The sequence below is a fragment of the Anarhichas minor genome, unplaced genomic scaffold, assembly GCF_050575085.1.
Source record: "Anarhichas minor isolate MPS153535 unplaced genomic scaffold, ASM5057508v1 ptg000051l, whole genome shotgun sequence".
Lineage (NCBI taxonomy): Eukaryota > Metazoa > Chordata > Actinopteri > Perciformes > Anarhichadidae > Anarhichas > Anarhichas minor.
This window is the reverse complement of record NW_027466497.1, coordinates 2,318,795-2,390,883: the sequence shown is the minus strand read 5'-3', so window position 1 is coordinate 2,390,883 and position 72,089 is coordinate 2,318,795. Positions and strand designations below refer to the sequence as shown.

At 45.4% G+C, this 72,089-nt stretch overlaps 1 protein-coding gene across 5 annotated transcripts; it reads left to right on the top strand.

Annotated features, from left to right (window-relative positions):
- The first annotated feature begins 24,762 nt into the window (after window positions 1-24,762).
- arid1ab (AT-rich interactive domain 1Ab) lies at window positions 24,763-71,780 on the top strand. 5 transcript variants are annotated; one of them, XM_076075369.1, is made up of 20 exons: window positions 24,763-26,102; window positions 41,909-42,133; window positions 44,426-45,121; window positions 45,622-45,738; window positions 58,110-58,350; window positions 59,801-59,890; window positions 60,898-61,068; window positions 61,541-61,844; window positions 62,443-62,588; window positions 62,702-62,802; window positions 62,900-63,109; window positions 63,225-63,429; window positions 65,310-65,442; window positions 65,917-66,095; window positions 66,180-66,309; window positions 66,473-66,592; window positions 66,757-66,853; window positions 67,020-67,839; window positions 68,063-68,193; window positions 68,302-71,780. In XM_076075369.1, exons 1-20 carry the CDS (start codon window positions 25,170-25,172, stop codon window positions 70,222-70,224), a joined length of 6,972 nt encoding a protein of 2,323 aa, XP_075931484.1. In that variant the 5' UTR covers window positions 24,763-25,169; the 3' UTR covers window positions 70,225-71,780. The 5 variants fall into 5 exon arrangements, with proteins under 5 accessions (XP_075931484.1, XP_075931486.1, XP_075931485.1 ...); XM_076075370.1 differs by having other exon boundaries at window positions 24,764-26,102; window positions 65,920-66,095; XM_076075372.1 differs by having other exon boundaries at window positions 24,767-25,032.
- Window positions 71,781-72,089: the final 309 nt, after the last annotated feature.

The window sequence follows — 72,089 nt, the reverse complement described above, 5'->3', positions numbered from 1 at the left end:
GGAAGCAGTTTACACGGTGACGCTCAACCTGACTGTGGCCCTCTATTGTCCCGAGCCCCATGTCCCACTTCATTACCATTTCCATAAGAAAGGAACAGTAATTGCCCCTTTTCTTCTACTGCCCCTTCATCTTCGAGTGTTTCTTCCTTCTTTCTTTTTTTTTGTTTTACCCCCCTTCCTTTTTCTCTTGCTGAAGCCCTCTCTATCAGGCTCTCAACAGGCTGGGAAATACATTTGATACACTTTAACTTACTAGAAGGGACTGTGTGCGGATTGTTTTAGACCAAACTCTTGTTTTCTTTCTCCGCTTTTGTAAAGTGCGTGTTTGACGAGATGAAAATGGTGTCAATGAATCATTCCAATCGTGTTCTTTTCAGTTCCCCACGCCCTTCCAGAAGTACCCGAAAGGTCCAAAGCATCAGATCAGTGTTTGTGCTGGAGGTCCTGAGACTCCGCTGACCTTTCACCTGACCTTAGATGGAGGACATGTTTGCTGACTGATCAATGCAGAGAAGTACCGTCTCCCTGGGTGACTAGACACAGCGTAAAGACACAACAAGAAAAGAAAAACCTCATGCCTTGTTAATATTCTCGTGTGTTTTTCTATTTTTCACATTCTGCATTCGTTGTGTGCTTTCTTTGATTTATATCTGGGTTTTTTAGCACATTTGTATGCACACTATTGCCATACAACCACTCGTGTATTTAATTCTTCTGATGCCATTTATACATCATTGAATAAGCACGTTTTTACGTGTATTCTATACATCATATGTGCTGATGGAAATAACCCCATTTGCTGCATTTGTCGCTGTCCTGTGAAAAACAATGTCTCTCCAAAACGCCACCTTTTAATCAGCTGGGATTAAAGCCTTTTTTATTTTTGGTGACGATGTATTTTCCAGTTAAACCAACAAAATGGCTTATTTAGCAAAAGAAGTCTGAGTTTTTCTGAAAAACTTTTTCGAAAAACGAATCTAAATCAATACATTTGGAGAAACATAACATTCTATTTGTAGTTTTGTCTATAATGTAAATGCATCAATACGTTATTAAATCGGAATGCTTTCCTCTCTGATGATTTTTGATTTGGAGAATTCAGCCCCCCCATCTATCTACAGCAGCATAGATGTGTGCCCAGTGCATTGATTCATTATTACCTGTCTGTAAATCATCTGAGAGATCATCAGGAATCGTTAACGGTTCCTGCGGGGGACCTGGATCCCTGCAGCGAGTATTCAGCCAGGAAATATAAACGATAGAATCGATAGAATAAAACAAATGCCTGGAATCAACACTTGGGACAAGGGGGCCAGAGGGGATACACATCACTCTCTCTCACTTTCACACTGCGCCCCCATCGCAGGCCCTCTTTGCCTCACTTTGAACTTCCGAGGTGACTAAAGCGTAAATGCAGCGACAACAGAATGAATCTATGCGGAGAGAACGATCAACAGCCTCCGTGTGTCAGTAATCCTATCAGGAGCAGCGGGGATACATGCAAACAACCAAAGGCAAACATGTTGTTTCACACCCACGCTTGGTAGGATACCTGGATCCCACTGATACCTCCACAGCAGAGGCTACTCCTCAAAAAAAGAAGGTGGATTTGAAAGCTTAGAGCTGTGTAGCTTACGCAGTGATTTGTATCATTTGTGTGTGAGATTTAAACGCTCATGATGAGGACAACGTTCAAGCAGAAACACTCGCGTCTCCTCGATTTCCTGAGGGCCCTCCATGGAAAAGGCTGCAGGTAGTGCTGCTGTCGAGGGAAGGGGAGGGCCACCGGACCCCCTCGGTGGAGGGACTGTTTTAATCATGGCCCCATGTGGACCCCGACAAAAGAGCCAGGTCGGAATCACCGTCTGCTCCTTTGTTGCAGGGGGAGCCACCGAGGCTGGGAGCGGGCTGCGTGCTCAGTCGCTGCTCCCGTCGCCACAGCAGGCCTCCTGTTTATTTGCTTTGGAGATTGTTTTATCCCAGGTGACAGTGAAGGTAGCGGGTTCCCGGGATGATATATTGCACCGTAATCGTTTTCACCGGTCAACCGGTAACGCTTGTGAGCAGAGCCGCTGTGGGAGACGTGCACAACCCCACGTGATACATAGCTGTTAAAGACCTTCGTTCCATTACATACAAGAAGATTACAGTTATGATTACACGTGAAGCACACTTGTCTTGTTATGTAATCTAGACATGGTTGAGCAGGCCCTGACATTCATGAGCAATGTGTATTCAGATGTAATTCATTTCTCAGAGTCTATACGACACAACAGCATATGTTATGTTGACATAACCGCCAGATGTTTGCAATGTCTTTTATTATTTATTTATTGATGTATTGTTTTGTTTTCATTCAATTTACTTTATCAGTTGCAATTAATAACCCAAGATTTGAGTTGAGTATGCAGCAGCCTGAGATACAGTTCAACATAGCTGATGGTTATGAATATCCAAATATATTGCAAATACATAAATATGATCTAAATAAACATTTCAAATATCATTTTATAATTGAAACCATTAGTAGTGTTTGATTAGTGGATCAACAGAACATTTGTATATTTGTATAATAAAAAAATTCTAGCAATCCCAAATGACAATTTGTTGTTGTTTTTTTGTCATTTTTTTATATTAATTTAATATTCTAAGTTGTTTGACTGTTAGTTGAAGACCTGACTGTCAGCTCTGATAGACATGTTTACTACTTTAACATTTAAGCTGAGTAACAATTGCTGTTTTGACTCATTTCCATAGAATGAGACATTCTGTTTGTTTCTTTGGTCAACTTAATTGATTTTATGGAGAAATATTAAGTTTTTGGGTGATTAATGTTGACAACATAGCAAACTCCCTCCAGGTCCAGCTCCATCCAAAGCTCCAGAAAAAGTAAAGTGCACATTGAAGATCATTTTTTTCAAAAAAATGTCAATGTCAAGAATGAACTTTCATACTCAATGACTCAATTATTTAAAAGGAATTATTATAAACAGATTACTTGAGAGTGAAAACAGTGATTAGTTGCAGACCTTTAAACTCTGGTCTCATCCTTAAGTCTCTTCAAAGTTAGCTGTATAAACATTTAATATATTCTGTATCTCTTCCTTTCCAACACTTAATAGAAGCTTTACGATGCTTACGCTGAATACAAATATCAGAAATTCATGTTTTCTTTATGACAGCACTATTACATCAAATGGAGACATTTCAGATGTGGCTTTTTAACTGTGTTAAAACCAATACAGTCTAATGATACAACCTCAACAAGGCAACAGTGGGTTGCATCACCAAGACAAATGATGGCGTTCAGATGAACCAGCGGATGAATATTGATCACCGGGCCCTTATAAATGTGAACATGTGCCTCTGCTGACTCTCTGCTTTGAAGGGACACAGCTGCCGACACTCTTTCGGCGTTTGGTGACATTTCCATTGATCCTTGCAGTGATCTCTGGCTAAATGGCCCCCATGGTGTTTATTACGGAGGAGGAAAACATCTGTACAGATGAAGGGTTTGGATCGGAAAAGTCTACTGAGAGCTCAGATACGGCTACCTGTGCAGAGAGAGGGAAAACGTGCAACAAATCTGAAGGGATATTTGGATAAGAAGTCTGATAGCATGTTGTTTTGGTGGCTGCTGCTTACTGTGACATAATGCTAATTTGCAATTGGTCCGCCTATTGAGCTTTTGCTTTCGCATACATGCGGAGCCGGTCTTTAAATACAGCATGGTCACCCTCTGGTGGCCACAATAGTTACCACTGTGCTCTATGTAGTAGCGGATGTATTCTCTCGCACAAGCTATCTATATTACTCTGCGCTTGTGTTGTATAAAATAATTTAATCTTCTCTGAATGTAAACTCAAACAATGCACAATGTGTTTGGGTTTTTTTTTCAACAGGACGCACAAGACGGGTGATGAATAAGCCACAAATCATATAGAGAGGTGACAAAAAATGCACGTCCCCACAGTTCCACTTTCCCGGGCCTGCTTTTGTTGCCATGAATATTACTCTGAGAATCAAATTACAGGCGCTGGCTTTGTGAATGATTGATATAATGCAACAGCATGCGGTAAAAACTGACTACGGCATGTTTTATTCATGAGGGGTTAAACAAACAATAAAATCTCGGCTGAAACATGAACACCAAAAGAACAATAGATTCATGAGAATAGCAAACACATTAGATAGTTGTATTACCGTTCATTGTTAACGGTATTGCATGAAAATGTGTGAATTTAGTCTGAAAGTAATTTGAATTCTGATGTCAGCAGCAGCAGGCAAAATATCCCTCTCTGCTTTGAAGATTTGGACTTCAGAGGGACACGCTTTTGAACACATCTCATCAGGCTTTATGGAATTTATATAAGTGAGTTTGCATTCATGTTGGACCTCTTTTCCTCTGCCCCCGCTCTCCGAATTGGACACTTTCATTTGCACCAGTGTCTTTCACTCTCTCCAAACCATGACAAACAGATGCATTAGCTCCCTAATTGCTGAGATTACCAATGAGATGCCTTATGAGTTACCAGGGTTGCCTCCTAGAAATGAAAGCCCCGGCCAATTTGCATGGGAGGTAATTGAATCGCCTGCAGTGAGGGAGAGAGGGGACGTGCCACGCATTACAGCCCAATTGGCTTCTCGGAGAGTGCGGCATGAAAAGCCATTTTCGAGCACCGAATGCCAAGGGTTTGCTCTCTCGTTCATTGTAGAGTCCACTTCTCGCAGACTTTCCCATCCACTCCAGTGTTTCAGAGCCCGGACTGGTTAATGGCTGTTGAATGTGGTTGCGTTCCGGGGGCCCTCGCTCTCACGGGGAAATGACCAATCACTCCTTCATCTGGAAATGCTGTGAACGGTCACAGAAGAGAGGGGGGGTGGAGGGAGGGAGAAATTACAGTCTGTGGGAATGTGGAATAAGATGAACTATTGCTGTACAATTCTCTAAAGCGTGTGTGTGTGTGTGTGTGGGGGGGGGGGGGGGGGTACATCGGGACAGCGGTGAGATGTCAGATGTTATCTGCATGTGCAAACTGATTGGACTGATGAGGTGAACAGCTACACACCCAGACATCGTGGTTATTTGTATTCCCTGTTAGTGCGATAAAATCCAACACACATCTCACACAGGAATCCTGCATGATGTGTTTTCCGAATGTTACTGATTGACATTTTGATACATTGAAACCATTTTTTTCCACCTAATTCTTGCTCCAATATTTCATATGTTGGCTTATTTGCATGTTTTGTATCCTTTTCATCATAATGCTGACATAATACTCTCAAAAAGCTTTCATTCAACTATTCTATTCAACATTTTTTGAATTGACGTTCACATGTACTATATGGCCAAAAGTATATGGACACACATACTTTCAATCTGAGGCTTTCATTTTTAATAGGAGACATCTTTGTGTTACGGCATTCACTGATATTTGAGACAATAGCATCTTTGTTGTGACAGTTTGGGGAAGGCCAAAAAAAGTAATAGTTAAAGAGACTGTCCTGGGCTCACATGATTAATCACGTGTATGTCAACAGCCAATCAGAGACAAGGATTTACCCCACAGCTGCCATATTTTTCATCTTATCCTGAAACATAAAGTACGTTATTTTACTTTTTCTTAACAAAAGTTTTTAAGTTCTATATAATCTATATCATGTATATATCATCAATAGCAATTGAGATCTAAAAATAAAATCTAACAAAATAAAATCAATTGTTCAAATCAAATCAAATGGTTTAACTATTGTGATCTTGATTATGTATATCACTCCAGAACATATTTCGGAAGGTGAGAACTCATCTCTCGGATCTACTCTTACTTCTATCTTTTACTTTAAAGCTGGGGTATGTTTTTGCTTTTTATTGTGTATAAATCTCAGAACAACCCTTCAGCATTTTGTAAATCAAGTGGCACTCCAGGGTATGCAGTTTTCTGGAAAAGGTAAATAAAAATCATCAACATCATCCCGATCTTGATTGTGATCCAAATCCCGTTTTACAGCGGCAATTCTGTGAGAACTACCGTCCTGTGTTCTTTGTATACTTGTGGGCCCGTGAAGCCCTTTGAGAGCACTTATACTGTGATTCGAGGCTCTAGTTAGTACAGTATCGGTGAAGCGTTTCAGAGATGGGGGGAATATGTTGAAGCTCCCTGCTCACGCAGAAGACCAAACTATTAGAGAGATGGAGGGAAAATAGTTTATACTTCATGCTAGCAGGCTACATTTTTGCCCAATGATGTAAACAAATATACTACTGCCACCTACCCCAGTTTATGTCAAAAATTATACTTTCAGCAGTTTCAAAAGGATGGACCCAGACCTCAACCCATCCAACACCTTTTTTATTTGCAGTATCCTGCAATGCCCCAGTCTCCCTTAGTGGTTATAAAGTTTCATTTGATCGTATGTATGTTGCACAGGGGTCATTTACTGCATATGGATTAGAGACAATCAATGCAAAGCGAAACAATTATGTGACAGTAAAAACAATACTGCTGTCAGCGTGGATGGACAACAGATGAGGGTCTGTATTCTTTCCATTCGCTGCCTCTGCATCTCTTTTGTCTTTAGGCCACAGTAAAGAGAAACAAACCCCGCGCTTATTTATTTTTAGTCCTGGCCTCAAATGGGAATGAGGCCGATTACACTTCCAAGATTGACAATTTTATGCTGCCAAATTAAAAGAACCCCTCTGAATTAGCGAGATAATTGCATGCAATCTCCCTTTAATGGACCTGTCAGTGATTACTGGCTGCCTCGACCAGCCCTATCAGTGGCAGGGGAGGGGAGTGTGCTGAAATGAAATGTCAATCATATTAGCATAAATGAGTAAATTAGTGCGAGTAGCTCATTGTCAGAGCGAATCAGTCCTGACGTGTCACCCTCCAACCCGCGGTGGGGACGGTGAGGAAGGCAGGATGAAGAAGAAGAAAAGAGAGAGAGAGAGAGAGAGAGACAAAGACATTACACTTCTGAGCACATGGTGCTGACAGCGTATGTACAGTCATTATCTTCGACTGGTGAAGCACGGCGTTGTGACAAAGGAATCATTTCTCTTCATCTGCTCGCGTGTTCATTCAGTCGGTGCTGTCTGCAACGCTGAGTTTCACAACAGCATTACTGGACAGGAAGACGTTAAGAGGAAGTTCTGAAGAGGGCCTTTCAGGGCAGTTCCCCAATATTAGTTTAAGATAAGTCTCTTCTCTTACAGACCCCTCTTTGTTTCTCACAGAGGAATTTCTCAAATACAATAAATACAACAAGAGGGACCTCCCTCTCGGACTGCAACCCAAAAGGACATCCATGTGCATTTGGATCATGATTTAGTCAAATAAGTTACTTTAAGTCTCAAATATTGATTGCTGCATTTTGGCGGTAAGCTTATTAATAGCCTGGTTTGTTTTCACTTCTGTTTTTTAGATAAGGCAGCAAAAACAGAAGTAAAAAGACAAAAACAATTTTTACAGTAACTTCACATGTGCTCATGCGAAATGTTTTCTTTAAAGCTGCATTTATTGGTTTGTTGGCCACTTATAAACTATAATATCTGACATATTATAGCCTGATGTGGCATTCGTGGCATAATGTCAAAGTTTGATTTTGTGATATGAAAAACATTGGGCCTCCAAGCTGTGTTTACAGCTTGGAGATCAGCGATATCAAGGATTTGTTACAATTGATGAGAAGAATTACAGGGAAGCCAACAGACCTCTGGTATATCGCTGACTTAAATACGGCTTTATATGTGTGTGTCATTGTTGCATTTGTTAAAGTTTGGCAGAATAAGAATAACGGCAAACAAGGCCAGGTATTACACTCTCTCTCTCTTTCTTTCTCTCTCTCTCTCTCTCTCTCTCTCTCTCTCTCTCTCTCTATCTGATCATTTTAAACCACTTAAATCTGTAAAACTTTCCCAGAGTCTAGAAAAAAGATTTTCAGAGCCTGAAAACCAAAACAATTAGCTAAAAGACGCAAAAAACGCTTCATACAGCCTAGGGGAACTGTGACAATAATTCTCTGAGGAGTGATACCTTTAACATTACACATAGTGATTTGATCCATTCTATATATAAAATGTTGACTAGTGCAGCTTTAATGAGCCTAGAAAAGAGAAGTAGGCTCTATTTAATGGTCTTCTTTCTAAAGTAAAGGGCTGAGAGGGACCACACCGGTGGAATAAAGTGTTCTCTGTGAACAAAAGACTACAGTCGGAATAGCAGCAGGTGTTTCGGCTCTTTTTAAAGTCATATAAGGTTGCTAAGACAAACATGTTGGGAATAAGTTGCTGAATTTACACATCAAGCAGACAGATGGTGCAAGCAAATTCATCTGTCTTGTTTTTAGCCACCTAACAAATGCAGGCCTGATATTCACGTTCCTTTGAGTTCTGTTTTAGACTCACTAGAACAAATATCGGGCTCTTAAGCAACTAAATGTTAGCGATGCTGTTTGACAATTTGGGCAGGTAGAGAGTCGGTTTATCGGAGCTGAAAACGGCTACCTGATGAAAACGGGGTCTGAAAACCAAAACAATGAGCTAAAAGAGGCTAAAACGCTTCGTGTAGCCCATGGGAACAGAAACGTTGGACGGTTTGACACTATGGGTCATTCGATCCATTGTGAATATCAAAATGTTGACTAGTGCATCTTTTAGGAATCAGTTTAGAGAATCTCACAAGACCCTTCCTGCCTGGTAAACGCCAACATCTTTCAAAATGCACGCTCCCAGTTTGGTGCATTAGCTTTCTGTTATCAATGCCTTTAATCCCAAATTAAGATCATGACAAAATGACACATTTTCCCAGACGTGACAAAGATGCTCCAGAGCCGTAGAAGACATTATACAACTGAGCAGCACTCATCACGACAAGTAAAACATGTGTGAAGTTGCTGCGGTTCTCCTTGAAAACATTTTTCTTTTTTTAAAGAAGTTTTACAAAGCCAAGTTTTGTATTTTTGGCTTCTGGTGAACAAAACCTCTATCCACTCTAACTTCCATCACTTTGCTTCTCTCTTTCTCACACATACTTACACACTTGCCTTACAATTTCCCACAGGCACTGGGAACAGAGTGTAAATCAAGACAAAATTCCTCCATTTCGACAATTCATTTGTCCACAGGCTTGTTAGGCAGGAAGAAGGAGGAGAGGGAGCGCGTGTCAATAAATCATCTGACGCCTGGCTATATTTATGCCCACAGCAATGAGTTTAACAAGGAGAGCAGTCCTTGAAGCAATATCCTAAGTGGCACTTCATCCCTGTCTCCTTCTTCTACACCCCATCCCTCCATCACAACCTCCCCCCCCCCCCCCCCCTCCTCATCCCTCAGGAGCCTTCTGATTGTGAAGTGGCAGAAGATGCTTCAGCTATAGCGCGCAGACACAGAGAGAAGACGGACCCCAGACACCCGCTGCCGTCTCTTCAGCTAAAATTATCCCATGAGCCAGAGATTTGGAGAACTTCATTTCCTTGTTCATAATTAAACTCCTCAACCTTAATCTGACCCAGTCGTTCTCCTGCTGGAGCCGAGCCAGGGCTTCCTGCGGCGCTTATTGAGCCCTACTTATCACAGGGATCAGAATCCATCCACCACTTCAGCTGCCAAGTGCGGGTCACCCTATTAAATTATTATTATTTTTTTCTATTCATAGTGTAAGGAGATGATAGATCCTTGCCGGTCGTTGCTCTCACACACGATTGAAGAGCGAGTGCCGGGTTCTGGAAAGGTGACTAGGAGTTCTGTCTCGACCGTGCACAATATCACTGCACAATCCTACTCGGTGCATAATACTGTACCGATACAGAAGAGAAAACACATTTCACCCTGCATTATGCTTGCCACACCACTAGGTGGCAATCTTGAACCAGCCCTCCTAACGCCCTTCTTTCCCACACTCCCCCCCCCCCCCCACTTCTGCTTTAATTACTGGCTTGAAAGAGGGAGCTGTTTGTTCTGTTCGCTCCTCATGGCCCATCATCATTCCTCTGATTGAGATAGACACTCTTGTTTTGCTGTCAAAGCCGTTTCCAAATAAAGAATAGCCCGGGTAAATCATTTGAAAAATGGAGCTTATTGCAGTGAGCCAGCCACTGAAAATAGCAGCTTTTCCCTTTCCTCTTGACCTTCTTCGCCAATTATCTTTCCCTTCAAAGTGTTCTTGTTATGGAGAATGAAAGAAAATGAGGGAATCAAACACATCTCCGCTGGTTGTTCCCGTTTGAATACAGCAGCTCTCTTTTGGCTCATAGATTCCACTCCACGAGAACGACAGCTCCTGAGTCCTTGTTATTAATTTTGCAGGGAAAACCAAAGGTGTCATAACCACCAGGCAGCGTTGACTGCTGCTACAGCACCCTTTTGACCCGCGTGAGCACTAGACAACATCTGAGACGAAAAGGGAGCATGTAGGGTTATCACACACTTTCACCAGCTGTGAGACAGAGAGATAGCCTGGAAGTGTCTGACACCGTGGCAGTATTAGTAGATTTGTCAGTGTCACCTCCCGCTCCCTCAGCATGGGTTTAATATCATGAGGGGGTGAGGTGGGGAGGAGAAAAGCGTGATCCATCCAAGTGAACCCTACAACTTGCGTGGGAAGGGAAACAACAGCAGCCAATAATCAGCTCTGTTTCCATTGTGATGCACCCTTTATGGAGCTGATTTAGTGTGAGCCCAGAAGTGTGTCTTGTGCCCGGGCTACATGACTTGAGCCGGGGGTGGAGAATGGGATACAAGCACGGGTCCATACAAAAAGTCCCCCGCCCGCACTATGGGGTCTCAGCGGTGAGCCTCTGACCTCTCCCTCTCAATGGGTATTGTGCGGGCCCCGTGGATCTGAGGGTAAAACAATCCATATAGGTTTAACAGGCATGAAGCGGGACGGATAAAGCTGAGGGACACTGGGATAGGAGAGGCTGTCGTCCGAGCCTAAAGGGGCCTTGCCCTCAGTGTGTAGGGTCAAGGGCGGTGGGGTAATCTGCGGGGGGAAAGGTCAGTGACGTTCAGACAGGAGCCGGCTGAAGCCCACTCACCTGAATCAACCTGGAGCTACGATCACACGTGCAGCTTTTGGCCTCGGCTCTAATTAGTCGTATTCCTTTGAGTGCGTTGTAATCCATCTCAGTTTTAATAGAGTCTATGTGGATGTGAATGGCGAGAAATGGCCAGCGTTCAGCCCAGACAAGGGGATTATATGCTGTGACCTGCTTTACTGCACAAACAATAGCGTCTTCTTTGTTTTTCATTCGTCATCTCAAAGTTTCAATCACCGCAGCTTTGTGGAAGTGTTTTTTTAGTACAGTGAAGATGTGACCAAGCAATGATCTCAGCGTGCGTTCATGTCTTACCATCCTCGTGCTCTTTAATGGCCTAGTTTGTTTTTTTTGTCATTCTGGTCTAAAAAAATCAATCTATAGTTGAATTCCAGGATTAGCCCCTTTGTCAAATTAATTCAGTTTTAGCGGGCTATGGAACAGATGGCTGTTTCATTCAGGACTCGGGGTAGTTTTGTTGCCTGGCAATCTCCAGCCAAACCGAATCAAAGACCATAAACTGTCACTTAGGGGCAGCGGAATCTGGTTTTGCACGCGATCCGACTGCGAAACCCTCAGTCATCATCATGCGACCACATCAAGCTATACTGCTCACAACCTGGTCAGAAAGTAACTGATGGTTAAGAAGCAAAGCCGACGAGGAGGTGCTTCTTTTGGGTCGCTCCCAAGAAGAAACACAAAAGGGAGGCTATAACAAATTCAGAGCAGCAAAACTAGCTATAAACCCCCGACGTTATGGGAATATTTTAGTGACATAGGTGATAAAATATAAGACAAAGGCACTACACACCCACATTTGAGTGGCACAGATGTACTTTAAAGGCCCTGCAGGAGTATGATAGGAATATCATGGAGTGTCTTTTTTTTTATTGGAGAGCCTTATTTTTGATAGCTCCCCTACTTTATGCAGGGTTTGGTTCCCAAAATTGATCAAACTAATCAGAAATGAAAGGATTTCAGCACCAAACAGCCACAGTTTACCTTTAAATGTCAGTTGAAGGGCATGTGGAATCAAAATAACGTTCTATTCTATTTCTACTATATTACATTATATCTTATACAGCTGTGAAAGATGACATGTCCCTGTTAGTAAAGGTCTCTTTTGTTGATACGTGCATCTCGCACTCTTTTATTGTCAGTTAGCACTTAATGTAGTGGAGAATGAGTTTGGATTAATTTGTTATGTAGGCAGTTTTGTGGAGTGAATTGATATTTCTCCTCTCTGAGTCATTATTTTATTATGCGATAACTGTGTTCATTATACCCAGCAAACTTGATGCGTGCTCTAAAATGGAATATGAACTCCAGTGTGGGTGCTGTGGGCCTGCTTGCTTTATAGGGCTTTTCCACTCTCTCTCTCGCTCTTTCTCTCTCAGTTCTGCCTCCGTGTCTCTCGGCCTCCCTCGCTCATTGAGTCAAGGCGGGAGTTTACAGGAACAGCAGGCAGGCAGGGCCTTGTCACACCGCGGAACAACACAGGAATGTATTGTATGCGTTGGAAAGACAGGACAGCTGGGGCGAAATAGTGCGCCAAGTTCCCTAAACCCGGCCTGCGGGCGTTGGAACGCTTTATGGTAACTAACCCGTGAAAAGACAGTCAGAAATAACTATTACAGTTTGTTTTACGCGACGTTACGTGTCGCTTTGCGTGTCGTTTCTTGCTGTAAAACAAGAGTCACACACAAGCACACGCAAGTGAGCCGCGGAAGAATCCTTAAGGTTGCCAGTGAGTGGTGCGGCGCTGAAAGCACACACAGTAAATTGAGGCTCGGGCTGCGTGCAAAACCCGGACTGGAGTTTGATTTTAATCTGAAGCAAAAACACATTTTAAAAGTGGAAAAATAAAGGAGAAAAGTGCGATAATGTTTTACTCTGCCTAAAAAATACGTTTTACAAAAATTCTGATGATAAAATGGTTGATATATTAAAACATTTTCCTGTTTTTAGCCCCTGTGTGTGCTAATGAAGAGCCTGTGTGTTGGAAGGAGCGGTTGCTGTACTATGACCTCTATCTAGACATGACAATCTCTGTCTCAACTGTGAGAGCCGAGACACCAGCGACACGGAGACTGGAACTGGTGATACTGGTGGTTGGTTAACTGGGACCTCCAAGGCCAGTCTGCAGTCCACAAAGATGTCCCACAGGAATAAAACAGGAGGGTTGTGTAAGGTCTGAATTAACCATTGCATGCACCTCTGAAAACTCTGCACCAGCTAGGCAGACATGTTGTGGAAAAGTTACCATATGCTATAACACATATGATGTAGTGACTAGTCTTAAAAACAGATATCTACTTGTTAGATACTCTTCATCCAGATATATGCATTTATCTAAATTCATGTGGTGCTCTGTTCACATTTCAATACCAAACTGCTTTAGAAAAAGACAGAATTTACAATTTCACTTATTTGCCCTTACATTAGTTTTGCTCCATTATTCTGCTGCAGCAGTCCACTTTCATGTCAAGGATTTCATGGACAAACAGAAGTGTTAGTCATTCATTTTGCATGGTATAATCAAGTGTAAATGCATGCTGCTCAGGCAGGCATATGACAAAACCAGAGCCAGTTTAACTAAAGAGCACATTGAAGGCCAGGTCTGTGTGACCACAGACGTGTTTAGATCTACCATATCTACACGGCGGCCCTCATCCTCTACAATCTCTCCAGTCTGCCTGCCCTGGAATGCCGCCACTGACGGCGATTCTTCTCTGAAACAACAGGGAATTATTTGGAAAGGGTGGCAAAATCAACACACCGTCTGTCAATTATCCCCCTGCTATTCTGGGTCTTTTTGGCTCCACTGTGCGTTCGGAGCATCAAAGAGCCGTCGGAGACGTCCGTCCTAAAGGGAGGCAATGCACAGTGTAATCAAACATTTGGGTGCCTCTGTGTTCGGTGTCATGTGCCACCGTTTCAAAGAAATGACACATTAAGAAAAACCATGGGGGGAAGTCACCCCCTTTGGAGCGAGGACACTTCAAAAACCCCATGCACATGTGCCTGTTCACTCTTTTTTTCTTTTTTAAGACACAGGAATCTGCATAGGTGCAATTGGTTGAAATGCAACCAAGAACATTTGTTGGGTACACTTAAAAGAGATACAAATGCTCTCATCGACTTCTGCATCACAGAGAGCCATCATTTCTGTTACCCCTAGGATGGATGTGATGCCGTCGCCAAGAAAATACATGTATTTGTGTTTGTATTATTCTCCAGATTAGAAAATATATTACAGGATACTGATGCGCCAGCACTTGTTATCAAGTGTCAGTTACAAAATATTACATGACATTTGATAAGGGATCCGGAGGAAATGTTAGAGTCGTGGCTGCGCTGCTGTTTTGATTTGGACTCCATCACTCGGTGTGTTTATTATTGGGACTGTGTGCTTCTGCCTGGCCTGATAATACCCTTTCTCTACGCGGGCCCTTTCTTGACTATAACGTCTGGTTGACACAAAGTGCTGCCACGCGGATGGGGGTTCACCCATCCCTTGAAAGCCCAGCTGTCAGCGGTTACATAATAGCAGAGCCTTGTTGGGCTCGCCGGACGGCTTTGTGCGCCTGTCACTGAATGTGATTGTGGGTAAGATTAAGCGGCGGGTGAGAAGCCACAGTTAAGGGGTTCCTACCTGGTCTCCAGCAGAGACGACAGAACAAACAGAATCAGAGGTTTTTTGGAGAAAGCTTTATTGTGGCTCGGCGAGGATCGTTTCACAGAGCACATTGTGTTGATGAACAGTGCTTCTTGCTTACATGCTCGATGTTTTATGTATTGCCTAACTAAAGACCTCCAAGGGAGAAGCTCAGCTGCGCAGGCGGCCGATGAACTGAGCACACAAGAAGTGAAATATTTGAACAAATGACATTAACCAAATGCAATTTTTATTTATTTTTTGACATGGATTTGAAGCTGGAATATAATTCGTCTGCACAGATTAAAAAAAACCAAAGGCTGTGCTGAAATTCTGTAGCCCACAGCTACAATCAATAACTTCTTATGAAATATCATGTAAATGTAATGAATTCACCCAAAAGGGGGGAAAAAGGCACATTTGAAATCACAACCCAACAGTTATACAGCCAAGCAAATGACATGCATGGGATTCCAGTAAACATGATTTAATAATAAATGTGTTATTGAGCTTGAAACCATAAAAAATCATGGATAGTGGGTGGAGGTATATGGGGGGGATGCCAATTTATTGTAGGGAGACCTGATTTCCCCAGGGCTCGTGTTGTTAATTCAGTGTATTATAGCACTGTTTATCCAAAGAGGGGACAGGAGCTGCCGGGGTACCGTTCTCTCCCATAGAGAGAGAGGGTCCGGTCGGTGCAGGGCCAGGTATTTCTGCAGGACTGAATCCTTCCAAAAGCTGCTCTGAGCGCTCCATCTGCGGGCTGACAGGCATCCCTTAGGTCACTTGACGTGAGACTCTGCTTCCTCCTCCTCTACTCTCAGTCTCCCTCTTCCTGCCAGTCCACACCAGCTTTTTCCTCTCTCCGCTGCTTATAACAGAGAGCCAAGCCTTACATTAAATCTGTGTTTCTGCATAACCGGCCTTGTATGTTTTTTTGTTTTTTTCCCCCCTCTCAGTCTGCTCGGCCCTCCTCTGTCTCTCTCCTCTTTCTCTTGCAGTGGAAGCAGCGCAAAGCCTCCCAGTGCCTCACTATCAGCGCTTTCTGCACAACCTGAATTCTTCCAACACAACAGCAAATAAACAGTGTTGCAAAAGGGGGGGCGGGGGTTGTGCCATTTGAAACTGTGGCTATGGAAACCCCTCTGTCTTCCCCCTTAATATGTGTTTACGTTGCCGGGTTTGACCGACAGATAAAGGCACACTGGGGGGAAGAGCCTCTTTTAAAATGCATTGTTTTCAGCAGCTCCTCCTCCCTCCCCCTCATTTTATTTTCTCTTAAAATAGGCTCTCTGGCAGGTTAAAATGAGGCAGAATAAATTACTTAAGCTTCATTTTTTTTGCCCTTTCTTTCCCCACTGTCTTGATTTGTACAGTTGCAGGACAGAAATTGCTCTCCTCGGTGCCTGAAATTAAACATTGCCGTTGTCCCTGACTATGTTCCTAGAGCCCTTTTTATTGGAGCAACCTCAGTGAGGATTGCGTATGCGGCGCCTGCTGCTATCAAACGACGGATATCAAAATCTCTTGGAGAGGCATTAAGCCAAATCTTTCGGTAAGAAGGTTCAAGCCAAAGACACTGTTACACTGGGTTAATAATTGAGGACATATTGTGTATTTAATTTGCTTTTCCTCGTGAGTATAAGGTGATAAAACTATATATTAGGGACGCTTCTTTTTTTGGGCGAATCCATATTATAAAAGCTTCCTTATTGATTATTGTCTAAACAGACACGGGAGGATAAAGGGGGGCGACAACATGGAATACGTCCCCGATTTTGCTCCTTTTCTGTATGTTTTCGCCTCTCGTCTCAGGCAGAGACTGAACACTTTTTAATGAATCACTTTCAGTTTGTAATGCTTCTGTAACCTAATGCTAAGTTGTGTTTGGGCCAGTTGTCTGGAGGAGACAAGCCATACTACAGAGACACATGCCAAACAAAACCCTTGGTTGGCACTATGATGTGGGCATTATGCCTTTGCCAGCCTTCACTCTGTAGGGCCTGTGCCAACCTTTTATAAATGCCCTATTTGGCAAGAGCTGTGCCCAGCAGTGTCTCTTAAGGTTCTGGTTCAAATACCCTCTTCAAATGTGAATCTGATCCAAATCCTAAATGATCCAAATGATGCGTTCCAAATTGTAAGCTCTCATATCATATTCAGAGAAAACCGTGGATTATGTTTTATCAACTCGACTGGCAACAGATGGAGAAAAACTGGAAAGTCATATGCACGGCCTCGTTTTACTTTATTGTCACACATTATGGTAGATTTTGTTTGTTAATCTCAGCATCCTACTGCCTCTCCATGCGTGGAAAAAAAGGTGGCAGCTGCAGCACATCGGCGTTCACGGTTTGTTTTCTTGGTATTCGGCTTGGAGGTGTGTCACCAAGAATTGCAGCAAAAGAGCAATTACGGCTGAATGTCCTCTCTTTCATCAGCATTTCAATGCAAGGATTTGAGCTCCGAACCCCAGCCAGTGCCACCCCTATCTTCAACCTTGCCCTCGAGCCAATTATCAGCCCCAATGAATGGTTTCAGCGCCCAATAGCCTTGTAGTCCCCTATCTCGCAGCCTCCCCACAGAGTTAAGATAAAGTTTTGTTTTCACAGTGGACTCGTGGGTGGTGCTGGACCCCCTTCAACCCCCACCCACTGTCCCAGCACAGATGCAGAAGGTCATTCCTGAAGTGTGCCGCCCCACATGGGGACAATTCCCATCACAGCGGAGGGGCCCTTGGGTCGTCATCATGGCCATATAGGTGCCTTCATTTGGAGGCCCTGTCTGCGAATATAGCTCCTGTCCCATAAAACCCATTCTATCCTGATGTTGACACCGTGCAAAGACTATGTTTTTATATGCTAAGGTTTACCCTCCAAACAGAACTCTCTTGCTGTTTCAACATCGACTCCACCACCTATCTCACGTCAAACTGCTATGCCAATGTCTTCCAATTTCTCTTCATCGTTGCCCTTTTGTAAGTTAAGGCACTCATGCTTGAAACAGCACAAACATCAGCCTCCGTAAAGAGGGAAGAGTTCAGGCACAACAAAAGGCGCATCTGTAAACAATAGGCTAAAAGAGTGGGACAAGAAAATGATTCAGACGGTAACAGCTGAAATATTTCCAATTTCAATATATGAGAAGATTGGTCTCTTGAGCATCCCAGGGGCCCAGGGAGTGAATTACATCGGCCGTTTTTCAATATAATGCATTGCATCAACATACTGATATTACACACAGAAAATGGTTTTCGCCATAAAATGCTCCTTTAGTTTCTACATAGACTCTATTTTCCTTTGCTGGATAAGTACAGCTGCTTGCTATTCTTTTCTTTTTTTTCATATCCATTCATTCGCATCCAATTCATCTTCTCAGCCTGCCACAGTTCATATTGATATATGCTCAGGGGCTGTTCTGTAACAGGTAACTTAACCACTCCGTTTTCAACATGTCAATTTCGTCCATCTCTCTGCCGGCCCACTCTGCTGTTCATCATGTCTGCATTACAGTTAGCTATTTCACCTCAAAACAAACGCAGGTCCCCTGACTGCCACCATTGATTGCAAACCTATGGCTTCTGAATCACTAATTCAAACACGCATATTTGGTTCAATTATAGTTTTAAATATTCATAGCCTGGTCTATCTTTCTATCTTGAATGTACTGCATGAGCAGAATCTAAAGGACCAATCTATTAACCTCACATGGAGGGCAGCACCATACACATAATACATGCTCGTCTTTTATTGTCACCTTATCATTCAGAAAAATATAAATGTTCTCGAATGACTAGTGATGTGTAGCCACAAAAGTTATTGTTCAAAGCTTTATGAAGCTGTGGCTCAGGGGGGAGTGAGGCCCATCCTTACAACTCAAGGTTGGCGGTTCCATTCCTGGCTCCGACTGTCTGCATGTCGAAAGTTTACAGCAGCCCACTGCTCCTAAAATACGTAGGATGGGTTTATGTATGTACGTATTGTAATAAAGTTTAAAGCTGTAAAATGCTTCTCATTTGTATTGTTTGTGAACACTATACAAAGTTTGTGGAGATGGAAAGTGTTCAAGATTAAAAATAGATAAAACATGAAATTAATAAACACGGACAAAATACAATATAACCACCACCACATTCTTAAAATAATTATGTATATTTCAAACAAATTAAAGTTGACTATAATAAAATGTTATGCCCATTCCATCAATGTCTTTTTTCCAGTGATTTTATTTCACAATGCCAATTTTCTGGATGGTTTGTTGTGTTTTATTACCTACAGTCTGCAAGACAAACAGGGCAGGGCCAGTTATGTGATGATGTGATTGGCTATTTTACTTGATTGACAGACAAAGACTTTGTAATGACAAGTGGCACTGAGAAATAACAATTCAGAAAAAGACTTTCCATTAAATGAGCTGAGTTTGAAAGATTATTTTGATTATTATCTTATTTCATGTTTATATTAGCCTACAATATAATGTATCTACCATTTACTCATATTATCATTGATTATATCATTTATTTTTATTCATGTAATTTTGAATCCATAAAAATCGCCTCATGCATATTGATGTTTTTGCAACGCTCCGAGGGAAGGCTTTGTTAATGAAAGCAAAATCGATGAAATTATGACAATTGCCACGACTGGGAACCAAACTAGTTAGCTGACAGTTGGCAAGCTAGCTAGCTCAAAGAGCCCAATCACTGACTTCAGTGCATGTTCCTTGCTAGCGTGTTAGCCCTTAGCTTGACAGCTAGCACCACCTGTTTTGCAAAGATTTAAAGGAAGACTTTCCATATTTTTATGGTGTGACTGGCCCAAAAGATGTAAACAGAAATGATGAAAATATATTTAAAGATGTATTGCATCCCTTTCCCTTGGAGGACCACTAAACGTTTCTTTCTCCCGCAGCTGAAACGCGAAACAAGATGCTCTGTGTGATTTTGCAGGGATGGGACTGTTTGTCAGGCGAGGAGGAGCTCACATACTGGGCTCTGTGACCCACAATGGAGCAGTTCCCAGTGTGCTCGCAGTGATGAGCTCCCTCACTAGAAACGATTCCCATGCACAGTTTCCTTTCATGCCCACTGAAAACAGAGTGAGCACTTCTCTGTCCTTGCAGGGTGTACACACCATAGTCTTGACTGCTCTTTACCTTGCCTGGCTTTGTTGAGATCGGGGTCCTTCCTTCGCTTCACTTGTACACACTGCGAGAAAATAGAGCGTTTGGAATTCAGCGCTGGTGCCCGTGTGACTGTGTGGACTTTATGAATTCAGAGATTTTCAAAAAACAATACCCCCTAGCAAATTATCAGCACACACACACACACACACACACACACACACACAAAAAGGTAGATAGAAGTGCTCCAGTGTAACCTGAATATGTCCCATCTGATTTGATTTGAAAGCCTGTTTTTAGGGCATCGAGGTCCCCCAGTCTATTGTCACCGGAGGAGCAGAGAGGATTTCTCTGCCTGGCAGATAACAATACAAGGAAAGAGGAGCAACTGATTGAATGTCTGCTAAGCAGTTCAGGGTGAGCTGTGGCTCTTGAAAAGTTTGATCCCATTTGATCAAATCAGGTAAGAACAATGGCTGAAAGATTAATCTGAAATATGACCTTATAAGGCAGCGAAATAATTCCACAAGTGCTTTTTAATATCCTTTCATCTATCAAAGCTGTATGTTTGGATTAAACGTACGCTGCGGCCCTGACTGTGACGAGAGACTGTGGTTATTTTTTTAAGGCCAATGTGAAACCGATTGTCGACATTTATTAAGGAACCCAGGAGGAAACCACGTGGGGCTTTTTTTTTATTTCTTTATTGCACATTCCTTATTCCTGCACTGTTTACAACGTGGTGGGTGTGTGTTTGTCAGGTGTAAGTCTAAACGGCATGTTCCACACACGCACACACACAGCGTCTGGGAACAAGCCGGATGCCCATTGCACTTCGCAAAGTGGCACTTCCTTCCTCTACACACTCCAGACTATGCGTTGAACTGCTGCCTGGCAACCATCTGGACAGGACCCAACTGTGGTGATTGTGTGTGTGTGTGTGTGTGTGTGTGTGTGTGCCAGGACAACGTCACTGTGGGATTTGCTACTGATGTTTGGCCCAAGTATGCGTTAATGACGGACTCTTAACGGCCATAAATTCTCAGTGTGTATGTTATTGTCAGGTATGAGCTGTGTTTGGCTGTTGCACACGTGGGTGTGCATACCGTGTGTGTGGGTGTGTGTGTGTGTGTCTGAATTCAACTCCACTCTTGTTAGAGAATTCCACGCCACATTATTGGGTTGTCTTGGTGATTGCATGGCTCCATTCCCAGACTGGATCCCAAGGGATTCAAATGAAAAGAAAAACTCCTGAATGATCAGTCATCAGTTAACATGCTCAACAAGAGGGACACTTTCACTGTTCAAAGCGGAGATTAATTGAAGAAAGTTACTACATTAAAAATGCATATTTAAGAATATCAAAGGCATAGATAAATTAACAGAGATGGAATATTTTTGGCTTAGTTAAGTTCGTAAAATATTTATGGCCCTAGCTTGTCCACTGAAATGTTTTCATTCATAACTCTGTGACATGAATAATGAACCCCCCCCCCTCTAACTCTTTGCATCTTTAAAAATTTGTTTTTCACCACGGCTCTCATTGTCACCGTCTTTTTCTTCTCTTAAATATCAATTTAATAATGATTACAAGAGAAACGGTCTTCTGGACGAAGTCCAAGCTGCTACCTTGGTGACGGGCCGGGGGAAGCCTTTGGCATCGGTGCCGAAGGTGATGCATCACGGTCATCCTCACAGGGAGGCGGCAGTGGGGCACAAGTAAACACTCTTAAATCATCATCCTGGGACAGGGGGGGTGTCACATGATCCCCCTCCCTCTCTCTCTTTCTCTGTGACTCTCAACACACACAATATCAACTGTCAGAGCAAGGAGCCAAATGTGACAGAGTCCAGGCAGAATTTGTGCAACAATCTGGAAATAAATTCGGATTTTTTCTTCTTCTTCTTTTGTTTGGATGATTCTCAACAAGACAAAAGACAGACACAGGGCACCATGTACTATGGGACCATGTGGGAAGTGTGACTCTTATGCTACATGAGCCAGACAAGATTATGACAAGAGAATTACAGTGAGAGGGTTTCATGGTAACACTTTTTCATCAAGTCACTGGGTGGTCACAGTTATAGTACAGTGACGACACATGCAAAACAATTGTAGTATTGACTGTAAACTCCTGTAGCTACCCCTTTTTCTGATTCAGCTTCAGTATTTCAGAGTAAAAGGCTCTGCTTTCCAAGTCGTATTAATTACAACAACCACAGTATCCATACTAATTCTGCGTTAAGGAGGTCCTCTTTCTGGCTGTTGAGCTTGTCTGGACGCGCAGGATTGCATTTTAGAGCACACCATATCCTTGTAAAACAAGAATCGCATAAATAAATGCATGAAACTCTTAGCTGCACAGGAGGTCTTTAGCATCATGTTGTTGCTCTCCCACAGAGATGTAGCATATGATCTTGGTGCTTTTAAGTCACTTTGCAGCTGCACAGAGCCCTGCAGACAGCTGAACAACAGATAAATATTTTTCAAGGTGAGCGCTGAAAATACAGCACATTTTTTAAAGCCATGTCTAAAATAAGACCCGGAGAAACTGAGTGTAGAAAGCAGATTGTGGTGCTGTGTTTTAAAAAAAAAAAAAAAGAGAGAAGAGAAGAAGAAGGAAGAAGAGAGACTGCACCCCTTGATAATAAACAGCAAGTTTATGCTAAAAAGAAAAAGAAGCTCCCTACCCCCTCCTCCCTTACAGCCTAGTCTCTGCGCTTTCTGCTACACACACACGCACACACACACACACACACACAAATACACGTGCACGCACACGTACACACACTCCTCCCATTTAGCCTATATAAGCAGACAGCAGCTGAGCTGACCCCCTCCACCCTGCATACTCTCCTTTAATAAACATACACAAAGCTTGTCTTTTGCAGCTTTCAAATACATGCGGGTATTTGTGTTGGTTTCTAAGTAAAAACTTAAAAGTAAAAGAGGATCTCTTTTTCCACAGACAGAGAGTGGAGCAGTGTGAGCAGAAAGCCCCGCATTATAGAGAGAAAGGGCTGAGCAGAGCAGAGAGCTGCTGCTTCCCATCCCCCACATTCACATAGCAAAGTTCTGCTGCTTTTGCAAGCGGCGATGCTGCCTTCATGTGCTCCACCCGAGGCTCGTAAACGCACAATGTCGCAGCAGCATTCTCGTGCTTGGAAGTAATTACACTTCATGCTGAAATATAAGTCGGAATTTGATTTCTCAGCTTGTTTTCTTAATGTCTCTGTGTATCTCAGAGCTGCTTAGCTCAAATAAAGGCAGACAATAGCAGATGATGAATATATTTTCTTAGAAAAGAAACAAATAGAAAATAATATTTCATGCACTCTCATTTGTCAAGAATTGGGTGCATATGCTGATGATGTATCACCACACAAGAGCCTCAATACTTTTGTATATTTTCATTAGAATATATTTTCACATGATCTTGTTTTGAACATATCAGTTGTGATTTATTCACTGCTTTACGTAATTCTACAATAATCCACATGTTAATATGTGGATTATTACATTATTGTTTGCTATACACTTAGTAGAACTATTAAGGGTTACTATTTTACCTCTACATCACTGTATCTAATGCCATTTGTGTGTTTTGATGTATGTCTCACAGAGCTTTCACACACGTGCTGCAACTAACTTTAACATATCATCTCACCGGCAAACTGAGGCAGGCAGTGGTAGAAAAAAAACCGTTATACTTTTTCCTGACACTGTTTTAATTTCATCCTGTGTTATGTGTCATTCGTTTCTGACTCAGGGCGTGATAGCAAAAGTTCCGACAGCGCGCGAAAGCAGCACGAAAGGCTGCTGCTTCTGCTTGCTGCTGCTAGGAGAGCGCGAGGCAGGCAGGCAGAGAGCACGAAGAAAGGGGGTGGGGAGCGCGCGCGCGCGAGAGAGAGAGAGAGTGGTGGAGAGACATACTGTGTCTATTCCTATTAATTGTATAGGGAGACTTTATGCTTTCTCCAAATCTCCTCGCGCTCTCGTGTGCTGCTTGTGAGATGTCGCTTTTAACAGACAACATGTGATGTGTTGGATTTCAGTGGCCTTATACACACTGTCACTTTCCCACCACCACTGTTTCTCTTTTTGTATCTTCACTTCCTGCTCTGTGACTGGCTCAGTCCATCCCCCATCCTTCTTCCCTTTCCACCCTCTCTCTCTCTCTCTCTCTCTCTCTCACACACACACACGCACACACTGCACAGACATGCACAGGTTGTGATTTCATGCTTTTCCGCTACTTTTCCTCCGCTGTACTGACTCCTCTCATTTGCTGTTGTCGACACATGGAAGCAGTCACTTCCCACCCATTAGCCCACTCTTAACAGAAGATGACACTGTAGCATATTTCCCCTCTCTACTCCTTTAAACGAGCTAATCAGATAAAGTGCACAAATGAATGTAACGCAGAGGAACACACACAGCTCGTGTATTAAGCAGAAATCAGAACAGTTGTGACGCACTTTAAGGCAGAATAGTATGGTAAAAGAAAGGGACATTTTAATTGTTTAATACCATAAAACATTAGGCCACAAAGTCTGTGGCATTTAGCAGTGTAGCAGCCTTGTATGTGAAAACGTGTGGCTATTTATAACATGATTAAACTGAAGTTAAATATGTCTTTTTACTTCTTAGGATATCTTACTAAGTGTATACAAAAGCAAATTGCATCATGTAGTTGCATACAAGCATACATTATAGACACTAGGCATGTGTTTTTATATATTTATTCCCCTAAATGCAACACTTAATATAACAGTACTTTATATTAACAACGGGGTAGGCTCAGTTTAAAGCGCATTAGACATACAATAATGCTCTTCTTTGGGTATAAACAATGTTGTTATTGGATAGTCCGGATCCAGTTTTCACCGTGTACTCCGCTCCGGGTTTTCGTTTTCTCCCGACAGGTCGGTAAGATGGCTGTGTCTCGCGGAGCCTCGTGCTGGTTTGGTTGATTTCTAGCTCGCGCTCTCGTTCTGTAACAGAAGCCCCCCCCCCTCCAACACACACATACACACACTCACTTGTGTCGGCGAAAAAATTTCATTTCCCTGGCTCTGTATTTATATATTTTTTCTTTTCACAAACTTTCCCCTCTCTGTTTTAAGTTTTAAACGGAGTCGCGGTGGATTACCGGATACCGGTCCGGGCGGAGGGCAAAGGGGGGAATGAACCGGGACAGTACAGGGTACGTTGTTACAAGTATAATTGTATTTATATTCAATGGTTATTCGGAGTTTGATTGTGAGTGAGTCGCCGTGCTGAGAGCGAGCTAGAGAGAAAGAGTGGAGGAGAGAGAGAGAGAGCGAGAGAGAGAGCGATATCATGGCCGCTCAGGTCGCTAGCGTCGCCACTCTCAACACTAGCCCGCCATCCGAACTCAAAAAGCCGGATCGGGACCCGCAGGAGGAGTCGGTACCGGGAGAGAAACAGCATGAAAATAAGGAACCGGGACCTGACGGCGGATCTCCCGGCCAGAAGGAGCTGCAGGACGGGACCGATGCTGGTGGTGGTGGAGGAGGAGGAGGGGATCCGGACATGAAGAACGGCAACGGGAATGTGCCCGGGGTAAATAATAATAATCAGAATGATTCAGGCGAAGGGAATAACCATCCCGGAATGGGACACCACCACCACCAGGGCCCCTTTCCTCCACCTCCTTACGGTTACAACCAGCACTACAGCCGGGCCCCTTTTCATCAACATGGCGGACAACAAAGCCCTGGCATGGCAGCTGCATCGGGGCCGGGCATGATGGACCCGTACCCGAACCCCAATTCGCACGAGCACGGCTATCCGAACCACTATAACAACTACAGCCCGTTCCAGAACAGGACTTCTTCTTCTTCTTCCTCTTCTTCTTCTTCTTCTTACCAGGGCCAAGGATACGGGGCCATGAACGCCCCGCGTAACAACCAGCCCCCGGCGGCTGGGGGGCAGCCAGGCAAGCAGCAGCCAGCAGGAGGAACCACCGCTATGGCTGCCTCTTACAACAATCAGAGGTATAATGTGGGGACACAGCAACCCACGTCCACGCCGACTTTAAATCAGCTTTTGACGTCCCCGAGCTCCGCGAGGAGCTACCCGAATTACCCGCAAGGAGACTATAACAATCAGGAAGGGGCCGCCGGCAAGGGTGCAGGAGACATGGGCAGCAGTCAGTATGGTGGGGTCCATCCGGGTTGGCAACAACAAAGGGCCCACCACCAGCCTCCCATGAGCCCGGGAAACACTGGACAACCTCCCAGCAGAAACCAGGTAAACTCCACTTACTGCACGGACACACTTCGACTGAGTTAAACCCACCAAAATAGCTCAGAGAAAGCACAGTAGAGTTGCATATTGCGCTGGACCAGCCATTGTCTATGTAGCTAAGAAGCTCTAAAATGGCTGCCTCTCTCTCTCTTTCTCCCAATACCACCCCCCCTGCAAACAGTGTCTTTAGACAAGAGAAAGAAGCCACATATTCTGTTAGAAGCAACTTCCCGAGTTGTTGGCATTAGTGTGTGAGTGTGTGTCCCTGCTGGGTAACAGGGCCAGAGTTTGACTAAGTAGAGCAGGAGTTTGTGGGGAGAAAGTGTGTGTGTGTGTGTGTGTGTGTGTGTAGAGGGAGATAAAGCGATATATCTTCGCAGTGCTTCTTCAGCCTCCTTGTAGATTTAAAGTGCTGTATAAAGTTGTATGTTTCTGTGAGAAAACAGCTTCTTTTTTGGTGTGTGTGTGTGTGTGTTGTGCTATCGAAGTTGTGTCAACAGCTGTCATTGCTATAAACAAGATGCAAATGACCGCCGTTAAAATAGCATTTTGCATAATCATTAAGAAAATAGACCCCCTCTTATCGGTTAAAAAAAAACAACCGCCGCCGTTGTGTCACAATCCAGTGAATGGCAACAATTGCATCCGTGCTATAAGTGTTTACTCGGATCAAAAGTGTGATTGTGAGGTGTTTCTTCCTTCATTCATTGTGGCTCGGTTTGACTCGGTTCTGCCCTTTCCCTCCCCCCCTTTGCCTCCATGTGCCGGCTTTGTAAACACACGGGCCCCGCTGGGTTTGGAAGTTGTGCAGATTGCCTTTTGCTTTGGGATTTGAATTATGGAGGTAAAAATCCTGCTGTCAGAGCCAGGAGACAGTTGGTCTTAGGTTGACATGCGAGCCGAGATCTGATTGGCTCCCCCATCCCTCTCTGCTCTTGGCCATTTATAATTGCATCTAATGGAAGGCTGCAGAAAAGAAACACACACAGCCCAGTTTATGTGTCCCTCCACCGTGTCGAGACAACATAGAGACACACCGTGTATTTTATCCATTTTGAAAAAAATAAATATTTATGCAATCTTAGAATATACAGTGTATATATATATATTTTTATTTTTATTTTTTTTGTGTATGGATAATCTTTGATGTTCTCCAATATCAACGGGAATACACACCAGAAGTATTTATTTCAGAATAAAAGCACGCTGGTTGTGTCTATTTAAAGCGTTTTGAGAACACATTTTGTTCAGTTCCACCCACTGCAGTAATTTACATGATGACTGTACTCATGAAGCTCCACCATTGTTTTTATTTGAGCAGCTCTCTCGTACACTGAATCACATCTCTGCTGTCATTTTTTTATGCATTAGCTGCTGACCTCAGACATGCTCCTCAAGTTTCTTTTTCTTTCTTGGCTGTTGGGTACACTGTGTGCACTGCTCGTTCAAGTCGGCTGACTCTGGTACAGCACATAGAGTAGGTGTGGCCACGCAGCCTCGTTGTACAACCGTGTTCCCCACTGTTTCCAGATCAGGAGTTGCGGAGACTTGTGCGCGCTCTCTCTGGTGTCTCGTGGCCACGTGAGAGGGCTGGTCTGGCTACAGTTGTGTTTACAAGCAACCGAGGTGTCAGCAGAGTGTCACAGCTTCTTCTTTCTTTTTTTTCCGGCAGGTTACAGTAGCTTACATGACAACTCTTTTAGTTCTCTACCACGTTAGTGAGCTACACAGCTTTATCACGTCTCCTCTGACACGATTCACGTTTATCCCGGTAATGTTATTTTTTCCCGATCCACAGTAAAATATTGATATATATTGTTTTATTCCTGCAAGATGGTACACGTGCATCACTTTGCTACGAAAGAGAGGTCCTCCTCATCAACGGACTGTTTATCTGGAGAAGTGACACCTCCACATGTTGCTGTAAACTCTGAGGTGCAACTTATTCACACATGTTGATTGCTGCTCCACAAGAAAGTAAACTGTGGACTGTATATGATAAGCGATTTCTTCAAAATAATTTACCAAAAGGGATGAGAAATGTCTTCTTCTGTGGTCCCGCTCACCGCTGTTTTGAGGAACGTTGGATTTCTCTTTTTTGTTTCAATTTGTCACTTCCTGTCTGCAGAGAAGTGTCCACTCGGCTTTAATTTAGGTAAACCGGATAAATGGACAGCATCTCGCTTTGTGCAGATGAAGCGTCTATCTATTTTCACGCTGTGGAGTGGATTTTATTTGACATCACTTCAGTCAATATGACCTATTATGCACTTCTTTTGGGACCACAGTTCAAGCCATGTTTTCTTTGGGACACTACTGAGATGACCGCAAGTAGGACTGGGCAATATATCAGTATTACATTATGGTATGAGACTAGACATTGTCTTAGAGTATGGATATCGTAATCTAGCATACGTGTTGTCTTTTCCTGTCATTTTCTAAACTTACCAGACTGTGACCCTTACTCGTTATATCCACATTACTGATGATTATCTATCAAAAGTCTCTTAGTGTAAATATTTATTTAAAGCACCAATGGTCAAGCCTACAATACCCATATTGAACCCTAACCCTAATCACACAGGTTATGGTCCTACGTGCTATTACTAATGATTTGTTTTAATCATATAATTCATTTAATTAACAGATTTTAGTTAATAAATGGGAGTCATTAGCTTATTAGAATCAGTTGAATAGAATAAGTTGCTCATATAATGTTTAATTTGTTTCATTTCTTAACTGTCAGCTCTGGATGTGGACCAACAGTCATTTCACTGGATAAAGTACACAAGCATGTGTGTAGTCTTAATCTTTACTTCTGGTAAACAATGACGACACGTGTCTTTTGTATTTCAGGCGTCAAACTAGAGTCAGCAACTTTCTCATCTTTGCTGTAACGTCTAAATGTTGGAGAGAGTATTTAAATAACTCTGGGTATAACGCTCGCTGTAGGTGACAGATTGTGTCAGTGACAGCTCTGTATTCCCATTAAAGCGCACACGCTCAAGTTAAAACAGTGTTAGAGCAGTTTGTAGTTGGCTTCTGGGGGGGGGTTCTGTTCCAGTGCCGGTCCAGAGAACACATTACTTTAAATGGATATAATCCCGAACCTGGTACCGTGAGGTAAGGGCCTCTCTCTCTCTCACATGGACAGAGCGCTGAAGGGAAAAGTTTCCACACTGTTGTCCTGTGTGTTTGATGTTTGACTGCAAACAGTGGAGAGACTCTGTCTGTGATGAGGGCTACCGGCCATCTTTTAGCCGAGTTCATTAAACGCTCCGACTCTCCGTTCATTAACAGCGGCACGGTCTGCCTTTTTTTAATTGGCGGATATATCGCTGGTAATCATTCGATGGATGGCTTTTATGGAGCCGTTCACCTGCCCAGGGCCACCTGCTGAAGATGGATTAATGGTGTTAATTGGGTGGTGGGCGAGGGCTAATATTATGCTTTTTTTTACTACGCCTCGCACACAAACAAATATCCTCTGACGTGGGTTGTTTTGGATGCTATAACGCCAGGTGTTTCCTCCGCCTCACGCATGAGAGCGAGCCATTAGGGATGCCCCCCTCAGTGCCGCAACGCCGACTTCACAAATTGAGTTAGAATTAAATCATAATCGAAGACACTTTGGAAACATTTCTTTTGAGAGAGTCCCAACAGTTGAAAAACATAATGAAAAACGGCAAAAAGCGACTGCTGCTAATAGACGCACCGCTGTTGATGTACAAGGGAAGCCCCGCCGCAAATTGGGGAAAGTAGCAAACAAATAGAAGTAGCAAACAAATAAACACTTTCATGACAGCTTCACTGTGTCAAACAAGTAATGTATGGAATATATTTAACAGCAAACACCTTGCCTGTCTCTGCATTGTTATTCAAAAGTAAAGCTAATTAAAGCATCGAACGGACCGTTGTGCTTTTATGTAACGCACCAAAGCTTCGCTAACTTTGTCATTTGAGGATATACCGGACACTTTTTATGTGAGATCACACTGGGAATGTGTATACTGGAAGCAAAGTCCTTCACACTAGAGTAGGATTTTAAAAAATAATTTTTTTTTGCCGTGAGATTTGAAGTCATCACAAAGACAAAAGGTGTTCAAATATTAATTGACAACAAGGGCTGCAACCAATGATTTATTTCAGTATTAATTGGTCCATAAATGTCTGACAACACGTTCTCACTATCATGATATCGTAAAGTCTTTGAATGTCTTGTTTCGCCGACTAATAGTCCAAAGATATTTAGTTTATTATCACACAACTTAAAAAAGCAAGACATTATCAAAGTTAAGTAACTAGAATTAAAGATTTTTGTTTTTGTTTTGATTACCGTATTTTCCGCACTATAAGGCGCACTTAAAAGCCTTTAATTTTCTCAAAAAACGACAGTGCGCCTTGTAATCCGGAGCGCCTTATATATGGATCAATTGGTTAATTGGTTGATCCATACTGGTTGTACACGGCGCTCTGTCAAAATGTTTCAGTACGACTGGTAAACTACAAAGCCGCACCGCGGTAAACACCGGTACTGTGCTTACTCCTAGTCCAACACCACTTGTGTGTATAAAGACCCCAAAATGGCACCTTTCAAGAGACACGCTTACGACGCTATTCTATTCTATGCGCCTTATAATCCGGTGCGCCCTATATATAAAAACAGTTCTAAAATAGGCCATTCATTGAAGGTGCGCCTTATAATCCGGTGCGCTTTATAGTGCGGAAAATACGGTATATAAAGAAACAAGTTCATCAATAAATGAACGGAGTAATCATTTCATCCCTCTGCACATCTTCTGTTTTTTATCAAATATGTAGATTTGATGCTTTTCCATGTCACGTGTGATGAAATAAGTTTATCTGCAACTGTTGATAGTTTGGTGATCGATTCATTCTTTAACTAATTAATTGTTGAGTTATTGTGAAAGCAATGCTAAATATTTCCTGGTTCCAGTTCCTCCAAATGTGAGGATTTGCTGTTTCTGTTTTCTATCAAGTTGTGACGATAAGCCTCGTATTTTCTCAATATTTATTGTCATTTCATAGATTAAACTATTAATTGAGGAAACAATCTGCAGAGCAGGCCCGATCTATAATGAATATAATCATAAACTGCTGCTGTGGTTATTATTAAAGTTGGCCATTAAGACACAATACCAAACATCCGCTGATTTTAGAGAAAAGAGATTCAAACTATAACTGAAGACGGATACGGCTTGCGTCACTGGACATTACGGTATCAACCTGCACACTAACACTGGAGAGTGACAGCTGGCTCTGAATCACTCTTATTCAGTAGAAACACAACGCACGTTTCCAAGAAAACATACGACACAACTTCCAGCTACTGTCGAGGCTCTGTGTGTGTGTGTGTGTGTGTGTGTGTGGGGGGGGGAAGCCCGACCATTCAAAAAGGAAGTTCACTCTCAGCTCTTTAGTCTGCACTGCTGAGTAATGATTCTCCACAGGCCACATGGACAGCATGCTGCCTCCCGGCAACTGTGTGTGTGTGTGTGTGTGTGAGGGAGAAACGGTGTCAGTGATACCCAGGGGGGGGGTGTTTTTGTGAATGATCTTCGTCTGCCCCTGACAGCTGTGTGTATTTGTGTATAAAGTGCAGCAGTTACTTGGTAGTCGTTGTGTGTGTGTGTGTGTGTGTGTGTGTGTGTGTGTGTGTGTGTGTGTGTGTGTGTGTGTGTGTGTGTGTGTGTGTGTGTGTGTGTGTGTGTGTGTGTGTGTGTGTGTGTGTGTGTGTGTGTGTGTGTGTGCCGCTGCCTCAGAAGCCTCTCTGACCTGCTCTTACTCCACGTGTCACCAGCAATCCGTCTTTCTTCTGTAGCATCGCTCCCGCCGACAGCCACAGACAGTGACTACGTTTACATGCACGCTAATATTATCTCTCTCTATATATATATATATATATATATATATATATATATATATATGGATAATAAATGCTGTTTACGTGACCATCGCACACTACAGGAGCAACGTGCCTCCAGTTGAAAAAGGAAGAAAATTAAAGTTTTAAGATTCACGTCCTTTTCGTTAGCCTTGTGAACAGCTTAGTAGGAATGTTGTCCTTTTTGGAATATGAAAAATATTTTGTGCATGTCAGCGTTGCACTCTAGAGTTGTTTCCCCCCCTCTGTAGCATCATTCATGAGACCCCCTTAATTATTCCTATGAATGCTTGTTACAGAGCACATCAGAAGAAAAAGAGCAACAGAGTAAAGACGCCGGCTGACGTGCAAAATGCTGATAAATGTTGACTGAACGCCTCCGGGTTTTATTGACTTCCACAAACTACAGCAAGTCGCTGCATCCAGCCAATGTGTGGTTGGTGAAATATTCGGTTTAATGACCGAGAAAGTTGATTTACATCCCCGGCGGTGAGAATTATTTGTCAGAATAAACTGCAATGCCGAGTGTTAGTGTTGCACATTGAAAGAAAATAACACGGAGAGAAAAACAAGTTCCTCCGCGGACAAATGTCAAAGTTGGGCTATTGCATCAGGGCACGCTGGTATGTAAAGGTAATTCATTTCTTTTGACATTTACCTTCTAAAATGCTCCAGATTAGCATAGTAATATCCTTCACCGAGCCTGTGTGGGACTACAGACTTCATTTACATGGCGTGTGTGTGTGTGTGTGTGTGTGTGTGTGTGTGTGTGTGTGTGTGTGTGTGTGTGTGTGTGTGTGTGTGTGTGTGTGTGTGTGTGTGTGTGTGTGTGTGTGTGTGTGTGTGTGTGTGTGTGTGTGTGTGTGTGTGTGTGTGTGTGTGTGTGCGCGCGTGTTTTATGGAATAAAGTGGTTAACCTTTAAATTGGTGCAGTTGTTGATGCTACAGGGTGGAGAATGATGCTTCCTCCCAACTCCCATACAGCTCTCACCTTTGCTCTCTGTGGGGGGGCAAAGACTCGTATAGGTCTGTTGTTGTGGATTGTACCCTCTAGTCCCAGCCTAATGTGCTTTACACTGTTTCAGGCTAATCAAACCTGTGGAGTGCTTTTAGATCCAGCATGAGCTGGTTAAATCAAACGTGTGCAGACTGAAGTCATCTTAGCAAAGCGATGGTGGATCAATACTCACATCTTGATTCCAGTGCTGATCTCTCCACCAGCAGAATAGGAAAACGGTCTCTATTAGGCCGAAATGGTTAATAAATATATGGATTCATTGATTTAACAGTAAATAAATTCATACACATGTTTAGTTGTTTGAAGTAGTTTTGGGACGCATTGATTAAAATATCTTCGTGTACATGATTGTGAACTGAATCACGGCTTCAGTAATATGTTGATCAGTTGATTGATAAACAAATAATTGGCAACTATTCTGCTAATTGGTCAATTGTTTAAGTCTGTTTTTTTTATTAACAAAATGCCAAAATTCTCTGGTTCCAGCTTCTCAATTGTTTTTCTTGTTCTTCACTGATGACCAACTAAAAATTGTGTTTTTGGATTGTTGGATGAAGAACAAAACAAGCTATTTGAATGTGTCCATTTCAGCTTTTAGGAGAATATTTTATGGATCTTTGAATTGACAAAACGATGGAAGGATTAATCGATGAAGAGAATAATCAGTTTGCGTCCCTGGAATTGTTCAATCAACAGAAAATCAATATGTAAAGATATTTTTAACTTCATAAACAAAAATGTCCCCCAAGACACCAATGTTCAAACCTTTCACTAGTTTATAAATAGGTTATTGACCAAACAACCAATCAGGAACATATATTAATCAATAAAGAATATAATCCTTAATTGTGACCCAAATTAGGGGCACTTTTAACTTCACCTAAAAAATAAGGCTTTTCAAAGCTGGAGTCTGACTTGGAAAATGTCCAAACATGAACTCTTCAGCTCTTTAGATAAAAGTATACGTGCCGCTGCTTATTTTTATCTGGCCTAAATAATTAATGCTAATTTTTCATAGAATTAGGCCAATGTTTACCCAAGTATACAGGCCACCTCTCCCTGTACGGCAGTGTACCGGGTTAGCGGCCCGATTGATGCGGAGCTATCGGTTTGTTTTGATTTGGTCGACTCGTGGTAAGTCACGCAGACAGTGAAAAGGCTATTTAGTGCCAGTGTTTATGGCTGGTGTGGCAGGAGACAAAGACACATCTGAACAGTATTTGCTGCCTGTCTGACGCTTACTTTTGGATTCTTATTGTGACTATGGGGAAAAAGCAGTAACTGTCGCTGGTTTGATCTTCTTGCAACCTGAAGAGCGAGCGAAAATCAACAACAGACGCTCATTTGTTTTTAAGCAAAGCCTCAAACATGTTTGAGATTAAAAGTGGACTGTGCCGCCGTAACGCGCACATTTAATATTCCATTTAAATAACCAGTCTGTGATTCAGATTATGACCCAGCATGTTTTCCTCTGGCCGAGTCCGCGTGTGTGTTTGTGTGTGTGTGTGTGTCTGACGTCAGTGTCAGAGTTTTGACTCTAACCATGAGGCAGGCAGTGACCCAGCCAGGTCCTTAAGTGGCTTCGCCTCATTCAGTAGCCAGGGTATTTTTGGCATAGTAGTGAGTGACACACTTATCGTAATGGGTCGTCCAGGGTGCCAATGGTCAGCCTGAATAAGCAATCCTTCCCGGCAGCAGCAGTGAGCCGAGCCTCGGCAACGTGATGTAACAGATTGCTGTGTTGCCTCCGCTGCCCGCAAACACACCGAGTGGCTCATCGCTGAGGGTCCCGGTGAAGTTCTCGTGTAACCCGACCGCCGCTGCCCCGCACTAACATTGTGGCCTTGAATAAAGCCACACTGCTGTTTATTATGGGATGGTAGCCGACCGTAACTGTAAACACTTCTCTGCAAAGGTAATGCATTTCAACTGGAAGCACCAGAGTGTAAGTTGATCTTTAATACGTAGTTGTGTTGAAGAATTAAAATGCGGCTTACAATGAAGAGGAAGTCAAATACATAAACCGCTCATTCATTCATGTTTCAATGTTATAGCTTGAGTTTTGTTGCTAATACTGAAACAATACTTTTCTTCTCATTTTATAAGAAAATCGAAGCACTTCAACATGAAATAGTGTCGGCCGTACACAACTTTTCCTTCTATCAAATAGTCTAAAATGAGCATCTCTCATCGAAAAAACAAGTAAATTTGAGTATGAATCTCACCAGACATTCAATGCCAGCCTTTAGTTCTTGACGGGTTCAATGGACACATTACCATCGGTACAAAGTAAAGGCTCAATCCCCAGCTCTAGTTCTCCTACAGAAGGTTTTCCACCCTCTAAAATTATTACTTTTTGCTCGATTGTGAACATTTATCGCCTTCTTAACAAACGAAAGAAGATAAAACCTTCCAGTTTTCGTCGTGTCTGCAGGTGATTATACATCACTCTGAGTGTACCGTTATTCCGGCTGTTTAACGACGGAACATCTGGTTGTTCTCGTGCCGTTTGTCACCACGATGTGTACCGGTACCCACTGGTCCACTGTCTGAGCTCCCAGTCCAAACATCAGCCACTGTCACCTGGAAGTACACGTTTTTGGCCTGACGGGTTGACAGCAGGCAGCCAGGGCGGATGTTCACTCTCTTGTACCGCCGAGCTGAACATCACACTGACGGATCAGGCAGCAGCAGACGGCCCTCTTTTTATTTTATATTTTATATATCAGGCAATAACTGGACGGTCTCAGGCAAGCTGCTCTGAGAACGCACCGGGCTTGTCAGTAGAGTCCTGTAATCCAGGTAACACCTTTCAGCTGTGTTGTTATTCATCAGTAAACATTCACTCTCGTGTGCTAACCACCAGCGTCCAATTGGTACGAATCAATTCAAGAAAGGAGTGGTTTTTCAGTGTTTTTGTTGTCAATTTTGAACCCAAAAACAAGTCTAAAATACAATTCATAGGTATTTTTTTTTATCTTGCAATGTTACGTCACGTCCTTTCAGAAATGAATGTACAATATAATGTCAGGCCACTTAGCTGAGGGAACAAACAGAGAGAGAGAGAGAGAGAGAGAGAGAGCGGTCAAAATGAAAACGGCTGATGTCAAGATAGTCTGACATTTGGCCCCTGGTCTGGGTCAAATGTTATGAGCACGAAAGTTAGGCAAAGAGGTCCTTTCTGAGGGGGAACTTTCACCGTATCTCTCAATATTCCTTCGTGGATGGAGTTTGCTCCAGTTTCTTTTGTCAAACTACACTGCTTTTCAACTGGATCAAAGGTTTTTGTAGACATATGTTATCTGTTTCTCTAATGCCCGTGAAAAATGAAAGCTAAAAAAAAATCCTTTAACGGTTTTCTAAAATTCCTCTGCCATCAACTTATTGTAACCAGATCTAGGAACATCTCTAAAAGATGTGACGACCACCCTTTTTGGCTGCTTGTTTTTGGGGAATAAGGTGCTCAGAGATGCAAAGGACCATCTCAGCAGCATTGTTGTCCATCTTTAAATAGTAGCGTTTTTAACGCTCGTCTGTTTGATGATGGTTCTGTTCTTATTAACCTGCGATGGCCTCGGTTCCTCCCTCATCTCTCTGAGATGTGAAAGGCAATTTTGTCATCCGAGTGTGTGAGTTCCCTCTTTTTTTCCCCGCTCCTCCCTGAACATCTTTTGAATTCCTTGGAACAGCTGGATGAACATCTGGGTGAGTAAGGTGCTGTTTCCTCTGCTCTGTGTGGATGATAGCACCAGCAGGCGAAGGATGCCCCCCCCCAACCCAACCTAGGCCCTCCCTGCTGTTATCCAGAGTCATGCAGCGGTCGGCTAAGAGTTGTAACTTCTCAGATTGATGCAGTGGGAACGCAGACTAATTGCTTAATTGAGAAGATGGCTGTTTTTCCTCATAGCGTCTTGTTTACTCTAGCTCAGATATCCAGTACAGATCTCTAGTACTGTACTCTATTGGTTATTAGTTATGACGAAGTTGGTAAAGACGGCCCGTCGGTGCTGAAGTGTAAAATTGACGGGTGGCACTCAATCCTTTTTGCACAAGGTTCTCTTAAGTTCTGGTAACAAATCAACACGAGTGCTGCTGTAATACCGGAGTTCTGGAATCAAATCAATACTGTTTAGATTCAACTTTGAAGAATATAAATGTGTTTTTTAAATTATTAATCAAAAAAGCCAACCTTCTTAAATGTTGTCTAAACACGGTAATAAAGATTTGAGTTTTTATTTAGCCATGCAACAACCGTGGCTTAATACAATGTAATCTTAAATTGGCAAAGTTTCGATTGAAGTCAGGAACCATCTGATCAAAGAATAAGTAAAGAAGAGCACTAGAACAGTCAACCAACAGAAAAGTACCATTTTGATAATATAGTATTCTATAAAGTCTGTTTTAAAGCAAAAATATAAAACGTTTGAGAGAATCTAGTCAGACATTTCTTGTCCTTTACTGTGACGAGTATCTACAGTACATTCACGTTAAAGTGAGTCTACTTCAAAGTCTTGAGATACACTTGTCAGCAGGGACAGACTGGTCACACTGGGCAGTGACATGAAGTAAACTGGTAAACAAAACAAAAAAGGTCCCCGGGTTCACTTTCACTTGCTCTCCGACACACACATCTCACCCCTTAAGTTGACATTGGTGGTGAAGTGACAGGACATCCTGTCCCTCTTGTACGTGTGTGTGTGAGAGAGAGAGTGAGAGAGACTGACTCCGCCACCGTACGAGGGCAGCCTCGGTCGGCGTGTGTTAGTGCGGGTATATGTGTGTGTTGCGTGTCAAAGGGCTTTAACGCAGAACAATGGTGTGTGTGCGCGCCGAGGCCATGTGGCCGTGTGGCGGATTAAATTAGCAGCAGTTGTTTATCGTCCGTCCGTCTCCCCCCCTAGTCCATCTGCTCTCAGGCACTGCTCCAATCCCCCCCATCCCATCCTCCCCAACCCTTTACAAATCCCTATCCACACACACACACACACACACACACACAGTTTTGAATAGTTGCAATATCCACCAGCAGCCCAGTCATGACACATTATACTCCGTTCAACCTCTTCTGCCAAGAGTGCTCTGGCTTTTCCTTTATGCAGATTAGCCATGTGCTAATTGTGGTTATTTATTTATTTATTTTTTTTTTATGGAGAAGGGAGGGGAAGAGTTTCCTCCAGAAATTGATTAGATGACTGAGCAGGAGAGAGAGAGCGAGTCAGTGAGGTGAGTTGCCAACCAGTGTGCATATTTGAGACGTTGTTGCCGTCTGTGGAAAGTTTGTTGTAAATAAAGCTTTGTCGTGTGAACGAGGCGACATGTCGGGAATATTTTGGCCTTTTAGTAAAAAAAATGATGTGTCTGGAAATCTCCACATCATAACTATAGACTTTTTTTATTTTTTAGTCGCATGCATTTTATAATGATATACACAAGAAGTAATATTCATATTCTGGAAATATTTATACTATGATTTAGGACAAATAACACTGCAACGTTTAAATTTGGTGAGCAAACATAAAGTACCATGTTGGGCCTTTATTGGCACAACACATTGCACGCTTTGGACTGTGACTACACACATGTACATATTGAGATGTTGATGCTGACATGACTTGTTGTTCTGATTTGAAGAACAAGTGAAATGAGTTTTATGAAAACTACACGAGATATTTTCAACCTTTTCCTTGTAAGTTAACCAAATAGCTTACAGCAACGTTAGCTACACCCAGGTAGCAGAACTGTTAGACGGTGGTACAAGCGTCGTAATGTTGACATTGACTCTAGTGTTACCTGCATAGTTAATAACGCTACCGATTCTTTTGTGCTGGTTTCTTGCTGTGGACGGTGACGGTAGCCAGGCTGCTAGCGGTAGCCATAATGCTAACGATATATGGACAACTAGATCGATCGATCTTCAAATGAAAATCAACGTGTGTAATCACTATTGGGCAGTTTTGTTTGGAAACACATGCAGTGTGTCCCGTGTTGTTTAAGTATGGTTAAAACACACACACACACACACCTCAGCCAAAGCTCTCTGGGGTCTTGGAGGATGTGTAACGTTGTGTCAGATGTGAACGTAAGCAGAGGAAGATGCAGGTAAACAGATCAATGAAGGCCTGAGCAGTAGACCTATAGCTGTATCCCAGCCTGCAGCACGCGGACGTGTTCACATGATCGAATAAGGTCGAGGAGTGAAAACAAGACCTCTGGTGCCTGTTTAACTTCCTGCATTCCCAGGTTTTATGCTGGGCTGCAGAGCACACACTTTTAAAGCTATTGCGACACGTTATTACATGATATTGGACATAATATAGGCAGGTATTGCAGAATTGTTGCGGTTAAATAGAAAAAAGTGTAGCTATTTTTGAATATTGAATATTGAATTATTTAGTGGCTAAATTATTTATTTTCCCCAATCTGATCACCTTGTCACGTGACTATTATCTCCATCTTTAGAGTGGCTGTTGAGTGGGACATGAGAGAGGCAGACAAGTGGTTTGTTTTGGGGATCGTCAGCACTGACTCTCCACGTGGCTCTGGGAGCTGGAGACCCTGATTGTAGTCCAGCTGTACCCTCCAGCTCTGAGCTGTCAGGCTTCTTGATGGAAAAGCGGGCGCACGGACCGGTGAAGAAATGTCCTCACCGCTGGCGAAAAATCGACTGAAATTTGGTGAGGGAAAAAAGGTTGATTGTTTTATGGCGATTTTATTATTTTTCTGTCTAAATGTGAAATAGATTTTACCTTTTTAGTGTTGCTAAAGCACACCAGTCATTTTTCATGTGGATCGGAGGACGTAAAGCGGGCGATTCAGGCCTCACTTTCACACTTTACAGATGACACAAGAGGCTCCGGCTAACTGCGTTAAGCAGCTCATTAGGAAAAGAGCTACAGCGCGTCTCTATCCAGTGAGAAGTTTGTTTGTGTGGAATGAGATGGTTTTATTGTTATTGCCGTAATTGGACAAATACACCTGTTTTTGAAATGGATTTTGAAACCAGCAGCACGACGGTGTCTGCTTCACCAGTCATCTTCAGGCTCAGCAGTGTGTTGTGTGGACTCGTATGAAGGCAACATGTCAGGTGGGGGGGGGGGGGGGGGTGGTGGTGGTGTGTGGTGTGTGTGTGTGTCCTTCCTTGCAGACTGGGGTTAAAAGTGCATTAGAGGTCACAGCAGAGTGCCCACCGGGGCCTGTTACCTCTCTCTCGCCCCCCCCCCCACGGTGCAGTTGGTAATGACCCTAGGGAGCGTAGTAACACCCCCCCCCCCCCCCCCCCCACTTTCCTCTTTTCCTCTACACACATAACATAACACACACACACATACTCTCCTGAACCTGGAGGAGCTCAGGAGACTGTGGCCTGGGGGAGGCTAGAGGAAAAACCTGGAGTGGAATATGTTATCTTGGATAATGCTGGTTGACCGCCTTGACAGCCTGTTGATTCCCCGCCCCACCACCATCACCCACCCTCCCTCCCTCAACACCTACAGTCCGTTCCCCCCCCCCCCCCCCCCCCCACCACACACACACATATATATTTTCACACACACTCTCCTGCCGAGCCACCCCCACCTGACCTCCTCCTCTCTCATTGCAGCACTGTCATTCATAGAGTGCCAAAGCCTGCTGCTTTATTAAAGCCCAGGAAGAGCAAGGCCTGGCCCGGGTTCAAACAGCAGTACAGCTGGGACCTGTTACATTTTCGGCAGGCTGCCCTCTCCGTCTCGCTGGCTATAAATAGCCCTGGTGGTTGTCTCCCTTAACCAAGGAAAAGAGGGGTTTTTTTTTGGGGGGGGTGGAACACACACGGATTAATAACCGTGGGAAGCAATGAAAGCTTTGTGTCTGCTGTCCGAGGTCAGCAGGCCAGGAGGTGTTGCTACTTCAAAGACCCCATTGTGGCGCGTACTTTCAGATGCCGCTGCGGTGGGTTTGAGGGGAACACACAGGCTGCCAGCGGTGAGATGAGTGGATGGCATCACATTGTGCCAACCAGGCAGACACCCACTCGCAGCCCTGGATTTAATCTTGTTTATTATTTCTAGGGGATGACCAGTACATTATAGCTCCATTTTTTTTTTAAATCGTATTTATTTTTTTGTTACACCGGAGGGGTGTTGTGTTTTGGGGGGGTGGACTCCACCAAGCTCGTCTCTTATGTACACACACACACACAGCATTGGACACTTAATGACCTCGGCTCCAGCTGTTGACAGGCGAGGCTACCTCGTTATGAACCCGCCCTTCTCTCGCTCTGCTCTCCAGCCAGAAAGTCCGTCTGGCCCGGACCATGTGGATCTCCCCGAGTCCAAGCCGGGCCAAGGTCAGCCCCCCCCTCCCCCCACCACCACCACCGCCCCGGCCTCCGTCCTGACGTGGCTCCAGCTGAGGGGGTGGGCCAGCTCCAGCCACCGCAGACACTTCCACTTCCTTAAGCTTTATTTTCATAGAAACCTTCCCCGACGTCTCCGCCGTAACAGTATCCACCCACTGGCACAATGATCTGCTGGGCAGGGAAACGCTCCTGGCGTATATAGTGGGCTCATTCATTCATTCATTCATTCATTCATGGCCAATTTTTTCCCTTTTCTAGTAGGAAAGTAAATCCACTACTGTGTGTGTTTTATTTTACCTCCTCTTCCTACTTTTTTGGTTCCATACTTGCGTGATTATACTGTGACTGGTTTACGAGATGATGCTTCATTTGTGCTCACTGCTGAGTAATGCCTTTTCAGGCAATCCACTGAAAACTAAAGGGTTCCAAAATCACAACAGAACTGAACAGTATCTGTTACATCATGAGAGAGTCATCTCTTTCCATACAGCTCAAAGACAGAATTATCCACTGTTTTAACTCATTGAAACTGTCTGTGTGTCCTCCAGCCTCCAAGCCCAATGGACCAGGTCGGGAAGATGCGCGGGCAGTCGTACGGAGGACCCAACCCCTACTCGCAGCAGCAGCAGCCAGGGGCTCCGGCAGGGCCCGGGCCCCAGCAGGGAGGCTCCTACCCGGGGCAGGGCTACGGACCTCCGGGCCCTCAGAGGTACCCTATGGCGATGCAGAACCGGACACCTGGAGCTATGGGCGGCATGCAGTACGGACAGCAGGTCAGTGATGATACGTTTAGACGACCGTCAACGAAACCTCGCGCAACTTCTCTGTGAAGCTGCAGATTGACTTTAAAAGACCAAATACGACATTTCTACGCGGCGGGACGTCTTCAATCGCAGTGATTTCAGATTTCTGCCGTCTCTGTACCGCCGTGATGAATGAGATGAACTTTTGAAGGCTATTTACCAAGTCATTGTGCAGATAAGAAGTTTTCTTTTGGCTAAATCTGTGAATTCTGCTGACATTTATTGATAAGATTGTCTGTTCCTTTCCCTATCTTAAAGCTCGGGTAGGCAACATTAGAGAGAACGGCAAGAGTCAGCTAGATTTTAAGAATCAACCGAAAAAAATCCCAGCCCAGTGTTGCCCAAAGTCGCCACCATTTCAGGCCTTCTTCCAAAGCTACTCCCCAAAATTCATCATTATGAACATTAACGTACTATAATAAACGTCAACAACGACCACGACCATTGTAAGTACTCGCAGCTTAAAAGCCAACATGAGCGTTAAAATGCCCAAATATTGCCTCAGGAGAGGACGTTTGATGAAGCCGTTTAGAGAGTCTGTGGTACTGAGTCATGATGCGGGCATGGTTTGAAGTCCAGCCCACAAGTTAATAAGAATGTTTATATTCCTGTTAGTTGAGGCAGTAGAGCGTTTATCTGGTCAGTGACTTGCTGCGACAGGAATGGAGGAAATGGTAGAAGAGAGACGACGAAGTGACTTCATCAATGGAGCAGACTCATAGAAAGTCATGCACGGAGAGGTATGAGGACTCAAGATCCGGGTATGTTGGGGTGTAATCAGTCCAGTCTGGAAAGGAAGCGTTGACTTATACATTTATTTTTAAATAAAGGCATATCATGCTGTTAGCTAGAGGAGGAGCTGATGGATGTAGCTGTACTTAAAGCTTTAGTTTGACATTTTGGGAAATACGTTTATTCCTTACCTGCCAAGAGCCGGATGAGCTACAAGACGGTTAGCTTAGCATAGCATAGAATGGAAACAGGAGAAACTGCTAACCCGGTTCTGTCCAAAGATATTTCTCCTGGCCAAGAAATAGTTCAGTTTTTACACTTTAAAAAAAAAGACTAACGAGCTGCTTGCTGTAGTTTAATATTTAGAATCAGAATAGAAGACTCACACCCCCTATTGAACCACATGATACAAGCAACAACGTTATTTGGAGAGCCCAACAAAACAATACAAACGGAGCATATTTTCCACCTGGAACCAAAAACTGAAGAAACATCTCTCAGACGAACAGACTCGAAGAGAGCAAGCCGTTCAATTTTTCACCGTCGGGCTCATTTTCTCGCTCAAAAGTAAAACTTTGCACAGCGGGAAGCACTTTCCGCCAGCGTCGTCCAATTGAAAAACCAGCAAACATAGTTTTGCCGTAGCTACTTACTCCTGGCTATGAATGAGACCCTTGAACCCTCTCAGCTAGCCAGTCCGTCTTAACAGACAAATGCATGCAGGGAATCCCGTGGAGTGAAGCCTTTTCTTCCTCGTTCGCCGTCTGTGGTCTCGTGCCCATTGTGTGGTGTGATTATCTCATACTGGCCTGCCTGGTGTCTGACCGTGGACTCGATAAGTGCCCTGCAGAGAAGAAAACGGCTTCCCTCCTTTTGTCAGACAGATACAACACACAGCCACTTCACGTTGTTTTAAATGTGTGGCGAATGCTGTCTCGTATTTTCTTTGAATTCTCAAGTAGATGAGAACAAACCCCCCCCCCCCCCCCCCCCCCCACCAAAATACATAAATAACACGTGTTTCCTCACAAGGTCAGCGCTTTCTCCTTCCATGCTCCTTGAGGGTAATGAAACAAAATCGCTGTATTGAAAAGGATTTTCCTGGTAGAATATGAAAAGCCTCATATTGAAGTTCAAGGAGATGAAGTCAGAACTCAATTTTTTATTTTCACAGCTGTAATTTGAAGCGATGCGCGCCTGAATTCCCACTCTTTGGAATGATCAGGTTATAGCGAGGAACACACTCGCATCTTACGGACCGAACAGTTGTCTCTCGCTTTTAATCTGTGAGTGAGAGGAAGAGATGCTCTGATTACTCTACTGAGAAAAAAGACAAATCAAAGAAGTTACTTAGGATATTGGGTTATTTTTATATGTTTTTAAAGGGTTAAATATAGCTTGTATTGAGGTAGTGATTGGTCTTCACTAGTAAAGGTGTTTTATCTTCAGAGCCCATTCAACTCTGCTGGGTTATATTGACTCGCATATCCAGTGTTGATCTTGACCAATCTTTTCTGTTTTCACATCTAGATGTCGGCTTATGGACAACAGGGGCCTGGTGGCTACAGCCAGCAGAGCCAGGGCTACTACGGTCAGCACGGCGCCCCCCCCCACCCTGGCCAGCAACAGCCTCCGTACTCTGGTCAACCCCAGGGCAGCTCTGGAGCGCCCTACCCCCAACAGGGCCACCCTTCGCAGCCTTCTGGCCAACATGGGCAGCCGGGAGCCCCCTACCAACAATCCCAAGGTCCACACGGTGGTCCTCCGGGCCAGCCTCCCTACAGCCAGCCCCCACAGTCTCAGCCGGGGCAGCCGCCCTACGTCCCCCCCCAGCAGCAGCAGCAGCCTCAACCGCAGCAGGGACCAGTTCCCCAAAATCAGCAGGGCCCTCCTGGCCCTCAGGGCCAGCCTGGCTATCAACAACCCCCTGGACCGGGGCAGCCGCCACAGCAGCAAACCCCCCAGCCGCAGCCGCAGCAAGGACCTCCGCAACAACAGCAGCAGCAGCAGCAGCAGCAGCAGCAGCAACAGCAGCAACAGCAACAACAACAACAACAACAACAGCAGCAACAGCAACAACCAGGAGGTCCATCTCCTCAAGCCCAGCAACCTCCGGGTCACGGCCAGCAGGGTCAACCTTCACCGTACTCCCAGACTCCTCCACTGCAGCAACCACCACCACAACAACAGCAGTCACCATATCAGAGGTTCCCACCTCCTCCACAGGTAACACGGGGCCCGTCTGTGTTTCGGTTACTGTTTGCAGCAGGAGGTTCCTGAGCTGACGCATGCTCTTTATGTTTGCTGCACTTCATCAGTACTGTAAAGATGCATCCAGGCTGCAATGTTACTGCTTCACAGTGAACGCATCCCTGTCTCTCCTCGTTTCATGCTCTTGTTGTTTGTATTTGACTTTGTTGTGTAATAGACAGTTAAGCTCATTATGCCCTTAGTTGTCCATAACGTAACTGGTCCAAATTATATGCGAGCGGAGCTTTGCTGTTTATTTTAGAGTGTTGGTGATAAAACACAAAGATAAAATGAAGATGAAGCCACGAGTGAGTGTTGCTCATGGCACGACACACTCCGTTTAACCAGCCCAGTGGAGATCTGTGGTACTGCTGTACTTTGCAAAGAGCCAATGAGCAGTAAAGACAGTTTTTTTTTCTTTTTTTTTTTCATGTTTGAAAACCATTGTTTGATCTACTTCTTGTCCCCATAATCAGGAACTCTCCCAGGATTCCTTTAGCTCCCAGTCCAGCGCTCCTCCTTCCAACCAGCCCATGGCTTCCAACAAGAGCAGTCAAGAAGACAGCATGCAGGGCCGGCCCTCCAGTCTGCCGGTGAGCCAGCGTCTGACTTGTGCTCATTGTCGCTGGGTTTCATGATCCACCGGCCTCCATGGGCACCAGCCACCTCCATAGGCGGCCATGTTTAATATGTGTTTCACAAGTGTTCAGACGATGCCAAAGATCCCACTGAAATTTACAACCAGACATTTCTGCGTTGTTTTTAATCTTGACCAGTTGGTAACAGAGTTCTCATTCAGCCATGGCCAGAAAAGACGATACTTCTACAAATCCATCCACATTAGAGGAACACTACGTACACTCGGGAGGCACCGGTTGTGAAATTCTGGGCCGATACGATGTTAGAAATAATAATTTGGCGGATGCCGATTCCGGTCGTCGTTGTTTGTTTTTGTTGTTATTTATTCCCCCGTTTGTGCCAAGAGAACCAAGAGATTATAAAAAGTTACTGAACAGCCCTTCATTACACTATCATTAAATGAAATCATACACATTTACCAAACAACCTTTAATACAACCTCATTTTACATAAAATTCTTTAAAAACAAAAAGATATCTGCTTCAAATGCATTTTTACTTGCTGTACAACTACCTACTCAATGAGCAGACTTTCTCAGAACTTGCGTAGCCCAACAAACAATGCATGATTTAATAATGACAATCAATGAATAACAACTAGGGCTATCTTTCACCTCTTGTATTTTTCATACAGAACACAACGTTCTTGTGTTTCCATTAAGCGCACACTTGGCTGGAACATGAACGAACCTCTTAACGACATAGAAATTGGCCTCTTTGGCCTACTTGCATGATTTTCTTTAAAAGGTTGAGCTTCTCTGCCGGATTCGTGTCCAGCCAGTGGCTTCTTCTCCAAATCAGCAGCTGAATATGCTTCATACTGTGTTCAGAGTCAAACCCTGAATATACAACACAACGCAATCTTATGTCATTGGGAAAATGATTGAATACCAAACACTTGCACTCATCTTCACCACCTATTCAGAGCAATGCGATGTGACGTTTTATGCTTTTAAAGAGCTGTAACTACAGTGGGTGTCGAGGGTCAATCTTCAGTACTTTGGACTGCAGACACAGGTGGATTGCCAGCTTTGTTTACCGTTCCTGTTGACATGCCCGCTGAATCGCTGACGCGTTCGGAGCCTAAAATTCCAATTTAATCCTAAAATACTGTAAATATTTTTCACCAATTAGCGTCCTATGTTTTTGACCCAATATCTGGATATTCATCGCAGTAATCACTTTAAATTTGGACCCCCTTCTCTGCTGCCTCTGACTGCAGCACACACACAACAAGCTGATGCCGAGAGTGAGCAAAGCGTGTTCAAGCAGTGCAGGCTTGGGAAAAAAAAACACATTTCTGCCAGGAAAGGGATTGTTGGAAGTGAAGTAAATCTGCCGTCTGATTGCCCTCTGGCTAAGATAAAGGTGAGAGAACCCGCTTCCCTCCCTCTCCCCCCCCCCCCCCCCCCCCCCATCCTCCCTGTTAAAGAGGTGTCTCGCTAGAACACGTTGCAGTTTCCATGGCAGTGTTTATAGGTCAGACTTCGCAGCTAACCTCATTCTGGGCCTCGGGGAAGGAGAGTGAGAAATGAGATCATTAATGAGAGAGAATGAAAGTGAGAGAGCGGAGTCGGCGGTGAGGAGAGAGAGGGGGGGGGGGGGTGCGGTGCGGGATTGAAGCAAATAACTTCAAATAGTGTGAGTGATTGGTTGGAGTGGGAGATGCTGAGAGGCTGTCTATGCCAATAGGGGATGCCCTCAGGATGTGTTTCCCTCATTTATTTATTTCTCTTATTTATTTATACACCTCTCTGTGGACTCAGCCATTGGCCGAGCAGGCCAGGCCAGGGCTATTTTTATTTATTTCCCTCAGACTTCTCGGGGATTCCCTATTGGAGCTTTGTGATTGGCTGTGAGATTAATCTGGCTAAGGTGGAGATGAACCGATCTCCTCCTCCCCTCAGCCCCCCCCCCCCCCCCCGTGGAGTGCACATAACGCTGTGTTGAGATCACACCACTCTAGCACCCCGACAACCTGTGTCAGAACAGCTGAATTGACTCCTACAGGTGTTGTGAGCAGATATGCATCAGCAGCATCTGTTGTGCCTGGAAATTAAGCTGTTTTGATATCCACACTTACGCCGCACAAAATGTAGAAAGACGTTTCTGACGGAGATGTTGCCGTTTGCTGATTAAGAAGAGGATCCGTGGCTTCATCCTTCATCAAGCCTAATCCTGTGGAATATCTGTCCTTGTACTTTGAACACATTATCTTAAAGTTTTTACCAAAGACTGTCCAGAAGCATATGGCATCAAATGTGTGGCCACGTGCTTACCCCAACGACGTCGGCACCATTGAGGCATCTTTACATTCGATACACACTTGACTTTGAATTTAGTAAACTAGTAAATTTCAAGTACCTGCACACAAACTTGGGTGCACCCAAAATGTTTCAGCGAGCCTTTTGTTGCTGCAGTAAAGCATTTTAAGTGTTACCTTTTTTTTTTTGTTGGTTCCCGTACACATTGTTAATCTGTTTCTTCAGTCTTATTTCAGTCTAAATAAACCAACATTTTGATGATTTTAGACTGCTTTATTAGGCACAGTAAATGCATCACGTTTCTTTGTTTTAAGACTAAAGTAAACGTGCATTTGAGAAGTTTTTGCTTATTTTGGTAAATAAAAAGAAGGATTTTTGTTGGGGAAAATACACTTTATCGTTCAAACTAGGTTATTAATATGTTTCACAAAGAAATTGTATTGGCATTTGGATTATAAATATTGAAATGGTACGTAGCCCTGATTAGCAGCTAATTTCAGTCATTGGTTGATTGATGAACACAACAGATATTGGGGAATACGTAATATGTGTTGGGTCCGTCTAATCTTAAATTTGCATCCCATCTAGCAAAGAAGCATGTTTTCTAAATTACCTGACAGGATCTACAGGTTTAATTTCGATGGAGTAAAAGCATTTATTTTTGTAAGCACCTGCAGCGATTTGTAGAGCCGCATTTGTTTTTAATGTGCCTCAGAACGCGTTTGAATCCGGATCCAGTGGGCTACTTTAGTAGCGTTCGCTACAGAGCCAGCCAGACATCACCTCATCCGGAGCACAGACGGGTCTGTTTGAGCCAGGTGCTTTGAAAGCCAGCGTCTGTTAGGCCGCCGCCGAGGTGGGAATAAAGGAGTACAGGAGGCTCAGCGCATGCTGCAAGGCGCAGGTAGGAAAGCAGCACTCGGCTTGAGAAAAGGGCCGTGGATAATGGGTGGAGGAGGGAGGGAAAAGGCAGCCATAGTGGAACTAGCTGAGCAGGTTGAGCTGGTTCCTGGCTCCAGGACACAAATGCAGTTTAACTGCTGAGTATTTAGCACTCTGTCAGTTCCCCGGAGCTGCTGTTGTCTTCATAGAAACCTCTTTCCACTTTGCAGTTATGTAGCTGATGCTAATCTAGAAGCAACTTAAAGTGAGTACTGCACAACGAGCAATAGTCTGTGGAGTCTTATGATTAACCACAATAATGTCATTTCTAGGAAAGGAAATGATTAAAGAGCCGAGAGGAAGGAGAGAGGAGACTTTTTTTTGTGTACTTTTCGCTTTCAAATGTGTCACATTATCGACGGAGTCTTTAATGAATAACCGTAGTTGCTGATTGAAGAGGCACTCCGCCAATTTCACACATGAATGAATTTACTCTTCAGGAGGAGTTCAGATTCAGAAGACAGAAGCAATTCATTTGTAGCTTTACCCCCAGTCCATAGACACCGCTTCAAAACTCACAGGCCACCCAACACATCAACATACACGTGTCCGAGTAGCGGTAAATATAATACACTATTTCTCTATACTTAAAAAATAACCAGTTTATATGTAGCAGCATGGTACAAAGGCTGCGTTAAAAACTGGAGGTGTGGAGTTTGTAACGTGAGCATTAAGAAGAAAGGAAGAGTTTGGTGAAAGAAACTCTAAAAGTTGCATTTTGGGAAATGTAGGATCCTGTGTTGGTGGAGACTGACTCTTACATTTTCACCATTCTTTTTGAAATCTGTCCGTTATGGAAGTGCAATACTTAATCGCTTGAGATGAAATATTCTTCATGTTGGCAACACCAATGTGGTACCGCTCACTCGATACAGTGAATCCAGTGTAGAGAGTTATATTATATTTTGGTATGAAAAGCTGGCTTATACAACCGGCCCACCTCCTCCATTGTGTCTTCAGCAGACGTAAAGCAGTCTTTTGCTGTCACCGTCCGGCTTTCATACTTCCTGGAAGTGACACTTCCTCTCCATGTCAACCCGACCACCACCAACGTCCCTCCCACCTTCCCTCTCCTTTTGTACACCCTTTTCTCCACTGTGGGGCTAATTCCACTCAGAACCGCCCACTGGTTGTGATGCTCCTGGTTCCTGATGTGTCTGAATGTGCTCCAGACAGACCGACAGAGAGAGAGAGGTCACATGTTGTCCACACACTCACGCCCCGAGTTTGTTTTTCCGTCTCCCGTCCTCATGTTCATCTTGCCTTTTTGTAAATAAGAGGCTTCATCTGGAGTGGTTTTATCTTTTCAGGGTTTACGTTGTGTACTTTAAAGTAACCAATGTATATTTTCCTTAAAACAATGTCCTAATGGAGTAGACTCGGTACCTTTTTATTGACTTTAAATGAACAACTTGAGTATAATATATGGTAGATAAGAGGTATTTTTAATGATGAAAGGCATACATTCATGCTTCGTAGTTTCCCCACCTCTTTTAAATGTACCAGTAGATCCGTAGACCCCACCCTCGCCTGAATCCAGTCTCATCCAGAGTGCATTTGCAAAGCTAAGGGACCACCCACATCACAACAACCCCCCTTTAATGACCTTTAATGTTATGAGCCAAGCCTCCTGATCTGGAACCGAGGGATCTTCCAGTCTTGGTGCTGATCAACTCTGAGTCCCCCCCCCCCCACCCCCATTCCCTGCTCAGCCCAGCCCAGCTCTGCTCTCCTGCTGCAGCTAAGCTTGTTTTTGCGACATAGCTCTGGAGCAATCAGCCTGACAAGGCCGGCCCACTTTTCTCCCTCTCTCCTACCCAGCCCAACCCCCTCCGTGCCTTTCTCAATATTACACTCTGTTTTTTTTTTTTGCTGCATTTCTCTCCTTTTTTTATATATATATATATATATTTCACACTCTGCCTCTTTCTCTCGTTCCTCTTTCTGCCTATATTCTCGTTTTCTCTTTCCATCGCCTCCTCCTCCCCTCCTCCTCCCCTCCTCCTCCTCCTCCTCCTCTTCCCTTCCTCGTTCTCTCTCCTCTCAGTAAATCAGCTTTCATAACGCTGTGCAGCGCAGCCTTGTTTTGCGAAGCCTCTGATGCTGACGCCATTCAGAGTCCGGGGCCAGTTTCCTGTTGCTATTCTGGGGCCCTTGCTTCCTGTGTGTACATGTCTTATTCAGATTCCAGGGTTGTCTCTCACTCGCTCGCTCTCACCCCCTCCCTCCCTTCTCCCAGCTCGTCTGTTTCTCTCCCCTGCTCCCTCTCTGTCTCACCCTTTTCTTTCCTCTATGTGATTTTTAATTAATGTACTTGAGAAAATTCAATCTGCTGACAGAGTGTGTTGTTTTGCATTTGCGTCAGTGAATTGTTTCTCAGCCTTTCTGAAACCCATGCCCTGTTTTGCTCTTGTGAGCTCACACACACACACACACACAGACAGACAGACAGACAGACAGACAGACAGACAGACAGACACACAGAGAGAGAGAGAACACTCTCCCTCTCCCTTTTGCTCTCTCCACACACACACACACACACACACACACACACACACACACACACACACACACACACACACACTCTCCCATGCCCCTCCCCTCTGCCTCCATTTCTGCTGGGCTGAGCTAGTTTTGCAGCACAAAGACTGTGGCTGACTGCAGCACTGTTTGTCCTCTGCTTTCTCTCCGGCTCTCGCTGGAACGAGCTGCTGAGCCTGGATGGATGAAACCGGGCCCCACAATGAAATTAACTCTCACTCTATGAAATAACCTCTATATTATTATTATTATCCCCCTCCTCCTCTCCCCAGTTAATTCCCTGCTGGTGTCGGTTGCTTTGGTAGCGCCCCCTAGACGTTCTGTGTATGTATGTGTGTGTGTGTGTGACAGTAGGAGGGGAGGGGCGTCGATGCTCTGGAAAGCAAGCAGGCAGACAGGCTGTAGGGGTCTGGACCCCCCCCCCCCCACACACACACACCTCACCCCTCACCCTCCGTATCCCCGCACCCCTCACCTCGGGCCGGGCAGCTGCCTGCCTCACTTGGGCATCTGTGCGCTGCCCTGGGACTCCCTGCTACTATTGTGATCTCTACAAAAGGCCCCCCCCCGACCCACACACACACACACACACCATCTCCCCCATCATTCACAGCAATCAGACGCCCCCCCCCCCCCCCACCCACCCTCCTCCCCCTCCATCACCTCCCTTCCATCTACTGCGTGTTAGTTACACACAGACTGCTGCAGTGTTTGTGTGCCTCGCACACCCCCTTTTTTCTATCACCCCCACAGAGAAGCGCAATTAGGCAAATGTGGAGCGTTTAAAAAAGAACTCCCTACGTATTGATTAAGATTCATCGTTGGCCTTTATTTTCTTTTTCTTTGCCCGTATCACACAGGAATGTTAAAGCAGAACAGTATTGATCAGTGTCAAATGAATTGTGTTTTCCATGCCGGAGCATTACAAGACTCTTTTTCAGAATTAGGCCGGTTCACTCTTTTATCTTTCTGTCTCTGTTATTATCCTCCCCACGTGGCTGCTGGTGACAAAGTAGCAGTGTAATGCTGATCTCTGGGGAGCTGGAGGGTTGCTCGTCTGTGGAGGTAGTAGACATGGTGTCTGTGGCACGGATACTCCAGACAAGATATCTAACCCCAGCAGGGTGCTCCCAGGCTCTGAGCAGTGGGTCACCCCGCGGGCCCGCTCACTATCCACGCCTGCATTTAGGAGAAATGAGATAACAGAACTGGGAGATGTTGATGTCATCCGCTGAGTAGTTCTTTCAGCCATCTGCTCATCGGCTCGTGTTTACGTCACCGTGTGGAGTGGCTTCAGAGATGATGGTGCACCTATAGGTTTCTGTGTATGGAGAGTTTCTTGTGAAGCCCTGTAATGGCTGCTGCTGCTGCTGTATGAGGTAGGGGCCTGCCTTGCTTCTCCTCCTTTCTCCGGTTCTTTCCCTCATAGTGGGATGGGAGTGCCCCCTTATGGTTGAGCTCAGCCCTGCAAAACCTCGAGCTGGGGCTGGAGCTGCCTCCCTCCGAGCCGTCGATGGACTTCCCAGAAGCTCCTTGTAGCTCGGTGCGGCCCCCGGCTGCAGGTGGGACCCTTTTGGGCCGTCGGCTGAGGCGTTGGCAACACCCACCTGTCACTCGTCTTGTCCGACACCTGCGCATTTCCTGCTGTCGACCCACGGCACTGCAGCATGGAGTCACTCACTACGGGCGTTTTCATAGACTAGAAGCCTACGTTTTATTTTGTCTGAGTGCCTTACGGTATTTATCTCACCTGTGCTCTGGAGATAGAAGTGCTCTGGAGATGATATGCTTCTGAGGCTCCGTTAAGTCAAGTCAGCATGTTCAGAGGCTGTGAGAACGAGAACAGAAACCCCTTTAACTGTGCGCGGAAAATATCACTTGATCTTCGGCTTTAAAGGGAAGAGATGGCTTTTTCCCATGACCCTGTTTCGGATATCAAAAGCCCACTTTGCCCTCGAGTGAGTGGTGAACGTGCAGCGCCGGAGTGTTTTTCGGTGTCAAGGCCGTCTGCATGTAAACATAAACATCAGGGACTCCAGAGAAGACCGCAAAGAAGTTCAAGATTCTGCTGGTTTGTGTTTGTCCACTCTCTGTGTTGGCGTGTGTGTGTGTGTGTCAGTTCTCCACAGTGCATGAGGCCTGGAGGCTGAGTGTGTAATTAAAGCGGTGGTGGAAGGGGGGGGAGAGAGAGGACACGGCTTTGGTGCGTCTGCGTTCCCTGTAACAATGACAGGCTGCTTCTTTTGTAGAAGCTGACTGCACCGTGACCCTGCCAGGCACGCAGAGAGAGAGAGAGGGAGGGAGAGAGAGAAGGGGGGAGGGACTGTGTCTGCTCTAATGTGTCAACCACGTGGATCACAGTAACCATAGCAGCTCTTGAGATGCAGCCATTTCTTCCCCTTCTCCCCCCCCCCCCCCCCCCCCCCCTCCCTCCTCTCTTTTCCTCAGCTATCACCTCGCCACAGAGGATATGCGAGCATGTGTGCAAGCCAGTCGGGAGTGAGTGAGCTTTTTCTTTTCTTTTCTTTCTTCCCGCCTGTATATGTTGTGTGTTTAGCATCTGGAGGCCTGAGAATACGGGAAGCCTGCCAACCAGGCGGTGAGGTCTGAGAATGACAGAGGAGAGTGGGTCAGGGAGAGTGTGTGACTGAGGGATGAACTCTGCCCACCCACCCCCACCCCCCAACACACACACACACACACACACACACACACACACACACACACACACACACACACACACACCTCTCCCTCCTTACCACCACCACCACCAGATCTAGTTACACTACTGGCCAGTGTCACACATTCCAGATACATCTCATTATCTCAGGGCTTCCACACAACCTCTCTCTCGCTCTCTTCTTCCTCCACTTTCTCATAACCTACAAAAAATAAAATAGAAAAAAGGGCTGGCTTGGCAGACTAATGGCTCTGGTTGGGCTTGATTGATTCAGTGAAGTAATCTGCAAATGGAATACATTAGGACGGCGGAGAGCAGATGACTCAGACAGGCTCACTCAGAGGAGCAGTGGAGAGTATGGAAATGATGAAACACTTTCTGCCCTTTTCCCCACATTCATGAACAATAACGCAACAATATTTGCATTAGAAGATATGCTTTTGAAATAGGTTATTTTTTAAATTGAATTTTAAACTGCACTTTGTGAAAAATGGTATCTTTTTGCCTCTCTTCCACCCTCAGACGTTGTGAACACTGTTCTGCAGTTCTCGGCTCTGAAGTTCCATGTTAGGCAGTGCTGGGAAAAACACAAAATGGCTGCCATAGAGAGGAGCTTGAAGCTCCACAGAAAGAACTGCATCTCTCTCCTCTCCACAACACGGCTCACATATCTTCCCCCCACTTTTCCTGCATGTAGAAAGACGGTGACTTCTTCTCATGTTATTAACTGATTGGTGTGGATAATACCGCCGTACAGCCGTCCCCCGTCCTCATAAACCATCACACTCACAACTTGGCGAAAGCCACCGTCCCTCAACTCCTCCTCACGCCTCATCCGTGTCCTCTTCATCATCTAGCCTTCTAATAATGAGCGAGTTCAATAGCAGAGCCACACAGCATCAGTATCAACCAACCTCTCCCCCCTCCTCCTTTCCTCTCTCCTCCTCCTCCCGCTGTCCAGCTTGTGCAGTCAGCAGAACAGGCTGGTGCTGTGCAGTATTGAGCCGGGAAAAATCAATGACTGCAGAGTGGGAGTAGGGTGTGTGTGTGTGTGTGTGTGTGTGTGTGTGTGTGTGTGTGTGTGTGTGTGTGTGTGTGTGTGTGTGTGTGTGTGTGTGTGTGTGTGTGTGTGTGTGTGTGTGTGTGTGTGTGTGTGAGATGCTTCTGCCTATGCAGGCTGAGAGACCAGAGCTGTCAGATATTTACATAATGGTAAAGAGCTCGCCCTCTATGCTGCATGGCGGGTGAATGTTTCCGTAGATTTGCATTCGATTTTTATTTTTTATTTTGTAATTATGTATGTATATATATATATATATATATATATATTTATTTATTTATTTTTTGAAATACCTGACTTGGAGTTTTTTCTCTAAGACATAAAATAACATTTTTTAGAACAGGAACTTAAATGTACCGTCGATTGAGTCTGAATCTATTATCCAACCAAATCCCTTCATGAATACTTTGACTCAAGATGCTCCCCCACTGTTGATAAGAACTGAGATATCCTATTGATAGCAGTCTCCCCAAAGACGGCCATATTAAATCTTTTTGTCTACAATTGGCAAGATAAAGATTTATATCAGAAGCTGTCTCGTCAAAGAATAAATACACAGGACTACATATTTGAGGAAAGTTTGTATGCCAGTTTTTGATACTCGATACATCAAAGCGCACCACATAAAGAATTAAATTTGCTGAGGGGCGTGCGCGAAAGGAGCGAATTTATCTTTTCCGTCTCAAGAGCTGCCACTCCCATGCAGGGAATCGCACACTTTGAAATATTGCTGTCGAAATGTTTTCCCCTTTGACTTGGCACTGATCTACTGTGCGCGTGGATCCCTTCACCTTCAGTTTCTCTTGAATTACTCTGTAGCCGTTGCGATATTTGTGGAGCTAATGTAGCGTATTCTGTATGTTCTCCCTCCGGCCCGGATGTCAAAGTCAGTCACCACTCATGTTCACCTGTGGCTTCCCTGTGTCCCTCTCAACAAATGGGTCGGATTGTGTTGTCATTGCAATCGGACCGCGCTCCGGTTCACTCTGAATCGGCGGTCTTGGACCGGTTGTTTTGGTTCACACCAGACTGCGATCACGGCGTTCATAGCTGCCCTTAAAGGCAGCCTTGTTAATACTTCCCTTTGTCCCTCTTTCTGTCTTGTGAGCGACGCGTGCATGTTTTGTGCAGCCGTCCACAGTGGCCTTCCGCCGAGGGGCGACTCCCCGGGGCGCAACCCCCCCGGGGAATTGACCCCTAACCTTTTTGCGGTCTGGGTCAGGGAGGTGGTTGTTGTGTGGAGGCACGGCTCTGTGCAGTGATCTCTGAAGCTTCGAGTGTGGCAGCTGAGGTGGTCATTGTAGCGGCTCGCCCAGGGCCTTCATACTGAGCCCCGTGTCAGATGACCAGTCTTGTGATGTCTGATGGGTCGGGTGGTGCTGGTTGGGACGAGGAGGAGGAGGGTGTGTGTGTGTGTGTGTGTGTGTTGGTCATCTGACGATGCTGGCTGCTGGAAAAAGGATCCCACCGTGGTTGTTTAAGCGAGGAATGTCGTGCTGTTTGATCTCTGCTCTCTACTCCAGAGCATTACGATGTCGCTGCTCCCTCAGAGCGGCTCTGCCTTGTTCTGAACCCTTTTTCTTAAACGTGCCAAAATGAATTGGGTATCCGCCAATAAAACGCTCAAAGAGTGTGATTCTTAAACACAAAGCCCTCACGGTGAGTTCTGCGTAGATTTGTTGATACAGGTCAGAAAGGCCTTTTGGTTTGTGCAGTCACCCAAAAGAGAGGAAGAGATGGGAGGGAGGGCAGAGGGAACAGGGTGGGGGGATTCTGAATCAGCGTTCTCCTCCTGTCACTCCCTCTGGGATTCCTCCATCAGGTCACGTCCCAAAAATAGCAACGGGCGCTGTTTCAAGTGCAAAACCGCCGGCTTCGGGGCTGCAGCCAGTCTGCGAGTGTGAGATTTCTATGGGAATAGTTGGCCACCTTCCAATGAGTGCTTTTTGTTTTTTTTTCTTTCCCCTCCTCCTCCTCCCTCCCGATTTTTTTTTTTTCCCTTTCTCCGATGTGACTGGCAGATGAGCTTGCATTTCTGACGAGCACATGGGCTCCACGTGAGTGGCCAGTGTGTAAACATTCACCTTTCCCAACAAACATAATCACCGCCGGCTGCCTTCCTACCTTCCTACCTTCTCTGCTGTCTTTGCTGTCTTTGTGTCACAGCCAGCGAGGCTCAATAACATCACCACATGGCACCGGAGTCTGTGCCCAGCACCAATTATTTCAACTGCCTCCCGAGATCACTTGCTTCAAATACATTTTTTTCTTCTTTTTCTCCCCACTTTTTCTTTGCAAGCAACACAAACACAGCTCTGCTCGCCAAGATGGATCATTATCAGCATTATGGGAGTGAAAAAAAAGCAGTCACTGTACCTGAAAGTGTGTTTGTGCCATAATAGAGCTGGCAGCCTTATATAAGAGATTAGAATATGCACCCCGGTGAAGGTAAAGATTAACACGTCAGTGGCCATTTGGATTTCCACGCGCTTCATTTTGACTTTGACGTGACTCTGAAATAAAATGCTCACACCCGCCTCGTTCAAGTAGCATGAAAAATGCCGATTATGATTCACATTCCCTCAAATGCATCACTTTTCAAATTGTTGAAATTGTGCTTAAAATCGCATTTGAATTAGCTGCCATGAGTTGATTTGAAGTGAGTGAATTAGTTGTTAAAAAACAGATGATTAGTAATAAAAGGAGAGTCTTAGGCTTCAGCTAATATTAGCCATATTTTAATACTGTCACTTCCATGTTTGTTTTTAAAGTCCACTGTCAAACGATGAGACTTTCCTGTGAAAACCTTCACTAACCCAAAGTGTTCCTCTTGTCTCAGGATCTGTCCGGCTCCATCGACGACCTGCCCACCGGTACAGAGGGGGCCCTGAGCCCCGGCGTCAGCACCTCAGGGGTCTCCAGCAGTCAGGGGGAGCAGAGCAATCCTGCCCAGTCGCCCTTCTCACCGCACACTTCGCCCCACTTGCCGGGCATACGCGGGCCCTCGCCATCACCTGTGGGTTCCCCCGCCAGCGTCACCCCGTCCCGCACCGGCCCTCTGTCCCCTGCTGCTGTGCCAGGTAAAGACAAAAAACACTTGCTGAAGTACAAAATATATACGATTGAACTGGTCTCTTTCTGACCGCAATATAACGAGCATAGAGGAAGGGTGTTATGTTCATGCAGAACCAAGATGTATTGCAGACACAAACATGTATTATACCATTCTATAAGGAAATGAAACATAACTGCAAAAGTAAACATGACAAAGAACATAGAAAAGGGGGTCTGAAAGCAGACGTTGGGTTTGCAAAATCACAAGACCAGGACTGTTAAAGAACAAATGTAGATCATTTACAGGATTATACCAAAAGTAAGCAACATGCAGTGTGAAATAATGGAATGCATGCTGTATGCTAAGGGTGCTATACGTGAAATCCTGCCTGCAATAAAAAACTAGCGAACTAGCGGTGTTAATTTCATTAATTAAGGAAAACTTTTGTTTGTCAACAACCTTTTTCTTTTTCTATGACTAAGACGGGAAGATGATGAGACGGCACCGACTAAGCTGGAACTGTGACGATATCAAATGCAACATCGTTGACAAACAAAATGTAGTTTGAAAAGCAAAAACTTTGCCAAAATCTCTCCATCTGGTCACCTTACACCTCTCTTCACATTTCTCTGTCTCTCTCTCTCTCGGTCTGAAACACACACTCACACACACACACACACGTGGATGGGGCCTGTGTTGTGTTCAGTTGGTTGATTAACGCATATTTTAACATGTTGGGCGGTGCAGATCAGGTCTCATGGAGGACTTCATCATCCACCCGGTATTTTTCATCAGATGATGACGAGATGAAGTCTTCTGTGAAATCAGTTATACTGAAGTGACGGTAGTAAAGTACTGGTTTGGGTTTAGAGTAGATTGCCTGACATGTTAAATATAGAGACTGAATCATAAAATAGCTGACAAAGTTATGAGTGAAATGATTTTGTCTAAAAGTAATTTAAAATGTAACGACTTTTCTTCCTCTTTGAGTTGTCGACGAAAACTACTAAATCTGAAATGGCTGCCAAAAATTGACGCTGCTAACCAGGAAAACATGAAGCCCGTTTTTCATTTAGAGAGTTTTGGATGCTGTGAAACATCCAGCGAACGAACAGCCGACAGATTTAGAGATTTAATTCAACACACTTGCTCGCTCACAAATACAGCGAATCCCATTTGTAATTCATGAAGTGACTTGCCAGATGGGAACATTTTCTCCTAACATGATGCTAGTAAACCATCCAGACGGCACGGAAGCAGAAGCTACGATGCCACCAACAACTCATGGTGGAGAGCAGTTTAACAGGCAGCCAACAGGACACCGTCTTAGTCGTCTTTGTTTTTATATTATTGTATTTTATTGGCCCTTCTGATGGCCAATATTGTGAAGTTTACAGGCAGAGACTGATCATAACTAAGGCAATCGGATTTCTTTCCCCGAGTTGCTGAGCCCTTGTGTTGTTGCCGTCCTGCAGGCAATCAGATGCCTCCGCGGCCGCCCAGCGTCCAGTCGGACACCATCATGCACACTTCCATGAACCAGTCCGCCATGGGCCAGGAAAGGGGTGAGTGTTGAGATGCTTACGGAGGAGCCTTTTTTTATAAATAGCACCGAACCACTCCTCTGCTCAGAGGCAGAAGAAATGTGCAAGAATGTGTGCCCAGCAGCTCGTAGGTGTGTCTGATTGCATTTGTATGCATTCCGTCCTCCTGTAAACACTGCCCCGGGCTGCATCTTTAAATGAGAATGTGCCTAAAGTCGAGTGAGGGTAACTGGAGATGGACACACTGTACCTCTGTGTCTGTGAGGAAGTAAAGACCTAGGTTCTTCACACAGAGACTTGTTTTAAAGGGAAAATTCGGCAACTTTTGTAGATTGTAAATATATATTGATTGAAAAAGCTAATTTCTCCCGCTCACGGGGCCATGCTGGCAGTACCAGGATGTACCAGAATCCATTGCGCAGCCGGGAAACGGGACACAGGAAACGTCTGTTGGTTTTGAGGAGCAGTTTTGTTATATATATATTAATATTAACTTTTAATTTGAGCGAGTCCCCAAGTCTCCTCTCTCTCAGCAAGTAAGTTTACCAACGACTTGCAGATTCATTTAATGACACGGTCCATTTTCCTCATATCTTTCATGTTCATATAAAGTATATTTCAATCCAAGGCGGATTGCGGACTCCTCGGTGAAACCAATCAATCGTCCCCGTGGTCAGTAGTCATGCTCCAGCTATTGAGCGCATTGATTTGACGTGACGCCGGGACTTCTCCTCCTTCGAGAGATCTGAGCTGACATCATTTGTAGTTCTTCCTCGCCTCCACTTACATCACTGTCATGTCAAATGACGATGCTGGATGCAGGAAGAACAACCGATCTTGCAGCCACGTACTCGGCCTTCTGGGTCAATATTACACGCGACGAAGGATTTATTGCTTCAGTCGGCTACATTCACCATTAGCACTGACTCAACATCCACGTAAAAAGCGCTGAACTTTCCCTTTTCGGTGAGGTGTTGTGCGAATGATGAATTGTGTATCTGATGAGGCTCTCTGCCAATCCTCCCCAGTGTACATGCGTAACCCTCAGATGCCTCCCTACGGGTCCCCTGGTCAACCTGGCTCCGCCTTATCTCCACGCCAGTCTTCGGGAGGCCAGATGCATGCTGGGATGGGACCATATCCCCAGAACAACTCCATGGGGAACTACGGGCCTCAGGGGGGGCAGTATGGTCCACAAGGTGAGGCCTCAGTGTAGAAGTGTTAGCGGTGTTGCTTTAACAGACCCGCTTCACTGTTTTTTTTTTCAATCTTAAAGATATTATGAATGAGTACAGTTGTCGTCCTGGGGCCATCAGTTTCGGAGATAGCCCAGATTAAAAAAATAAAGTTTTGGCTTTGAAGTTTCCTCTCATTTCATATACTTATGAAATTCTATCACTTCACTTTGAAGTCTCGGATGGGTTCTGTCGGCTTTGAAGAAGTTCTTCTCTGAGTCATAGCAGCGATCAGCGAGGCTTCATCAGGCTGCTTGTCAGAACAGGCAGCGCAGAAGGTACATTTAGAGCCGGCCTGCTGAAACTCTTTATGTTGTCAGAGAGCGCAGAGTAGAAGTCCTCACACGGTTCATAAACACAGAAGGATGGCATGGATCGATGGTTGTGAGAACCAGTCTAAAATCTACATTCCTTTCTTATTTGTGACCCCCACCAGGTTACCCCAGGCAGCCCGGCTACACGGGGATGCCCAATGCCAACTACCCCACCGGTCCCGGCATGAGTGGCGCCATGAACCCCATGCCCGGTCAGGGCAGCGGGGCCCCGTATGGTAGCATCCCGCCTGGCAGAATAGGCCCGGGGCAGATGGGTGCTCGGCCCTTCGGTCCCGCAATGGCCCCAAACATGGCCGGCATGCCTCCTCAGGTGGCTTCTGGGATGTGTCCCCCTCCGGCCATGAACAGGAAGGAGGGCGGCGGCCCCTCCATGCAACACGGGCCCACAAACTCTATACACAACAGGTGGGTGCTTACAGCTACTGGCTGCATTCGTGTCTCAGTGAGACACAAGGGAGCAGTTAAATGTCAAGGGGTCGGAAAAACGATGCATTGCGTGAAGACCCTCGAACCTGAAGAGGTTTTTTTTAGCTGAATTTATGTGTGTGTCCTTTCTTGTATGAGCTGTTTTTGTGACCAAGAAAAAAATGATTGGCTCTTCCCACGTGCAAGCCGGTCCGCTGTGTGTTGCGGTGCCCGAGTGTGCCGCAGAGTTGATGGCAGTCGACCAAACACTTATCTATGAGGGAAGTGGAAGAAGTGGATAGAGTGAGAAAGCATTCTCTGAGATCAGTGAATCACATCTTTCCCCTGCAAAGATGCCAGCTCAGCCTACAGAGAGACACTCGTGGGCCGGGCAATTGCTGGTGTCATATGACGTCAATTGATGTTTTCCTACAAAATAAGCAAAACGCAGCGAACGCAAGTTAAGGAAAATGCATAGATGTGTTGCAGGATCACAGACAGGATGATTATTATGATCTTTCTTGGAGTTTCTTTGGGTCGGCTGATTGTGTCTCTCCTTTCCAAAGTATTCCCTCTAAACAAGCATTCTCTTTTCTAGGCCTCCTGGCTACTCTAACATGTCCCCGGGCATGATGGGAACTGGCTCTCCATACGGCCCGGGCATGAACAGCATGCACGGTATGATGAACCAGGCAGGGCCTGGGCCTTACCCAATGGGAGCAAATATGGCCAACAACACTCCTGGTGAGTAAAAAGCTCCACTGAGCCCTGATCAAGTGGTGTACTGTGCCCAAGGTAGGCTGGGATAGACTGGTAATCTTTTTGTTTTTCCCCTCCTCCTATTACCATCTTTTTAGGAATGGCTCCCAGTTCCCAGGAGTTTGGCGTGGAAAAAATGAACCCTACCCAGAAGATAAACAACAAAGTGGAGGGTACTCCCAAGCCTGAACCCAAAAAGGTAGAGTTGTAAATCCATGCGATAACATTTTTAAAGCTCATTAGAAGCTTATTTTCCCCCCCAATTTCACGATATCCTCCCATCATCTGTCCTGTAGAAGTCGAGCTCCTCCACCATCACTAACGAGAAGATCACTCGTCTGTACGAGCTCGGTCCAGAGCCAGAGAGGAAGATGTGGGTGGATCGGTTCCTGGCCTTCGCCGAGGAGAAGGCCATGGGCATGACCAACCTGCCCGCAGTCGGACGCAAGCCTCTCGATCTCTTCAGGCTCTACGTGTGCGTCAAAGAGATCGGCGGCCTCACCCAGGTATGCCCCGGGCTTCACCTGCATTTGATCGGGGATATCGCAGATTAAAAACAGACGGCACTGTAATGTTGTGTGCAGCTTTCTGAGCCTACTGCTTCCTCGTGTCGCCAACCAGGTGAACAAGAACAAGAAGTGGAGGGAGCTGGCCACCAACCTGAACGTGGGCACGTCGAGCAGCGCAGCCAGTTCACTCAAGAAACAGTACATCCAGTGTTTGTACGCCTTCGAGTGCAAGATTGAGCGCGGCGAGGACCCGCCCGCAGACTTCTTCAACACGGACACCAAAAAGAACCAGCCCAAGGTCCAGCCTCCCAGCCCAGGTGAGCCCACCCCCTCTGAGTTTAATCACACGAATGGATGAAAGCGTCTTTAATTTTGTTTCCCTCTATCCCTTGGGTGCAGTGTGGTTTCCTTGCAATTCATCACATCCTCATTGCTCTACTTGCCTCGCATCACCTGCCCTATAAACTACTGTACTTTATTGTGTCCTATTAATTGCGGTGTTAAAAGCCGATCTCAGACCGTCATTTGTCATCTTCTGTATGGGGCTGCCAACCACCCATAAATCAATGGCATTTTGGCGTATATTGGAGGAGTTGTAAATGGCAGCGGTGTAGCTGTAAGTCACAGAAGTGCGCCGCATCCTCTGGACAGTTCCACGAACACATCTCTTGGGGGGGGGGGGCTCTTTGGCATTTGCACAGGACATGATGAAAAAGGCTAGTCCTTTCAGACTTACCCCGTTGTCTTTTTGTGTGAACAGTGATTCCACCAGCATGCCAAATCTTTCAATGAACTCTGAATGGTGGGTAAAAGTCAGTGTGAGTATACTGGCAGTCAGTCAGAGGTTAAGAGGGGGGTGGGGGGGGGGGCGGGGTCACGTGACAATGTGTTGCCGGGAAGCTGTTTGTTTTGGGAGGGACTCCGGTTTGAGCTGCCAGGAGCGACCACGTGCTGCTCCAGTCTGGCCCGAGAACCCGCGCTGTCAGACGCGGGGGCACTGAGTCAGCGCCGGGGTGTTGTTACAGGAGACATCAGGGTGCTTGTCAGCTGGCATCAGCCCTCCAGTTAGTACGAAGGAAGCGCTAAGGAAGCGGCGGTGAGGGGCGGGAGGTGATTTGGCGATAGCGGTGCTCCGTCAGCGGCTTGTCCTTGCGGCCCGGGGCTACAAAGGCAAGGCACCGCTCCCTGGAGATTAGTACTGAGCCAGAAATGATGAATGGGGGGGAAGAGGCTTGAGTGTGTATGTGTGTGCGTAGAAGTCATGCATCTCTCTCTCTCTCTCTCTCTCTCTCTATCTCTATCTCTATCTCTCTATATATATATATATATATATCTATATATATATATCTCTATATATACCATGCTATTTTTTCCCTCCTCATGAGATCCTCCCCCTCCCCTTTCCTCCCTTCATCTTTAGTAGAGGGAAATCCCTGCCCGGAGGGGGAGGGGGGAGCCGGCTAATGTGTGTGTGAGAGAGCGTGAGAGGCGAGAGGGTGATGTGAGAAAATGTGAATAAATTTGACCTGCCGGTGACCCGTGCGTGTGCGTGCCAGTTTAATGAATGGGAACCTGTGAGTCATCAGACTGGCGTGCTAATAGTGAGAAGTCCTGAGCTGAAGTTAAGGATGAGCACTACTATGTCACACACACACAATACAAACAATCACTCACTCTCATGCACACTTACACTACTTGCTGTCTCGTGTCTCTACAGGTCAGGGAGTAATCTGTCAGTCGGGGTTTAGATCATTGTTTCCTAGAGACTCTGAGCCCGGTGGTGGTTGAGGAGGAGGGCGATGGAAGCTGCGATGCGGGGGGGGGGGGGGGGGCGGGCGGGGGGGGGAGTGCTGTGATGAGCTGGAAAATTCAACATTTTCGCTGGCTGTGCACTCAAAAGCCAGCCAACTTGACACAAACTGTTTCCCTCCGTGCAGTGCTGAAGAATTTCTTAATGGGATTTAGGATTGCCAAAAAGCAGCATGTGTTCCTGAAAGCCCCCAGCAGTGCTGAGCCTATCCACAACACTATCCCACCACACGATCGACTATCAACTCTCGCTTTTATTCCTGCAGTGAAGGGAGGAGGAGGGCATGTTCTTTGAATTCTTTGGAGTCTTTGGATTCTCCACCCAGAGGACTTTTGTCGTTTACAAGCACTCAGTGTGTGTGTGTGTGTGTGTATTGTTGTTTTGCAGCTGGTTCTGGATCCCTGCAAGGACCCCAGACTCCTCAGTCCACCAGTAGTTCCATGGCAGAAGGTGGAGACCTGAAGCCCCCAACCCCAGCCTCCACCCCTCACACGCAAATGCCTCCAATGCCTGGCGTCAGGTACGAGTTAGACGCAACGATATCACGTTTTCTATGATGTCAGCAGTATCAGGATTAATCACAATAAAATGAAAGTGATCCCTGTGGTGGAGTTGGATCATTGCAGCAGGAGATGGAGTACAACAAACAGGAAAAAGTTATGTAATGTTAAGATACACACACACAACCAACCAGCCTGTGGTGTAGAAAATGATTGTTTAACTGATGTATTTAAATGACTGCAGTAAAACATGGAAACACTCTATAAAATATGAAATATAGTATTATGAATGTCCCCTAAAAAACATGTATGATAAGTTTTGAATGCTCTGATATAGATATTGCAACACAGGTTAGATAGTTATAGACTCCCGGTAGCTATCATTTCTTAAAATTGTCAATAGGTGCAATAATCCCCCCCCCCCCCCCCCAAAAAGAAAACAAAGCAAAAAGAAATAGAATCAATATTTCAATAACACGCCTTCTTCCCTCCAGTAGGAGTAGCGTTAATCTGCAGGACCCCTTTGCGGATGGCGTGGACCCAGCGTTTTCCAGAAGGAACGCCATGACTCCCAATTCACAGGGCTACCAGCCTGGGATGGGTGGCCCCGAGATGATTGCTCGAATGGGTCCCTACGAGTCCAACAAGGACCCCTTCGGTGGCATGAGGAAAGGTGAGCGACAGCCGAACCAGCGAATCGGACGCTGCAGGAGTTCTGTCCGTTCTAAAACTTACAGCCATCTTTTGTTTCTTCAAGCTGGAGAGCAGTTCATGCAGCCAGGTCCCAACAGTGGGATGGGAGAGCAGTATAACAGAGGTCCGCCAGGCCCCATGGGTAACATGCAGATGGGCCAGAGGCAACCGTACCCTTACGGATACGACAGGAGGTAAACAAACTGCGTCATTCTCCCCGTGCTCTGCACAATTTTATAATCGTATAAATCTGTAAAACATTAATAAAGAGCTCGACGAGACTGGGATCAGGCCTGTGCTATTTCACTGTCCTTTTGTATACAAGTCTTTGATGAGTGCTGTTTGTTGTGTTCACAGACAGGAGCCAGGCATGGGCCCTGACGGCAGTATGGGACCAGGAGCTCCTCAGCCCAACATGATGCCTTCTGGTGCCGACACAGGGATGTACTCGCCCAGCCGCCCTCCACCACAGCAACGGTCAGTACCTAATCAGTGCCACGATTGGTCTGTATTCAAGGAGAAATTTGGTTGTTCCAAGGAATTTTGCCAGTGTGATCATTTTTGAATGACTGAAGGATTGGACTGTCTGGATATACTGAAAAGTGAATTGTAATGGTGTGAACTTTTGTTATTGTTTTCAGGCATGAATCTTATACCAATCAGTACCCTGGCCAAGGAGCTCCCCCTGGTGGCCCATACCCAAATCAGCAGCCAGGAATGTATCCACAGCAGCAACCGGTAAGAACATTTTGTTCGCCATTTGCGGTGCTCTTATTGCAACTTTCTTTTATATATATATATATGCGTTAAAGGAACAATTATCTCTAGGTGCCGGTATGCTAAGGAAGAGATGCAAGCCATGGTTTTGTTATAATTGTTAATGCTGAATTTTGTCTTCTGACAGAACTACAAGCGTCCTGTGGATGGAGGGTATGGCCCTCCTGCCAAGCGCCATGAGGGAGAAATCTATAATGTCCCCTACAGTGGTCAGCAGCAGCCAGGACCCCAGCCCTCGGGACCCCAGGGCCAACAAGACATGTATAACCAGTATAATGCATATCCTGGAGGGGACCGCAGACCACCAGGCCCACAGAACCAGTTCCCTTTTCCCTTTGGCCGGGATAGAGTGCCGTCATCTGCAGGCCCTAACTCCCAGTCTCCAATGCCTCCCCAAATGATGTCAAGCCCCATGCCTTCGGGTCCCGATGGCCCCCAGGGCCCAATGTGGCAGGGTCGCAATGAGATGGGCTACCCTAACTATCCCAACAGACAGGGACCTCCTGTACCAGGCCAGGGCCCCGGCTACCACGGCATGAACCGCTCAGAGGAGATGATGCCATCAGACCAACGCATGAACCACGATGGCCAGTGGCCCGGCCACGTCAACCAGCGGCAGCCGCCGTTCGGCCCCGGTGGTTCTGGACCTCCCATGACCAGACCCCTGCCATCCACCTACCAGACGTCCCAGAACCACATTCCTCAGGTGTCGAGCCCAACGCCAATGCCCCGGCCCATGGAAAGCAGGACGTCACCCAGCAAGTCCCCCTACATGCATCCGGGGATTAAGGTGCAGAAAGCTGGACCCCCGGTACCCGCCTCCCACATCGGCCATGCCCCAGTGCAGCAACCCATGATCAGGCGAGATGTGGCCTTCCCTCCTGGCTCCGTGGAGGCCTCCCCACCCCATCTCAAACCTCGCAGACGGCTCACCATGAAAGACATCGGTACAGAACCTTTATTTCATGCCTCTCAGTATTTTCAATAGAGAAGCACATGTACTAAACAAAGTGCTTTAGTGACTGCAGTTAAATGTAAGTAGTAGAACAAGGTGATAAATGCTAATCCTGATGGTACAGATCAGTGAACCTCTTCCTTTCGTTCCCAGCTGTAATAACTGATCACGATCAAGTTGTCTTGTATTCATTCAGTTTTTGTCCTTCTTTACAGGCACTCCTGAGGCTTGGAGAGTCATGATGTCACTAAAGTCAGGCTTACTAGCGGAGAGCACCTGGGCCTTGGACACCATTAACATTTTACTGTATGATGACAATAGCATTACTACTTTTAACTTATGCCAGGTAAGCTCCACGAACTGCCATCTGTTAAATTTGCACGAACAGCACATGACTTGTCTTCTCACATTGTATGTGGATCGTTTTGATGACCCTTGTTCTTTGGTTTCTCAGCTGCCTGGTTTCCTGGAGCTGGTGGTGGAGTACTTCAGACGCTGCCTCATCGAGATCTTTGGCATCTTAAAGGAGTACGAAGTGGGAGACCCCGGCCAGCGCACCCTCATAGACCCCAACGCGGCTGAGGATCCTGATGATGACATCCTCATGCCCGAGGGCGAGGGCATGGACGTGGACGAAGAGGACGAGGAGGATGAGGAGGTAGAGGAAGCTAAGGCCAATCCTGACACCCCCTCACTGGTCCAGGTGAAACAGGAGGAGGAGAGCTCACACAAACAAACGTCTTCAGAGGACGAGGATGAGGAGAAGGAAAGGGAGTCCTCTACCAAGGAACCCAATACCTCTACCTCAGGGTCCTCCCAGGATCCCAACCTCCACTCGGAAAAGCCCAAGCAGGCTAGCAAGTTTGATAAACTCCCCATCAAGGTGGTGCGGAAGAAGAATCCCTTCCTGGTGAACCACTCGTCCAAGCTTGGGCAGCGGCAGAGCTTTGACAGCGGCCTGACACACTGGAGCATTGGTGGCGGTGACACTACCGAGCACATTCAGACACACTTCGAGAGCCGGATGGACCTTCTCAAGCAGCGGAAACGCAAGCCAACGGCAACCGAGAGCCGCAAGAAGGTCCAGGGGACTGAGACTGTGACGGAAAACCCGGAGAAATCCAAGTCCAATGGGGAGAATAAACCTCGGCTGCAGCTGCCAGAGTCTTCTGAACCCCAGAAGTCTCCAGTGGAGAAGACCCCTCCTCCTCTTCCCATTGGCGCACCAGTCACTGCCACGATCGACGATGTACTATCCGCCCGCCCAGGGTCGGTCACAGAGGAAGTGGTTCGCGGAGGCGCGGCAGAGCAGAAAGAGAACGGCAAGTACCTGTTCAGCATCAACCCGGACCTGCAGAGCCGACGCAACATCAAGATCCTGGAGGACGAGCCTCACAGCAAGGACGAGACGCCGCTCAGCACCCTGTCGGACTGGCAGGACTCGCTAGCTCGGCGCTGCATCTGCGTTTCCAACATAGTGCGCAGCCTCTCATTCGTTCCCAGTAACGACCTGGAGATGTCCAAACACCCGGGCCTCCTGCTGCTGTTGGGCCGCCTGGTGCTGCTCCACCACAGGCACCCCGAACGCAAACAGGCCCCGGTCACCTATGAGAAGGAGGAAGAGGAAGACGAGGGCGTTAGCTGCGAGAGAGACGAGTGGTGGTGGGACTGCCTCGAGGTGCTGAGGGAGAACTGCCTCGTCACTCTGGCGAACATCTCGGGCCAGCTGGACCTTTCTATCTATCCGGAGAGTATATGCCTGCCGCTGCTGGATGGCCTGCTCCACTGGGCGGTCTGCCCCTCAGCGGAGGCCCTGGACCCCTTCCCCACGCTGGGGCCCCACAGCTCGCTTTCCCCCCAGAGACTGGTCCTCGAGACCCTCAGCAAGCTCAGCATCCAGGACAACAACGTCGACCTCATACTGGCAACGCCGCCGTTCAGCCGCTTGGAGAAGCTGTACGGCTCGCTGGTGCGCTTGGTCGGCGAACGCAAAGTAGCCGTTTGCCGAGAAATGGCCGTTGTGCTGTTGGCCAACTTGGCCCAGGGCGACGGCCTAGCGGCGCGGTCCATCGCTGTGCAGAAAGGCAGCGTGGGTAACCTGTTGGGCTTCCTGGAGGACAGCCTAGCTGCCACACAGTACCAGCAGAGCCAGAGCTCCCTGCTACAAATGCAGGGAGGACCTCAGTTTGAGCCCACCAGCGTGGACATGATGCGGCGGGCGGCCCGGGCCCTGCACGCGCTGGCTAAGGTGGAGGAGAACCACTCGGAGTTCACGTTGTACGAGTCGCGGCTACTGGACATCTCGGTGTCCCCACTTATGAACTCTCTGGTGTCCCAAGTGATCTGTGACGTACTGTTTCTGATCGGCCAGTCATGACAGCCGTGGGGAGGTTTCAGCTCTGCCTCTGTCCGTTCCCTCTCACCCTCACCCCTTTTCTTTGTGTGCGTGCGTGTGTCTGTTGCGTGTGAGTGAAAAGAGCAAAAAACTGACTGTCCTCTTCTATTTTTATTTTTTTTTCGTTTTTTATTTTTTTTATTTATGCAAAATCACCTCGGATTCCACTGTCTTTCTACCCCTGCTTCTCACTAAAGGAAGGAATATCATGAAGTAGCTGTGGATTTTAAAAACCGTCTAAAATGGAAAGATACTGACATAGAAGAGCAGATCGGGACCCAGGCTTAGGACAGACTGTGCTGCCCTGCGGAAAAGGACTTGTTTTTTAATGAAAAGAAAAATCTCCAGAAAAAAGAAGAAACTGTAACCAAAGTTGCTGTCTCGTTTACAGTGAGTTTGGGGGATACATGTGCTCGCTTTTCTCCCTCGGGGAGGGGGGGGGGGGTGGGGGGGACGGCAGGGGGAAGAGGACACGGACTAAACAATATTATGGTTCATGTTTGGAGGCTACATAGACTCACGGACTGTGGTGTGGTATACTTGCTGTAACTTTGGATGCTATATACTCAGCCCCACAGGAACCACATTATTGGCTGTGAACAGACAATTGTCATGGGAGGCCTGTGCAGTAGATTGTAGGACTTTTTTTCTGTACTGTACACCTTAAAAACTGTAAACATACTGTAATAATACTGTTTCACACTGAGATACGCTGGCTTGGCAGCAAACTGTAGTTTTTAAAAACAGTTTTAGTTAATGTCGAGAGAGAAAACGGCTTTCCCCCCAAAGTATGGTGAACCTACAACACCCCGACCTCTTCTCTTTGTCCCTTGATTGTATGACTTGACCCTTATATTAAAAAGTCACCTCTTTAGGACTGGTCCTCAACTCTAGATGCAGTCCAAGCTGTAGTGTATATATGATGTTGTACATTACACTTCTTTCTCTCTCTCTCTCTCTCTCTCTCTCTCTCTCTCTCTTTCTCAACTCCTGTTGCTCTTCACCATTTTTAATCTTTGACGATTACAAGATATCTCCACCCCCCCCCCCCCCCCCCCCCCCCCCCCCGCATCAAGTACGCCACGTGATGACTTGACGCCCACCCTCTCCGTTACTTTAGGCGCCCCACCCTGCTCGTATCGCTCTCCGGGGGTGTTCAGCTGCTGTCCAACGCCACCCCCCCCCCCCCCCCCCCCCCCAAACAAACACACAAGTTTCAGTTTGTCTCCGGTCCGGGTGTAGAGAATATAACGAAGAATCATGTCTGCGGTTCCATTTGAGCTCCTTCATAAATGACAAACTAGACCTTGATGAAGAAACCATTTTAAATTTTTGTTTATTTTGTTTATTTTAATTTTTTTTCCAGTGATGCGGATTCTGCATATTTGTATTTCAGATGATGTAGCTAAAAACTTGATGTAAATTCCTCTTTTTTCCTTTTTTTGGCTTAATGAATATCATTTATTCAGTATGAAATCTTTATACTATATGTTCCACGTGTTAAGAATAAATGTACATTAAATCTTCGTAAGACGTTTGCTGTGCATTTCTTTTTCCTTATTATTATTATTACCCTCATACAACGTTGAGTCAGCATGTTGCTTCTGGCGCTGTGGATTTTTGACTCAATTCAATTTATTTTGTGTCGCCCAAAATCACAAATTTGCCTCACAGGGCTTTTACAATGGTTTAAATGTGTAAATACCCCGTCAGAGAGCACACTTTGACTCCCACACTTGATAAAATCTCTTCTGTGACAAATGATGTCACTGGTACAGGTGATGTAATGCAAAAAAAAAACATTCCCCCGTTCCAAAATATGTTATTTTATTATGACTCCACGTGGC

Excerpts from the sequence above, each read along its gene's own strand:
- arid1ab (XM_076075369.1), top strand. The coding sequence starts at position 25,170 with ATGGCCGCTCAGGTCGCTAGCGTCGCCACTCTCAACACTAGCCCGCCA. Across the intron at positions 63,110-63,224 it reads AGATCGGCGGCCTCACCCAG|GTGAACAAGAACAAGAAGTG; the intron begins GTATGCCCCGGG and ends GTCGCCAACCAG. Across the intron at positions 63,430-65,309 it reads GGTCCAGCCTCCCAGCCCAG|CTGGTTCTGGATCCCTGCAA; the intron begins GTGAGCCCACCC and ends GTTGTTTTGCAG.